The following is a 71,020-nucleotide window of genomic DNA, read 5'->3' as shown; positions in this document are numbered from 1 at the left end:
AGAAAACTAATCTGTGCAGCACTGTTCACGTCTCAGTGTCTAGTGTCTACTCGTTACCTCTGAGCAGCACTTAAAAGGCACTCAGTGTTGCACTTCTTTTATGCATTTGGAATCGAGGAAACATGAAGAAGATTACATGAGGGTGGGAGGGGCAAAGCTAGTATTGGCCAAGGGGCATTTCAAAGGTATATTAGTATAGACACACAGAAACCGTTCACAAAGCTTGCTTAAGATAAAGATAAGTTGTATGTCTGGGGTGTGTCTACCAACCACGGCCTGCTCAATTAGGAATTCATGATCAGATCACTAAGAGGTTACTTTCCATAGCACCCCCTTTTTTATGCCCACACTGTCTATTTCCCTTGGCTAGGTGTCTGTTTAGATCCTCACACATTTTTAGTGGTTTTTTGTTTTGTTTTGTTTTGTTTTAGAATCCTTTGTGTATTTTGAAGTTGTTTTTTTTTTAATCAGATATGAGTCTCACTAACATTTTCTCCCAGTTGGTGGCTTGACTTTTTATTCTTGGAACAACTTCTTTTATAGGTTGTTTTTTAAGTTTGTAAAGTCTATGTTATTAATTTTAGTCTTTATTAAATTTACTGTTTATGACTATATCTGGTTCCTGGCTATTTTCACATAAATAGACCACTGACATCTAAAGTAATAAATGAGGAGCAGGGCCACCCTGAGGCAAACGGCCAGGGTCATGTTAGGGAGCAGGCTGAGGTGAGAAGCTGGGCCAGGACCGGCCCCTTGGACCACACTCAGGTCAGACAAGTAAACAGGTAGACATGAAGTGAGGTGCCCCCAGTAAGTGGTAGGGCATGGCCATGAGGTGTGGGGCCAGGCCAGAGATGAGGTGAGTGATGGGGGCCAAGGGGCATCAGGTGAGCAGTGGGAGGAGGCATGAGGTGAGGCACATGGCGGGGAGGGGGGAGAGTGTGGGAGGAGCAGCTCCAGCAAGCCTGTGAGGAGCAGGAAAGGGTGCCCAGGCTGTTTCTGGGGTGCACGTCTCAGGTCACTTTTTGTGAGTGCTTTGTCTGGACCGACATGGGATTCTGGAATGCTTCTGACTCCAGGCCACTCAGCACTGTGAGGTTTAACGTGGCCTCGTGTGGCCTCAGGAGGCAAAGCCCAGTCTTGAGTCCAGGTCTTTCTGCTCTGAATGTCATAAGCCATGAAAATGAGAAGATTTACAAGTGACAGTAAAAAAGACCCTACGAGGTTTGTTCCTTTGCCGAAAGAACATAGCTTGTAAATGGCAGACCCAGGTTCAGGTCAAGTTTAGAGATGAAAAGTTTAGGAGTTCCCTCTGTCAGAACTGCTGCAATTGCACATGAATAAGGTGCAAATGAGAAAAGCAGACACTGTGGGCGAAGCAGTTAGAAAGAATATTCCTCTCTGACTGACGAGAGACTGGGCTGGGTGGGCAAAGAAAAGACTCCTGTTCTCATCACAGCATCATCTTAAGATGGGGGCAAAACTTGTGAATTTTGGGGCTTTTGTTTTTTGCTAACATATTCACTTAAGGCTGTACATTTTCCTGTTAGTATGAAGTATTTCTATTATCATTCAGTTCAAATTATTTTCTAACTCCAACTGTGATTTGTTTTTTTTAATTAATTTATTTTCTTATCATTGTTCAAATACAGTTTTCTCCTTTTTACTCCCAATCCAGCCCCCCCCACATTTGCACCCCCCCACCCCTCCCCACTTCCCTCCCATTACCACCCTCCCCTTAGTTTATGACCATGTGTCCTTTAAGTTTGTTCCTATGAACCCTTCCCATTGTCCCCTTAAATTCCTTCTACTCCCCCCTGTGGTCACTGTCAGCCTGTCCTCTACTTCAGTGTCTTTGGTTACATTTTGTTTGTTTCTTTGTTTTGTTATTTAGGTTCCTGTTAAAGGTGAGATCATGTGGTATTTGTCTTTCACTGCCTGGCTTGTTTCGATTATTTTGGGGGGTTATTTAGAAGCATATTTCATGACTTCTAGACATAAAGACTTCCTAGTTACCTTTTGTTACTGGTTTCTAGATTAACTGCAATGAAAGCAAGAAACATGCTTTATACAGTTTCAAGCTGTTAAAGTTTATTGAAACATACTTTATAATTAAGTCTGGTAAGGTTTAAAAATGTTCCAGGTGTGCATCTTTGCTGCCCTCTCGTGTACGTCTTCGGAATCACACCTTGGTTCAGGTCAGCAGGAATGTTGTAGCAGAGCATCTATGAATGTTGAGTCCAATTTGCTGTTTATGTTGTTTTTTATATCCTTACTGACTTTTGTGGAGGTATATTTGTTCAGAAAGAAGAATGTTCTACCCTCGAATGAGAAGTGCGTTAAATCTATGATTATACATTTGACTGTTTTTCCTCTAATCTCTGTCCTTTATAATCGGAGTTTACGTTAGTAAGTGCACACAAACTTGGAACTTCTTGATATCAAGTGCTTTTTATATCTAGCAATGTTTTTTGACTTCGAATTGACTGTACGTTATTCTATAGCTTTACTTTGGTTTATGTTTGCATAATGTATCTTTTTCCAATTGTTCACTTTCAATCTGTTTTTTATCCTTGTATTTCCTCATTGTGGGCCCACGCCAGCGCCCTTCTCAGGTCCAGCCTGTCCCCACTCCGCCCACTCGTCGTCCGCCCCACCCCCTCCCCCAGCGGCCACAGGACCCAGACAGGACGGCGGGTGAGCCCGCGTGGGCGGAGGGGCGTCAGTGGGGCTGTGGGGAGGAAGGTCTCGGAAAGGAGGGAGGGTGTGGAGAGTGGGGTGGGGGGGGATGTGCCTCCGGGAACTTTGGGGGAGGAGTGACCAGGCCGCTGCCCCGTGAGAGACGGAGGGGCCATGGAGGTGCCGGCGGGGCAGTGATCCCCATAGGTCGGGATCCGGGCTGGGGGGTGAAGCCTGGGTGAGAAGCGAAGGGCGGTGCGGGTCTGGAAGGAGGGTGGGACCCTGGTGCGCTGTGTTGAGAAGTGGTGGTTTCCAGAGGGGGTGGGCCGCGACACCTGGGGGAGGTTTGAACAGTTACTTTGGGGGTGGGAGGGGGAAGGGCCCTCGTGGAATCTGGGTGGAACCGAGAGAACTGAGGTTTGGGGCCCAGGACCTGCAGGTGGGCGGAGGTGCCGCAGACCTTGGGAGACTGGAAGGTGGGTTTGGGAGGGCGATGGGGTGGAGATGGGACCAGAGGCGGCCCGCTCCTGGGGCAGGAGACAGCATAGGAAGAACTCTGAGACTGCAGTACTGCCACTGGCCTGCATTGAGCACCCTGGTTGCCAGGAAACACCTTTTACCAATTAGGTGGAATAAATAGTAAACCGAGGCAGGGAGGAGAGAAGTCTCGCATGCTGACTCAGCAGTCCTGAGCCTGGTCTGATGATATTGCCAGGTGTTCCAACATCACAAGAAACACTATGTTAGCAAGACAGAAGGGAAGTCCTTGAAGTTCTATGTAACATTTCCACAACCTGGGAAAGAAAGCCTTGACACTGTGCTTTCATCCCAAGGCCTGAATGTGGGAGAGGGTCCCCGGTGCCCACAGAAAGAGCCCATAAAACAACTTTGGTTAATTGCCTACCTCTGGTCACTATCTGTCTTACAAGGGAGTCCCTGATGCTTACAGAAAGAGCCCATAAATAACCGTGGAAAGTGCCCCAATTTTAAGTAACTGCCTGCTGTCACCTATTTGTTTTACAACAGGATGACCAAATGGAGTCTGCAGCAAGATAAGGATTCGGGAAGACAGACCCCCATGCATCCCTAAATGCGGGTAGTCACATTCCCCAGGAAAGCTGGCGCCGCATTTACTCGTTAATCAATTTGTAACTTTTTTTCCTCCCATCCCACCAACTATATAAGTCCTCTGAACAAAGCGATCTCCACCGCCCCCCTCCCCCCGCCCTGCTCCCCGCTCTCTGGGGCTCCGGTTGCTCTTGGCTCTCAGGCCACAGGGCTTCTGGCCACCCGGCCTCAGGCTGCCCAGGGGCTTGCCACCCCGGTCTTCAGCCTCTCTTGCTTTTGTTCCTTTGCTTCGCCCTGAAACTTTGCCTTTCACCCCTACTCTAGCCAGTCCTGGTCTCTTCCATGGAAGCAGACCACTAATAAACTGATTACATGCTACTAGATTTGCTGATATGTAATTCTTCACATGCGTCAGCAAGAAGAACCAGGTCTCTCCCGTCAACACTCACACAGGTTTGGGGGCGTCCCTCTCACCCGTGGGAAGGAAAGGGGAGCGGAGCGGCCTCACCTCGAATGACAGGCACACTGGGCCACCGGCCTCTTGTGGGCGGGCGGGGTGCGGGGGGGGGGGGGGGATCTGGGGGTTCGCAGAGCCGGGCCGGCTGGGGGTTCACGTGGATGTGCCCGAGAAGGCCCCCCGGCTTCCTCTCCCTCCCTTCCCTGGTTATGAAAGGAAGAAACCGTGGGAAAGCCGCGTCCTGGGAGCGCGGTGACGGGGCGACGGACGTCCCCTTTTCCGCGGGGTGAGAGCGGGGCGTCGCGCTGCGCTGAGGGCGGCGCTGTGCGCCCGGCAGGTCGATGATGCCACGCTGGCGGTTAGGGAAGGGAAGACGGAGAAATTGCTCAGGGTCGTCATCTCGTTTCTTCCCAAGAGGTTTCGTTGCCACAGTTTGGTGTAGGAAGAGCTTCAGCACAGTCACCTCAGCTTCAGACAGTAAGGCTCCGAGCAACAGCTCGTTGAGCCTCTGATACATGCTCCTGTGTCTTAGAGTTTTGGGGCTGCCCGACAAAAATCTGCCTGCCAGGTATGCTGCCCTTTTTCTAAATTACCTGCATGTCCACGTTTCACCTTTGAATTCTGAGACTCTGTTCTTCCACTTTCCAAAATACCCTGTACTCCGTATTACCTCATTATGTTTGGTATTCACTGTAATATGAATTCTCCTTGCCCTTGTATTAGATGTTGACTACCTCCCGTTAATCAGATTATGTCAATGTGATTGTTATCCCAGCTGTTAGAACTTAGAAGGTATGGCAAAAATAACTTTTTAACCCCCCACAGTGTTGGTGAGACGGCCATGTGACATTCATGGGCGGGACACCAACTTCGGGAAAGTGCAGCGGCTGAGAGATCACGGACACCTCCTGGCAAGAGTAAGTGTTACTGTTATATTTGCTCTGTCTGCCTCTTTGTGCTGTTCTGCAGGGCTTGATGTAATTTAGCAGTGCCGAGAAAATAACAGCAGAGTTATTTTCTTCCCCTGTACACTTACATTGGCGTGAAAAGCTATTTAGAGGCCAGCTGCTTGTGTTACAGGGTGCAGCCAAGAGGGGGGCCCAAATAGGCATTTGAAATGGGGTCCAGAACTTAAGGTGTCCAGGAGATTTTAAGATGTCTCCATCCCCCACCCCAGGGTGTGGGTTGGGGGAAGGGACAAATGAAGCAGGGCCATTGAGAGCTGTTTTGCATAGCAACAGCCTTGCAGCTAACCTCTGGGTTGGTCATTTAACCATTTAACGTATCTATAGCCTTTGACTGGTTGCATAGATATGTTAAGTAGCTGTGATCAGCTCTAAGCCAGGGGGATGGAAGTAACTTCCCCACCTAGATGTAACTGGGGGGGCGGGTCCCCTGCGTTACAGCGCCTGCGTGGGAGCTCAGAGAGGATTGGCTCCAGGACATGGGGCCACGCCTGCCCAGACTCATGATGGCAGCCCAGTAAAGCTGGAAGGATACGAGTTCTGGCATGTGAAGCCGAGTGTGGGAGGAGTCGGAAATGAGGCTGCAGAGGAAGATTGGCCGCGGGGATTTAAAAACCCAGATTTGGCGGCCATTGAGGGGAGAACCATGCTGCTTTAGGAGGAGAACCATGTGCAGCCCTGAGAGAGGGAGAACCACACGGCAGCCCTGAGGGAGAGAACCACGCGTCTTTAGCAGGGTGGAGACTCCCGCATCCCAGAGAGAGGGAACCACACGACCTGGCAGAGTGGGGACCCCCACAGCTTTAGAAGGGGGAACCACCACCTGGTTTTAGCAGAGATCCCGGTGACTCAGCCGAGGGTGCCGGGAACCCAGGGAGGTCTCCCAGTCGAGAGGGAGTACTAACTGGGAAGAACCAGAGGACTGCCTGAGCCATGGACTTCTTTTTCCTTTCCTGAGATACGGTACTCTGGACTGGGCAAAGGGGGAAGGAAGGAAGGACTGTGTCTGTTTGTGGGTGTTTTAAGGGACTTTGGGATTTTGGTAAAGACATTAGGTCACTACTTTAAGTTTGTATAGCATTAAATAAACGTTTCCTTTCCTTTTCACGAATCTCTGGCATTGAGAGACGTCTTTCCTCTGGCGGCGGACATAACGGACCCGGGGCCTTCTTTCAATAATAGTATGTCATCCCAGGCCCCCTTGTTTGTTCTGTAACACTTGGACTTAGAGAGTCAGGAATGTCCTTTATCAGGCCCTGGCTCTTTTCACACTGTGAGGACTCACTTCTGCTCCTGCATCTGGGAAGTGGGCTGCATTGCCCAGCTCCAGCTCTGGAGTCTGGCTGTGGGGTTCTGGCTGGGTCTGTGGCCTGAAGCTAAATCTGTCTTTGGCTGTGTGTCTGGGATCTGGAGTCTCTTTGGGTGTGGCTATGTATCCTGGGTGGGTGTGTGGGGTCCGTGTGCAGCTCTGGCTCTAGAGTCTGATGTACAGAACCTGGTGTTCAGGGTTCTCTGCCAGTCTGTGGTGTCTGGGGTCTGGCATTCAGGGTCCATGGTCTGGCCTGGGTTGTGGGGACAGTTTTGGGGTGGGTCTGGGGTCTGGAGTTTACTTTTTGGTTCTGGGTCTGCTCTGGGGCCCAGGTTCTGGAGTCCAGGGCCTGTGTCAGGTTCTGAGTCTGTCCGTGGCATCTGGTGTCTGTGAAGTTGTGGTCACTGGCTCCAATTCAATGCCAGCAGGAGTTCCAGAACTGGGGGGTGGGGAAGAAGGAAACTCTTTTTAGTGCGAATACCTCTGTTTTGGTACTAATGGTTGTGAGTGCAGCATGGCTGTGAGTGCAGCATGGCTGTTAGGAAGCTCAGTGTTGTTACAGGTGAGTCATGAAGCAGCACCTCGGTGGGTCAGCCCAATGCTGCTGCTGCTTAGTTGTGAAGGTTCTTGTCTGTGAGGGGGCCCTGGAATGAGGCAGCCCCGGGCCAAGTCCCCCCTCAGGCTGTGCTGCTCAGTGCTGCTGTGCTCATTCTGTTTTGGTCCCGTCATTTCCTCTCTGCTTGACTGAATTTGTGCACAAAGAAGTGCATTTTGGAAAAGGGGCCCCTCTGGGCAAGGAGATCCGGCTGGGTGAGCAGAGAAAAGGCCTCTGGTGTTGTTTCCACAACAGCCCAGGTTTTTATTATTCTTAAATTATGCTGTGTTTTCCTCTCACACTGTTCTATTACCCAAACTGAGAATGCTTTTTTTTTTTTTTTTGGCAGCTTACTTGAATTATAGAGAAAAATAAAAATTAATTCAAAATCCAACCCAAACAGGTAACAGCTGCTACTGTTTTAAGTATATACTCTTCCAGACATCTCTCCTTGTCTATTCCATTCTTCTACTTTCCAGGATTTAATTTATTATTCTGGGTTTGTAATATGGATGCAAAACATGTGAATTTTCAACTGCTTCCCCTTAATGTGAAGATTTATTACTACATTTTTCCATAGGTTGTTAATATATTTTAATATTATTCAGTTGAAATTATTTTTAACTCCAATGGTGATTCATTTTGAGGGTTATTTAGAAGTATATTTATAACTTTTAAATGTAAGAACTTTCTAGTTACATTTTACAACTAATTTCTAGATTATCTACAATGAGAGTAAGAAACATCATGTAGTTGCAATCCTTAGAATTTTTTTGAAACTTGTTTCATTACAATATGGTCAATGTAAAAAATGTTCCAAGTGTGCATCTCTGCTGTGATCTCGTGTTTATTCTGGAAATAACACCTTAGAGCAGGTCAGCAGGAAAAGTTGTGTATAGTCTGTTGGTTATCTGTGAATGTTGAATCCAATTTGCTGCTCATGGTGTTTCTTGCACCCTTACTGAATTTTGTGAGCTGGTCTCTTGTTTCTGAAAGAGGTGTGCTGTATTCCTGATGAGAGAGGTTTGATAATCTATTATGATTATACATTTTTGTTTGTGTCTGTTCTATGTAACCTAAGTTTATGATACTAAGTACATGGTGAACTTGGATCTTCCTGGTAAGTTAAACTCATTGATATGAAGTGCTCTTCATTTCTAGTCATGCTTTCTACCTTGAAGTCCACTGCATGTTATTATGTAATTTTCATGTGGTTTATGTGTGCATAAGACAGGGTGGGGCAAAAGGAGGTATAGAGTTGTGAGGACAAGAAACAAAGTTTATTGTTGTCTTATTGTTTAGTAATTATGACATGATTTTCCATGTGAACAACTGTAAAGCTGCGTTTGCACCATCCTGTGTGTCTTCCCAGTCTTTCACTTTTAATTCTTTGTACTCTGTGTTTTAGGTAATTCATATTTTCTCCCAGTGTGTGTCTTGTCCTTTTATTCACTTAACAAGTTATTTTTCAGAGTATTCTTTAATTGTATAAAGTATATGTTATTAATGTATTTCTTCATTAAACTGCATGCTAGCAAGTATACTCAATTCCTGGCTTGTTTGTTAAAATGGACCACTAAACATCGAACCTACAGATGAGGGGCGAGGTATGTCTATGCTCCGAGGCAGGAGGTGGGGGGGGGCCACAGATGGGGCGGGGCTGGGTGGGAGGCGTATTTAGGCTGGTGGGTGTGGGGGGGCGGGCAGTTCTGGTGGAGAGACGAGCAACCACGCAGACTGGAGGTTAGACACCGCCGGCGCCAGTCTCCATGGTCATGAGGTGACGCTCACAGGCTAACTCGATGCAAGCAACGCAGTCCAGGGATAGGAGTGTGGGGGACTTCTCCCACAGGGCCCCCCCAGCTGCCACTGGTGAGAATAAGTCTACCAAAACATGATTTGCTTGGGGAGGAAAGGTGGCCAGTCTCTCAAGGGGAAGATCCAAGAGCCTTTTCCTCAAGGGGCTTTTATTGGGTTTGTTTGCACAAGAATACAGGTAAAGCTCATTAATCATTGTCAGGCAATGAGGAGTAAACAATAGATAACAAAGAACTCTGAGGGCCTATTTTGAGTCAGGGTCAGATAGCTAAAGAGCAATAAAACTTTTGAGGAACAAACTCACTTCTTCCTTGGACCTTTATCTAATTGAGAGCATTCTAAACAAAGCAGGTTTCACAGGATTTTACATATTCTTTCTTAGGCCTGATTGCCCCAGGAACCAGCCCTGTCCAGCACAGGGCTGCACCACCCTCTCGTTGTTTCAGGCTTAAGTCAGGCAGCTGAAGTAAGGCAGCCAAGAGATTACGAGACTTCTTGCAGACAGAATGAGGACTCAGGCTTTGTCAAAGCCCAGGGGCGAGGGTTCATCATCTCCTTTGCTGTAGCCCCCCAAGTCCTTCCTTGGGGGCCTCCCATGTGATCGTGCCTGTCTTAGATTGTTCCCCCCTTTGGGGAATCTTACCTGTCAGTGACTAACCGACCAAGCACTGGGGGCCAGTTATGGAAGAAGTAAAAGGAGCAGAAGCGGAGCTCCTGCCAGGGAGATAAGGTTTTGTCTCCTTAGTGGCTTATGGTCCCAAGGTCGCTCACCCAGCTTTAGTCATGGGGGGGTTACAGCTTCTGAAACAAGACAGGACGGTTCCCAACACAGGAGGTGAGCTGCGTGGGGGCTATGAGGTGAGGGGGGGTTGGGGGCAGATACAGCCACCCTGTGGGGAGCAGAAAAGGGGTCAAGACTGTTTCTGGGGTACACATCTCAGGTCCAGTTTAGCTGACCATTCCTGTGAGACCACATTTCTATATTCATCTAGATTATATTTCAGTTATAGGTAACTTTGGTAAACAGATGTACGATGGTACCCATTTTTTAACCCTAAAACAAGATGATATTTTTCATTTGTTTAAGTTTCTGTTATTGCATAACAATTTCCAACTTCGTTCATACAGATCCTGTACATTGTTGTTAAGTTTACTCCCAGGTTGTATTTTTTTAACCTGTTTTGTTGTTATTGAGACTTTTTAAAATTATATATTTAATTTACTATTTCTACGTATTTGTTTCTGCATGTTATTTTCCTATCACTCACTAAAATCTGTTTGTGATACTTTTCCATTGATTCTCATGTGTTACAAGGGTAAACATGCTCTCATGCAATAATGATTGTCACATGGTTGTAGCTGTAGGTGACCTAGAAACTGTTAAAGCTTGAAGGAAACAAGAAGTGAGGTAATGTGAGGAGCTAGAAAAGTTGTCTTTGTGAGTCATAAATATGTTAATGACTAAATGAAATAGTAACACCCTTCCTAGCATTTTAAGTGAGTTTAGGGCCTGGGAGCATGGTGTCCTAGAAATCAGAAGTATGTTGTTGTGGGAAATGTGCCCCCAGGTAGGTAATCTGAGGAACATAAAAGGTCCACATTTTGGACATAGCAAAAATGTCCACATTTTCAAAGACAAAAACTTGGGATGGTGAAATCTGGAATCTAACAGAGCAAGACTCTTTGTTCTAAGTGACACTATGAGTAAGTTATTAAAATGATGTGTGAGCAATGGAAAGAAGCAGGGATCCTCAGAGGACTACTGTGTTTAATCACAGTGTGATCTGGTGTCCTAAGTGGACAGATCTTCCTTTGCCTCCTGACCTATTGCCTAGGACACTTCTCCCTGACATATGCAAGGTGGCTGGCATTTTTTATTCTTTAAGTTTTAGCTTCCATGCTTCCTGTTCCAAGAAAGGCAGCCTTTGAGATCTAGGATGCAAAGGGACATGCTGTTTGTGTTCTAATGGAGTCTTCATGATACAGAGTAGGGTTTCTCATTCCCAGCAGTATGGACCTTTTGGGCCAGAGAATTCATTCTCTTGGGGGATTGTCCTCTGCATTGTAGGTGCTCTTTAGCATCCAATACCTCTGTTCACTGCCAGCAGCCTCACTTCCGTCCACCTGAGGACAATCTAACAGGCTCAGTACTTTGCCTAAAGTCCCCTTGGAGTCAAAAATCACCTTAGGTTGAGAAATAATTTGAAGCTTTGATCATTTTTGAAACCAGAAAGATCTTGGTCTGGTATGCAGTATTTTTATTATTTTGTGTGCAAATTATTTTCCACCCTGACTATGATTTATTTTGGGAAGATATTTAGAAGTGTATTAAAACATCTAAATATAAGGACTTTCTAGTTACCTTATGACTGGTTTCCAGGTTAATGGCAAAGAGAGTAATAAGCATAGTTTGTGAGACATTTGTTGAAACTTGCTTTGTAGCTAAATATAGTCATTATTTTAAAAAGTTGCTTAAATAGTGTTTCAAGCACACTATTTCAAGTGTGCTTGAACAGCATTTTTAATTTACCTTGTTACTGCTTACTTAAACAATGAGAAAACATTTATTCAAAATTCTACTCCAAGAGTTAAAAAGAACTGCTATCATTTCATGCAGATACACTTGCAGATTTGTCGACATGCACGTTTCTGTCTACTTTCTCTGGATTTCATTTACTATTTTAGGTTACAAGTGTAGGCACAAAACTTGTATATTTTCAGCTTTTATTTCTGAAACTGTGCATTTAAGGGTAAAGATGTTTTTCATAAGTTTTGGTATGTAGTATGTTGATCCCCATTCAGTCTCTTTTGTAATTCAAATTGTTTTATTTTTGAGGTTATGTAGAAGTGTATTACAAACTACCAAATATAAGGAATTTCCAATCACCCATTTGTAGTGAATTCTGGCTGGAATGCAGTAGGAGCACTTAGGAAACACAGTGTATATGATTTCAATGCTGTGATGCTTGTTGAAACTGGTTTTATATTGGCTTGGCCAAAAGATAAAAACTTTGGGGAAGATGGAATTATGAAGATGCGTGAAAGGTTGCAGAAAGCAGTGGGACAAAATGGTGAATACGTTGCTTAATGAAATTATTGGTGAAGATGAAAAATGTCTCTTTCATTGTGTCTTTACCTTAAAATCAAATGAACGTTTTGGCCAAGCAAATAGTACAGTGTTCCAAGTGTGCATCTCGGCTGCCATCTCGTGGGCATTCTGGGAATAACAGCTTCGTACAGGCCAGCAGGAACGGTTGTGAGCTGTGGGATGATCTATGAATGCTGACTGGAATGGCGCTTAGCCATGGATGTTACTACTTTCATATAAACAGAGTTTGCAGTTCATTTTCCCTTCTCTCCCCCACGTACAACAGCGGTGACTCTATGTCAGGTAACTAGGCACCTCTTGTGGGCTAGACCTGTGCTCATGTTTCAGCCGTGTCCACGTTTTTGTGGCACAATGCCCCGTGTGTGTTGGCGTCCTGGCAGCATCGATGTCCCTCCCGTGTCCATATCCCCACCACGCTAATGTCCCAGCCTCGCCGAAATTGTTATTGTGTCTAGGTGCCCTCAGCCTTGAGGTCCTGGCCGTGCTGCTGTCCTGCCTGTGTCGGTGTCCCTTCCACATCACTGTCCCGTCTGTGTCGATGTAGAGGTCGTGCTGCCCCACCTGCATAGATTTCCTGGCTGCACCACTTCCCTGTCTTTGTCGATGTCTCAGTTCCCTCGGTGCTCCAGCCCCACTTCTGTACCATCTGCGTCGATAATTGACCGAGTGGATGTGTGAGCTGCGCCGCTGTCCTTTCTGTGTAGGTGTCTAGGCCTTGCCGATGTCCTGTCTGTGTCGGTGTCCTGGCTGTTACTTTGTCCTTCACCAGCTTGTTGATGTCCTAACTGCATCGATGTTTCAAACTTGGCCGTATCCCAGCTGCCTGATGTACCGGCAGCGCTGAGGTCCTGACTGCACCATTGTCCCGCCTGTGTGGCTGTGGCTCACCTCCTGGTTGTGGCTTCATGGTCACCCGACTTGCACTCGAGGTTTCTGCTGCACTCCGCCAGCTGCAGGCAGAGGAGGATGGTCCACAGTGAGCTGGACAGGGACACTCAGTCCTTTGACTCCCTGTGGGCGATGCAAGGCCCTCCTGGCAGCTGGTCCCTCTCTCAGGCCGTGTCTGCTGCTGTTGCCACAAGATTTAACAATTTAAGCAAAGTAACCTATTCTCAACTGAATGATTGCATTGATGAAATTCGGAAGAGTCTATTAATTTAGCTTGTGTCCTATAGTTTGTGGGATTGCCTAACAAAAAGTAATATTCCACGAATGCTACACTTTTCATAAATTACCTATCACCCATTTTACTGCTACAAGACCCTGTTTCCCCATACTCCCCAAGGTCCTATACACCTGATATCACCACATTGTCTGGTATTCATTTGTACTCGTGCATGGATTAAATGCTGAATATCTTGTATTGATCTGATTATGTTATTTTAATTATTATCCTACAGATAATGTAGGATATGGCTATTTAGAGCCAACAAGTTATGTGGAAAATAATTACTTTTTAATTCCCCATAGTTTTTTAAATATATTCTGTTGATTATGCTATTACAGTTGTCCCATTTCCCCCCTTCATTCCCCTGCACCCTGCACCCCCTTTCCCACCCACATCCCCCCTTTAGTTCATGTCCGTGGGTCATAAGTTCTTTAGCTTCTACATTTCCCATACTATTCTTGCCCTCCCCTCATCTGTTTTCTACCTACCGTCTATGCTACTTATTCTCTGTACCTTTTCCCCCTCTCTCCTCCTCCCACTCCCCTGTTGCTAACCCTGCATGTGAACTCCATTTCTGTGGTTCTGTCCCTGTTCTATTTGTTTGCTTAGTTAGTTTACTTTTGGTTATAGGTATGGTTGATAATAACTGTGAGTTTGCTGTCTTTTTACTGTTCATATTTTTTATCTTTTTTTCCTTAGATAAGTCCCTTTAACATTTCATATAATAGGGGCTTGGTGATGATGAACTCCTTTAACTTGACCTTCTCTGAGAAGCACTTTATCTGCCCTTCCATTCTAAATGAGAGCTTTGCTAGATAGAGCAATCTTGGATATAGGTCCTTGCCTTTCATGACTTGGAATACTTCTTTCCAGCCCCTTCTTGCCTGTAAGGTCTCTTTTGAGAAATCAGCTGACATTCTGATGGGAACTCCTTTGTAGGTGACTGTCCCCTTATCTCTTGCTGCTTCTAGAATTCTCTCCCTCATTTTAATCTTGGCTAATGTAATTATGATGTGCCTTGGTGTGTTCCTCCCTGGGTTCAACTTCTTTGGGACTCTCTGAGCTTCCTGGACTTCCTGGAAGTCTGTTTCCTTTGCCAGATTGGGGAAGTTCTCCTTTATTATTTGTTCAGATAACTTTTCCACTTGTTGCTCTTCCTCTTCTCCTTTTGGTACCCCTGTAGTTCAGATGTTGGAATGTTTCAAGATGTCCTGGAGGTTCCTAAACCTCTCCTCATTTTTTGAATTCTTGTCTCTTCATTCTTTTCTGTTTGGTTGTTTCTTTCTTCCTTCTGGTCCACTCCATTGATGTGAGTCCCAGCTTTCTTCCCATCACTATTGGTTCCCTGCGCATTTCCCTTCATTTCACTTAGTGTAGCCTTCATTTTTCCATCTAATTTGTGATCAAAATCAACCAATTCTGTGAGCATCCTGATCACCAGTGCTTTGAACTGTGCATCTGATAGGTTGGCTATCTCTTGGTTGCTTATATGTATTGGCTCTAAGGCTTTGATCTGTTCTTCCATTTGAGTCATTTCTTTTTTGGTCTGGTCACACCTGTTAGGTAGTGAGGGGCGGAGCCTTAGGTGTTCACCAGGGCGTGGCAGCCTAGTTGCTGGGTGGTGATGCTGTCTGTGTGGGCAGGATCCAAGAGGTAACAATGGTGCTCACTCTGCTCTCTGCCGGGTTTCAGTCCCTTGTGCCAGTCCCTTGGCATTTCTGGTGCTGGTTCCTGGGGGGGTGGGCTTGTGTACCTTTTAGGACCCTGTGGGTCTCTCCAAAAAACTCTCCTGTGAGGCTGGGAGTCTCTCCTGGCACCTTACCCCCACAGGTGTTTCCAATCGGTGCTTTCAGGCTTTATATCACAGCACTGGGCCCTGGGTTGCGCAGTCTGTCTCGCTCCCCATTTTACCTGGTTTATCTGCACGGGAATGTGTGTCCAAGGTCAACCAGTGGCCTTGCGAGGCTCACTGTGTCAGCCCAGTGCCACCCTGTGCCGGGGTCTGCCAGCCTCTGCCTGCGCGCCTGAGACCACCAACCACTGCTTTTACCTGACACAGCCCCTCTCTGCAGGCTGCTGGCTCCACCCCTCTTACCAGTCTTGACGAATGGTTGTTGGACTTTCGTACAGTTCAATTTTCTGTGAGATCAGATTGTTTTTTGTTTCTAAATTTTTGTTGTCCTTAATTTTGGTTGTGGGAGGAGGCACAGTATGTCCACCTATGCCTCCATCTAGGCCAGAATAATTCCCCACAATTTTGAAAAGCCAGCAGTGTGGAATGAATGGTGAGACAGCGCTAACTCCTGAAGCTGTTGCAGCTGAGAGATCATGGACATCTGCCATGCAAGGTCAGCATCCTTTTTGTTCACTCAGTGTTTTGGCCTATTGTTGCTGGGTTTGGTAGAATTTTGAAGTTTGCATTTGGAGAGACAAAGGTTTTATCATACTGAATCACAGGTTGTTTACAGTGTGAAGATCTGGTTCAGCTGCTACCTCTGGCCTCTGGCAACGCAGGCCTGGCATCTGGCCCCAACTCCAAATTCTGGCCGTGGCATCCTGGTTACAGATCTGCGTCCTGTGTCCAGAGCCTGTGCCTCAGAGTCAAAATGTATTCGGTTGTGTGTCTGCAGTCTTGCACCTCTTAGGATGTGGCATTGTGTCCTGGGTTTGCCTGCAAGGTCCATGTGCAGATGAAGATTCAGGTTGTGGTGTATGGAATCTGGCATTATAAGGGTCCAATGTCAATCCCCAGCATCTGGTGTTTGGCCCTTGGACCACATGGTCTGGGTCAGGTGTGGGCACAGGGCTTTGCTCCTGGAGTCCTGGTTTTGGTTTGGGTCCACTGCAGGGTCCAGGTTTTGGAGTCAAAGGTCTGTGTCCAAGGTCCTGAGTTTGGCTCTGGTGTCTGGTGTCTGCCCACAGATGATCATTGTTGTCAAATTCGATGCCAATATGAGTCCCCAAGTGTATGGAGTTTAGGCAGATTAGTAAAAAAGCGAGGAAAATTTCTTGGCAAATGGAATGGGAAAGGTGAGTTTGAGAGCTAAATAAGGCCAGCGATGTACAGCCTGGTAATAAGTCTGAGGATCTAACTTCTCTAAGCAAGGGCATTGGAGAGCAAATGGTTTACAAGTTTCAGGCCACACAGGGGAAGACCCACCTCAGTCCCAGCCCTTCTCTGGTGACTCTTCTGAAGGAGAAGTTCACCAGAGAAGGACCCTGACCACTCTGTGTGCTTGCTTTGTTGCATCAGCACATCGAAGGGCACCCCTGGAAAGCTGAGTATTCTGTGGAGCTGACTCTTCTGAGACCTCCTCTAAAGTCCTCAACGTTAGAAAACAGGTAAAACCCTAAAACAAAGGACCCAGCATGCACTGTTTGTTGAGCACACATGTGCCTTCCCTTCTCTTCTTTGCTGTGTATCTTTGTTTTGTTTCTCCTTATCTGCAAAGGTCCCTGTGAAACTTGCGCCAGGGAGCAGTGGGCAGTGGCAGCTTGTCCCGGGTCACCCCTGATCATGTCTCTAAGAATCTTCTTTGTGTCTAACTTTTCTCTTTCCCCAGAGGCAGTTCCTCCTATGCTCACTCTTGTTGCTGTGATTGTGCCTCTTCTCTCTGAAGCCCTTTCTTTGTTTCACTGTCTTTACATTTAATATACAAACTCTCAAAATTCCCTAGCTTTGTGTTGCGAAGTTTTTACTGCACGAAGTCAAGAATCCACATGTATGAGACCTTGCCAGGGCAAACCTGCCTTGGGTCCAGTACCTTTTCAGTGACAGAATAACCAAATTTTGTGTATTCATTTACTTATAGATGGACCTTTGAATACTTTCTACCTTTTGGTTGTTGTTAACAGTGCTGTTATTAATAATCATGTATAAGTTTGTTATAACATCTGTCTTCAATTTCTCAGGTATGTGTTTCAAAGTGGAGTTATTGAACACAGTAGGGTAATTTTTTGAAGAAATGTCAAATCACTTTATAAAAGGTTCGAAACAGTTTACATGTACAAAACAAATGGTCAGCCATTCTAATTTTTGTTTGTGATCATAAACATTTCTCAGTTTTGCTTTCTCAGTATAGCCTTTGTAGTGCCTGGGAAGGGGTATTATACTGTGATGTAGTCATTGAACAACTTCTTTGGTATTTTTTTTACCACTTCTATGAATGTGTTCTCATTAGAAGGAACTATTCATGTTTTTTAAAAATATAGATGTCTGCCTGGGTGTTATGATTCAGTGGATTGAGCACCAGCCTATAAACCAAAGGGGTCTCCAGTTCGATTCCCAGTCAGGGCACATGTCTGGGTTGCAGTTCAGGTCCCCAGTGGGGGGGTGCATGAGAGGCAACCACACACTGATGTTTCTCTCCCTCTCTTTCTCCCTTCCTCCCCCTCTCTAAAAATAAAGAAATAAAATGTTTAAAATAATATAGGTGTCTCTTCATTGATGAGTCATAAAGTTCTTTGTTGTGAAAGAAAGAGTCTTACTGAAAGTATAATGTGCAAGCACTTTCTTCAATTCTGTGCGTGGTCTTCTTACTCTGAGAATAGCTTCTCCTGCTACCCAGAATATTTTAATCAAGAGGATATCATGTTTACTGGTTTACTTTCATCAGTTTTGCTTTGAAAGGGTGTGCCTTGATATGCCAGCAGCAGCCTCATGCATTTCAGTCTTATGTGTCATCACATTAAATAATGCAGTGAATGTCATCACTGCATTATTTAATTTGCTTGATTTAATATAACTTGTTTCACAGAAACCTGCTTTATTGTTTTAGACATGAGATGATAACATTTCAAGGGTTTACAGGTTTAAATTAGAGGACACACTATTGTCTGTGGCATGATGTCCAGAGCCAGGCACCTGGAGTCAGGGACAGGCTTCGGATACACAGTCCAGTGTCTGGTATGTGGCATGGTTTGGGGTTAGGATTAGGGGTTGGGTTGTGGTGGATGCCATGACTTGTCTTGAACCTCATTTGAAACCATCATGTTAGACTATATTGTGACAGGTGTCCTATGGGTGTGTGATAAAAAAATCTCACCACAGGTGGTGAGTGTATGGTTGGCCATTTCCACAGTGAGTATGCATGAACATAAGCAACGTTTTTGGTCCCTTTGGCTTAGTCACTTCAAAGAAGGTGCAAGGGCAACTGTGAGGCAAGAAAAGGCCTGTGGTGTGTATGGAGACGATGCTGTGACTGATGAAGTGTGTCAGAAGTGGACTGCGAAGTTTCATGCTGGAGGTTCCTCCTCCCACAGGCAGGCAGACCAGGTGCAGTGGAGAGCCCTCAACAGCAGACGATCACTGAGGACAGAGCACGTCATGGCAGGCGGGAGACAGGCAACACGTTCAAAGTGTCCTAATCAGGCTTTGAAAACCATTTGCACCAGCTTGGTTATGTTAATTGCTTTGCCATTTGGGCTCCACAGGCATTAAGTGGGATGGTGGGGACCCTTCATGAGTGGATTTCCACAAGTGGTTCTCCCCTGAAACGTGAGGAAACATTCCATTTCCATGAAGATTGTGTGTGGCGGGGGTCGGGGGGGATGAGTCTTTGCTGTTTGAGAACAACCTGGAATGGGAGAGATTGTGGGCAAACCAAGGAACCACCACTCGCCCCTCCCAAGGGCAGTCGTCATCCAAAGGAAATGATGTCCTTGTGAATTCTGGAGGGAATCCTGCAGTAGGAGCTCCTTTCAGAAAGCCAGCAGGTTACTGGTGACAGGTACTGCTCCCCGTCAGACCAACTGAAAGCTCTGTCTGAGGGGAAGAGTCCGGGGAATTTGTCAGCAGAAGATACGGAAGGTTAGGATGAGGTGACAGAGCACATTTCTCTTTGGTGACCAGGAAAAACGCTTCCAGCCTGGCTGCGCAGTCCTGATTGCTCCACAGTGCTCAGGAGACCTTGCTCCTCCCCACAGCCATTTAGTTCATTTCTCTGAATGTCTCTTTGTGAAGAGAAATTTCCATTCCCTGGAAGAGTGCAGAAGACACCTGGAAGAGCTGTCTGCTCCAGAAGAGAACACTGTTGTGGGACGATGGAATGGTGAAATGGCATGAAGGGGGCAGAGGGCAGAGGAAGAAAACGGTGATGACATTGTGCAGTTATGTTGTGGGGGGACAGTGAAAAGTGTGCCCGTGATTGCATCTCAGGGTAAAAAGCGAAGGAACCTTTCAGCCAGGCCATTAGTAGGATATGTGTTGCATCTGTTGGTGTCTTCTGCCATCTCGTGGCCATTTTGGGGAATGTCACCTTATTGCAGGTCCACAGGAAAAGTGGGTATAGTGTGCATCATCTAGGAATGTGGAATCCAACATTATTTTGACGTGCATTTCATCACTTTATAAAATAAGGACTTTTTAGTAACTTTTGTTACTGATTTCTAGATTGACTGCAGTTAGTGTCAGCAATATGCTTTACATAATTTCAATTTTTTGAACTTTGTTGAAACTTGCTTTACAATACACTATGATCACTGAAAAAATGTTCCCAGTGCGCCTCTCTTCTGCCATCTGGTGTTCACGTTGGGAAAACACTTTGGTGCAGACCAGAAGGAAACCAGAACGGTGTGATGGATCATCCCTAAATGTTGAATCCAATTTTTCTGCTCATAGTAGTTTATTATTTTTAAGATTTTATTTATTATTGTTAGAGAAGGGGTAGGGGAGGGAGAAAGAAAGGGAGAGAAACATCGATGTGTTGATGTATGTAAGAGATACATCAATCGGTTGTCTCTCACACACTCCAAACTGAGAATCTGGCCCCCAACCCAGCCATGAGCCCTGACTGGGAATCCAACCATGACTGTTCAGTTCTCAAGCTGGGGCTCAGTCTGCTGATCCACACCAGCCAGGGCTCATGTGAAGTTTTTATATCTGGAGCCCTGGCTGGCGTAGCTCAGTGGATTGAGCGCGGGCTGGGAACCAAAGTGTCCCAGGTTCGATTCCCAGCCAGGGTACATTCCTGGGTTGCAGGCCATAACCCCCAGCAACCGCACATTGATGTTTCTCTCTCTCTCTCTCCCTCTCTCTCTCTCTCTCTCTCTCTCTCTCTCCCCCTCTCCCTTTCCCTCCCTCCCTCCCTCCCTCCCTTCCCTCCCTAAAAATAAATAAATAAAATCTTTAAAAAAAAAAAAAAAGAAGTTTTTATATCTGTACAGGGTTTTTTTCGGGGGTAAACAAAGCTACAGGTTTGATCCCTGGTCAAGCCACGTGCAAGACAAGCAATGGCTCTGCCTGGTGTGGCTCAGTGGGCTGGGCATCTGCCTGCAAACCAAAAGGTCACCAGCTTCATTCCCAGTCAGAGCACATGCCTGGATTTGAGGCAGGAGATAGGAGGAAACTCCAGAGGTGCTCCAGGGACAAGATAAAGGGCATTAGTACAGGACAGAGACTGTGTTCTGAGACCAGTTGTTCCTGCTTCTGGGAAAGTGCTGAATCATGGTGACTCATAACTGCATCTGTGCAGAAGACGCTACATGACCCCTGCCTCATTATAATAGCATTACAATAAACCAGCATTGTGGGACCCCCTTTCCTGGTGGTCAGTCAAGGAAGGTCATGGGAGACCACATGTGCAGTAGCTTTAAACTAGTATAACTACTTGTACATGGGCAATAAAAGCCAAGAAATATTGCTCTGTAAGTATGGACTCCCTCTAGCCCCTGAGATCAATCTCTGCTTGGAGTCAGCTCTCACGTTCTGTGGAGTGTACTATCGCTTGATAAATCTGCTCTCTGTCTGTCTGCTATAAACTCTCTGTGTTCTGTTCAATTCTTTGTTTGCTGGTGCCCACCTGTGACGAGTTGTGGGCCAGGTCGCCAGCTGGGAGCATGTGAGAGGCAAACGATAAATGTTCCAAACAAAAAAATAAATTAATAAATTTTAAAAAACTAAATTAAACAAAACACAATTTCTATGTGTATTTATATGTTTTAAGGGACCCTGTATTCTTTTCCATCAATCTGTCTATTCATAGGGCATTAATCCACTGTTATGCTTACGGTAGCTTCCTAATACAACACACCTTTTAATTCTTCCTTACTTTAACAGGTAAACTTAAATTGAGCTTCTTTTACTTTAAAAAAATTTACTGAGCCCTGGCCAATGTGGGTCAGTTGGTTGGAGCTTTGTCCTGTTAGGTAGGATAGATAGCAAACCAAGCCAAGGAGGAGGAGGGAGACATGTCTCACCCAGTGACTCAGCCGTCCTGAGACGGATCTGATAATAGTGCCAGGTATTTGGAACATCACAAGAAACACCATGGTAGAATGGGAAGAGGGTGACCTTGAAATTCTATGTATTTGCCTGGGAAAGAAAGCCTTTGAAACTGTGTGTTAATTCCAAGGTCTGGTTGGTGGGTGGGAGGGGGTCCACAGAGCCCAAAGCAGAGGCCCACAAAACAACTTTGGTTACTTGCCTACCTCTGGTCACCATCTGTTTTATGCTGAGTCCGTAATGTTTACAGAAAGAGCCTGTAAATAAATAACTTTGGGTGACTGTCCCAACTTTAACTGCTTCCTGTCACATTTCTGTTTTACAACAAGAGGAATATACGGGGTCTGGAGTGAGATAAGGATTCAGGCTAACAGACCCCCACACATACCTAAGTTTGGGTAGTCACATCCCCTGTGGAAGCTGGTACCACCTATACCCACCAATCAATATGTAACTTCTTCATCCCCATCCTGCCAACTATATACATCCTCAGGACCAAGGACCTGAGGCTCTTGCCACCCTTGCCCTTGCCTGTTGCTGCCCTTACCTTGCCCTGCCCGGAATCTACACCTTTCACGCCACCTTGGCAAGGCCTGTTCTTTTCCATGAGAACGCGTATCACTAGTAAACCCTGCTTGCTCACTAGTAGACTGGCTGACCTGTAGTTCTTTATTGCATTGTCAAGAAGAACTGAGTTTCTCCCATAAACGGAAAGGTTGTCACCAAACTCTAGTCAAGGCCTATGCCTAGGTTGTGGATTTGGTCCCCAGTGGGAATGCATATGAGAGGCAACCCTTCAATGTTTCTCTCTCACATTGATGTTTCTCTCCCCATCTCTCTTCCTCCCTTCCCTTTTCTCTGAAATCAATAAGCATATCCTCAGGTGAGGATTAAAATTTCTTTTGCTGATACTGTAATGTAGATCATATTACATTTATAGGTAACTGTGGGAAATGGAGATTATTACATATTTTTCTATCTAAGAACATGCTGTTACTTTCCTGTTGTTCAAGTGTCTTTCGAACAAAAGATTTTATTTATTTTTAGAGAAAGAGGATGACAGTATAAGAGACTATTCTGTGTGGCGTGGACCCAGCTCCCACTCAGAGATGCACAGGACCCACGTTCACAGATAGGTTCTCCCGTGGGGAATCAGGCCTGCATTGTACCTAGACTGCTATGAGACTTGGTTTTGCTAAAACTCCCTCACCCTGAATTGAGACAGCAAGTGCTTACTGCAACTTCCTAAAATCCATGCTGAAACTCCCAATATGGAGTGTAACTGGTTCATCCACTTTTCTCTTTGCATTTGCAAATATCCTTCTTCTGTGATATGATTAGTGGCATCATCTCCTTCTGTCTTCTGTAACCACCTAAAGTGAACCTGTGCATAGTAGATGAGGACCATCATGCAATGTGCCCAGAAAAGAAATAAAGGCCTGTCACAGCAAGGGGCCGAGGCTTTTTCTCCTCTTGAGAGAAAAGCCATGCTGTCCCCTTTCCTCCACAGGACTCAGTAGTCTGTGTGAATTTCTTGTGTCTCATCCACAATGTGGCGGACCCCACGAGCCAGGGTCAGTATCATGAAAGGGAGAGAGAGAGAAAGAGAGATCGATTAGTTGTGTCTCACAAGCCTTCAACTAGGGCCTGAATTATCAACCCAGGCATGTGTCCTGACCGGAAATTGAACTGGTGACCTTTAGATCTGCGGCATGGCACCCAAACCACCGAGCTACCCCAGTAGGTGTTGTTCAGGTGTCTTTTATTGGGTAGCTAGTTATGAATCGGTTTATACTGATCTTACACATTCTTGTTAAGTTCATTCCAAGGCATTTTACCAGTTTTGTTGCTATTTGGTGTTTTTAAAAATTATATCTGTAACTTACTCTTTTGTATATAAAGGATATTTAATTATGCATGCAATTTGTCCTACACATTACTTAATTATATTATTTGTAATAATGTAAAAGTTGATTCTAATGATTTTCAAGGTAAGTAAGCTATCATGTGATAATGATTATCACATTATTTTAGTTATATATAACATAAAAATCACTGAAGCTTGATAGAGAATATGAAGAAATAAGATAATGTGAAGGGTTAGAAAAATTATTTTGTTGTAAGTTTATTAGTGAGTAAATAAAGTAGTAACAGCATTCTTAGCATTTTAAATGAGTTAGGGCCTAGATGCATGGTGTTCTAGTACTCAGAAATCAGAAGTATCTTGTAAGTGAAACTGTGCCCCTTGTAGGTAATCTAAGGAACTTATAATATGGCAGATGTCCACATTTTCAAAAGGGACATTTTAGATGGTGAACTATGGGAACTAAAAGACTAAGATTATTGATTCTAGTTACATTATAGAATACCAATTAACAAGCGATTTATGGGCAATGAAAAGAAGCAGTGACCCTCAGATGTCTGCCATGGCGTATCACAGTGTGGTTCTGTCTCCTAAGGTGTCAGACCTTTTTTGCCTCCTGACTTTTTGAGGGTGTCTTCTCAGTCTAGGACACTCGCCAATCTTTGCAAGATGGCGAGCTTTGGTTGTTGTTGTTGTTCTGTAGGTCTCAGTTTGTGTGCTGCCTGTGAAAAGAGAGAGCCATTGTTTCAGATCTAGGGAGCTAAGTGACGGGTGGTTTCCATTCCCCTGGGTGCTTCATTGAGTCCCATGCAGAGCAGGGTGATGTGGACTCTGACCAGTGGGGTCCGTGTGTTGTCTCTGTGACAAACAAATGCACACGGACTGCAGAAGTCCTGTGGAAAAAAGGGTCGGGATGGCCACTCTCTGAGTGACAGAGCTCCTTGACCCTTGCCTGAACAGGCTATTATTGCTATTCTGGGCACATTACATGGAGGATGGTCCTCATTTCGTATGCACAGATTCACCTTAGCTGATTATCTTTTACAGATAACAAAGGAAAGGATTTTGTTGATTACTTCAAAGAAAGGATGTTGTAAATGCAAGGGGGAGAAGGGTGGGACTGGTTACACTCAGTCCTTGGGAGGGTTAGCACAGACTTTAGGAAGTTACTTTAAAGATATGCAGTAAACATTTGCTGCTTCAATTTAGGGTGAGGGAGTTTTAGCAAAAGCAAGCCTTAAAGCAGCTTAGGTACAATGCAGGCCTGGTTCTCCATGGGAAAGCTGATCTGTGGGCATGGCTCCTGTGTGCTGCCTCACGCCTGTCAGTTTTCCAAACCAGGGCTGAGCTACATTCACCACTGCCACATGGATTGATTCCCTAGAGCAGGGCTTTTCATTCTCAGCACTGTTAAACAGGATAGGGACCAAACCAAGGTGGGGTGGGGGAGGGGGACACATCCCACCCAGTAATTCAGCAGTGCTGAGTGGGGTCAGGTAAGATTTTCAGAGGTTCCAAGGTCACAAGAGAGACTAGGACCAGCACACCAGCAGGTGGAGGGGAGCCTTTGAAATTCTATGTATTCTTTTCTCTATCTGGGAAAGGAAGCCTTTGAAGCTGTATGTTAATACCAAGGTCAGGACAAGGGCTGGGAGAAGTGCTGCGGAGGGGAAGCCTGGAGGCTCGCTGCAAACATGAAAGCCCTGAAACCCCAGCAGGTGGGGCACTCAGGCTAGCTGGGGGCAAGCTTGCAGGTTCCTGTCAAGTGCATGTCACAAATAAACCTGCTACCTCACTTTCACTGTGCTTGTTGTCCCTTGCCTGAATCCATTCTTTCCAGCAGGACAAGAACCGAGGAGAGGAATCCCCCTAACTCCCCTCACTTGTTACTCCCTAGTAACAGTACTGATGACCTTTTGGGCCAATAATTCTTTCTCCTGTTTTTTTTTTTTTTTCTCTGCTGCATTGTAGGTGCTTGTTAGCATGCATTACCTCCATTTACTCCTGGTCAATAACACTCTCCCTCACCTCCACCCTCATGACAATCTAAAATGTGTCCCTGCTTTATGTAATGTTCCCCTGGGGGCAAAATCACTTGTGCTTGAGAACCACTGACGACCGTTTGTGGAACCTTAGTGATCTGGCTTTGGTATGCAGTATTTTTATTATCACCCAGTTTAAGTTAGTTCTAACTCCAATTGTGATTTGTTTTGGGGGTTATTTAGAAGTGTATTTTATAACATACAAATAAAAGGATTTTCTAGTACCCTCTGTTTCTGATTTCTACATTATTAGCAATGAGAGCAAGTAACATACCCTATATAATTTCACTGAATTGAAATTTGTTGGAACTTGCTTGTAGGTTCCAACAAAGAGCACAATATGGTTAATTTTTTCAATTTGTATAATTCATTTTTGCTCTTTGTAGTCCAGAATTATAACCATGGACATTCAGAGTTGTTACAGGTAGGCACAGGTAAGCAGGTTGTTGGTGATCGTGCACAAGGAATTGAACTGAACACACAGAGTTTATAGCAGACAGAGAGAGCAGATTTAGTAAGTGATAATACACTCCACAGAACATGGGAGCGGGCTAACTCTGAGCAGAGATTGACCTCAGAGGCTGGAGTGATTCTGTTCTTATAGGGCAGAGATTTCCTGGCTAGTTTTGGTGGGATTTTATTGCGCATGTGGTCTCCCATGATTTTCCTTGATTGGACACTGGAGAAGGGGGTTACACAATATTAACATATTATAATGCTATTATGACGAAGCAGGGGTCGTGTAGCATCTTCTGTGCAGGAGCATTCATGAGTCACCATGATTCAGTGCTTTTCCAGAAAGCATGAACAACCCGTCTTAGAACAGGGTCTCTGTCCTGTATGGATGTCCTTTATCTCAGCCCTGGGGCACCTCCAGAGTTTCCTCCTTCCTGACTATCTCCTGCCTCAGAGTTATACAAATGATACAAAGAAAAAAAATACCAATACACCCAAGTGAGATGCTTGGCAGAGAGAACCCACAGTCAGGGCATTGGCAGGGGTAGGGCTGGGAGCCAGGGCTCAGGGGCTGGGTGGCTCCTCACAGGCTCCTGGCTGACAGTCAGCTTCATCCCATCCCAAGACCCAGAGTCCAGTCAGACAAGGAGCACTGATCCTGCCAGCAGGGGCCAAACACCTCACAGCCCTGATCCCAGGTGCTCCACTGGCAGGAGGAGGAGGCCGCAGTGTCTATAAGAGGCTGTGCCAAGACTGCATACCCTCAGGCCATGAGTCTGGCTGTCAGCCCTGCAGGGCTGGGAGTGGAGCCAGAAGTCAGGCCTGGAGTGTCCTCTGCTGCCAGTCCCCCTACCACCACCACCTCCTTGTCACAGTCCCTCTGTACTGTGTTTCTGAGGGGAGCAAATTTCTCCATCCTGAGCCAGGCCTGTGCAGTCTTAAGGAGAGTCCAGCTGGAATGCCCAACAGCCCCAGGTGAGACCCCAACATCTGTCATGTCACCTTGGGGGCAGAGCTGGGTTTACTGCTCGGGACCATTTAGACGAGAGAGTTGTGTCCAGATGTGCTTTCACATCTCTGTCACTGGAACAAGGGCACAACCTCATGCCATTCTCTGTCTGTGTCCTGGCATCTCTGTCTTGGGATCAAAGGATATAAACTACAGCTTCATCCAGAGTGGGGAGGGCTTCCCAACTGTAACAAGCCCAGCAGTAGCGGCCTCCCAGTTCAAAAGAAACTGACTTCCGCTCTCCCACCTTCCAGTCTCTGGGATGAGATGAGTGTGATGCTGGAAGTGCAGGAGCCCCTTGCTACCAGGAGGACAAAACTCAGGCCCAGGAAGACAGAGCAGAAAGACAGCTGAAGCTGTGTGCCTGGTGCTGCTGCTGGGCTGCCTGGCAGCTGGGCCTCTGGGCCTGGACTGTGTGCCAGAGCCATAGTGCAGTTGTGCTCTTGAACCATCTCGCTAACATTTCCGGGCAAGTGGCTGAAGGTGCTTCTGCCTCATAGACTTGAGACCATTCAGGTAAAACATGCTGCACACAGCTGCTCAGTAACCTACTAACTGATGTTTCTTCTTGGTCAGCCAAGACCCTGAGCAGAGATCTGAGATCTGGTCTGGCTGCTGTCTGGAGAAGCACCGACCACAGGGAGGCTCACTGCGTCACAGTGGCTGGACTGTCACAGGAAGGATGCCTGTGCCTATCCTTGACACCACTGTGATGGGAATTTGTGGTTTGAGTCAGAGTCTCTCTCCTGACCCCAGAGCAGCCACATCCGGATTGTGTCATGGACTCTGCCTGCTTCACTTGTCTCCCCATTTGAGTCACTGCCCAGGCCAGAGATGGCTGCCCCTACCCTGGGACAGAGAGTCGGTGGGTGTGTCCCAGTGAGGTCCAGAGGGTTCTCATGAGCCACCTGGCTGAGGACCACAGGCCCAGGCAACACTGTAGCCCAACATAGTGACACACAAGCTGCCAGTGAACACAGTTCACGGCATGTGTACTGGCCTCTGCTGGATATGGTCAGGCTGGAGGCAGGAGGGTGGCTGTTGCTGTCAGTGAGTGTGAGTCCAACTGTCACTGCAGAACTTAACTCGTCACCTTGAACCATCGGGCTGTACATGGGCATGCTCTACAGACAGACATGCAGTACTCTGCTCTGGGGATCAGAGGCAGGTTTGGCTCATCCACCCAGTGCCACCCAGAGAGCAGATGAGGAGCCTCTGAGGCACCCACCTAGAAGGACCATCCTCTCCATTAAACAACCAGCTTCTGGGCAAGGGCAAGAGACTCAGGCATCCAGCAGATGTCAGGCTGCAGTCACTTCTTGGAGCCTCCACTTCAAAACAAGGATGGTGATTGCCAGCCACTGCCAGGTGGGCAAGGGGTATGTGTATGTAAACACCCAGCTCCCTGCACAAGGTGGTCTAAGATTCTGTGAACTATGCAAGCAAGGCTCAAATAAAAGTCTCTCTTTCTCACTTAGCTTTGAGAGCCACACAGCGTTTTCATAACACAGATCAGCTTGATTGTGTGAAGGAGGTAGTATATAAGGGCATGTGCATTTGGTGGGTACCTTGGAGGCTGACAGCTATACTAGGAATGTGGCTTTGCTGCTGAAGGGGAGGGAGAGAGAACAGACCTCTCTACTCATCTTGAATCACTAAGCCTTCTGGGAGAACTCCAGGGTCTGTCCTGGTGGGGTGTCATGGTGAGCATCACGTGGCAGTCTGTGGGTTCCCCTTCCCACTGTATTCAATGCCAGCCCCTCTGCCACCATTACACCAGGACTCTGACCCTCTCCCATGGCCCATGCTGAAAGCCACAGAATATTGAGTTTATGGTGTTCTCTCTGGGCTGTGGTGGTGGGGGAGAAACAGGGAAGGGAAACAAAACCCAAGAAATACACCTTCCTTTAAAAAAGCATAAAAGAACATAATAGTGGGTATTTATTATTGAAATCCACATAGTTTATGTAGACACTCTTCTTCACAAGCCTGGCACTGGGAGGACAGAAAGGTCATTGTTCCTGGTCATGGGGGTGGGCGTCCCCCTTTGGTGAACCCACCCCAGCAGGAACAGGGTGGGTCATGCTTAGGTCTGTCCCTCATGCAGGAGAGGGTATGATGGGGTCCTCACTAATTGCCATCTCTGTGTATTGAACTTCAGCTCTGGTTCTAAGAAAAGTGTGACCTCTGGGAGCTGCTAGCACCCTTCCTTATGCTTATGCAGATGCAGATGTTTACCCCGTTCTCACCTTCAGTCTTGCTGGACTCCCACCATTGGGCCCACTGGAATTTTGTCCTCCTGGGCCATTGTGGACATTATCTGGGAAGGGGTGGCCAGGAATGACCAACATTGTGCATGTCCATGATCCCATCAGTCTTGACCTCACAAACAAAAGTTTAAAGACACAGTAGGTACTAATTTCAAGATGGTATCAGTGGTGTATTAAGCCCTGTGGGACCCAGGAACAAGGAGAGTGCATTACGGAAGCTCCTGTGTTGCAGGCTTCATGAATGCCATATGCAGACTGGGTGCACCTGTCACAGGAGAAACTTGGTTCTTCTTGCCAATGCAGTAAAGGATTACAGATCAGCAAGTGTATTAGTGTGCAAACAGGGTTTGTTAGTGATACGTTCTCATGGAAGAGGACAGGTCTTGCTGAGATGGGAGTGAAAGGCAAGAAGTTGGGTGACAAGAGCACCAGATCCTTTGTCCTGAGAACTTATATAGTTGGTGCGATGGGGGCAAAGAACTTACATATTGATTGACAGGTAAAAGTGGTGCCAGCTTCTATGGGGGATGAGACTACTCAAACGTAGGTATGTGTGGGCGTCAGTAGCCCAAATCCTTATCTGGCTTCAGACCCCATTTGGTCATCTTGTCAAATACATATGAGACAGGAGACAGTTAAAGTTAAAACAGTTACCCAAAGTTATCTATGGGCTCTTTCTGGGCCCTAAACACTAGGGACCCTTCATAAAACAGATAGTGGACAGGGGCAGTTAGCCAATTTTGTTTTATGGGTCCTTCCTTGAGTGCTGTGGACCCCCTCCCATCTTCTAGGCCTTGAGATGAATAGTTTGAAAGCCTTTCTTTCCCAGATGGTGGAAATGATACCTAGAACTTCCATGTGTTAGCATGGAGTTTCTTGTGATGCTGCACCATCTAGGCAATAGAATTGGACCAGGCTCAGGACTGCTGAGTTAGTGGGTGAGACCTGTCTTCCTTGTCCTCCCTGCCTTGGCTTACCATCTATCCTCACACACCAGTGCATGCTGTGCACCAGGAAATGCTGACTCTGAAGGGGCAGCAAGGAGAGTGAGAAAGACCAGGTGCTCAGATTGAGACAGGCTCACTCCCGTGTACTAGCATACGTCCCCCCCTGCTGTTCACCTCTGAGGCTTCGGAGGTTGTAGGAAACTAGAAGATCCAAAAGAAGCCAAGGGAGGAGGGTAGGGAGCCTATTAAGAGTAAAAGGCCCCACTTCCCAGGAGTCCAGGGGAATTCCCTTCTCTGGTGAGTCTGTCTCAAATCCCTGTCTCTGGGCAGTTACCAAAGTAGACTGGCTTCAGACTCACCCATTTGTAGGGGTTGAATTTCTGTGGCTGAGAGAGGGATGTGGGCTTCATTTTTGTATGGAGACAAAACTCCAGAAAAGGCCATCAAAAAACCATGAAAGACATTGGTGCTGATATCCCCATATTAATCATGGAACTATTTGTCCATCTCATCTCTTGTCATGAAACTGGAGGGTTTGTTTAACCAGTTACTTCTGTACTTACAATCTTGGGGAAAGTAAGGTTCCATAGACATCTGAGGGCTATTGACATGTGATTTAATGGTAATGATTCATTCACTTCACCTGCAAACAGGGCTTCTCCCCAGAGTGTCCCCGCTGGTGTGTGATGAGGTATGACTTCTGTGTAAAGCCTCACCCACACTCCCTGCAAACATAGGGCTTCTCCCCTAGTGTGTACTCTGATGTCTGATGAGAACTGACTTGTCTGTAAAGCCTTGCCCACACTCCCTGCAAACATAGGGCTTCTCCCCTGAGTGTGCCCTCTGGTGTCTGATGAGACTTGACTTCCATGTAAAGGCTCGCCCACACTCCCTGCAAACATAGGGCTTCTCCCCTGAGTGTGTCCTCTGGTGTTTGACGAGATCTGACTTGTCTGTAAAGCCTCGCCTACACTCTCTGCAGACATACGGCTTCTCCCCTGAGTGTGTCCTCTGGTGTTTGATGAAATGTGACTTCCATGTAAAGCCTCGCTGACACTCCCTGCAAACATAGGGCTTCTCCCCAGAGTGTGTCCTCTGGTGTGTGAGAACTGACTTACAGATAAAGCCTTGCCCACACTCATGCAAACATAGGGCTTCTCCCGAGTGTGTCCTCTGTGTGATGAGATGTGACTTCTGTGTAAAGCCTCGCCTGCACTCCCTGCAAATAGTGCTTCTCCCCTGAGTGTGTCCTATGGTGTATGATGAGATGTGACTTCTGTGTAAAGCCTCGCCCGCACTCCCTGCAAACAAGGGCTTCTCCCCGGAGTGTGTCCTCTGGTGTGTGATGAGAATTGACTTCTGTGTAAAACCTCGCCCGCACTCCTTGCAAACATAGGGCTTCTCTCCAGAGTGTGTCCTCTGGTGTCTGATGAGACCTGTCTGGTCTGTAAAGCCACGCCGGCACTCCATGCAAACATATGGCTTCTCCCCAGAGTGTGTCTCTGGTGTCTGATGAGATGTGACTTCTGTGTAAAGCTTCGCCCACACTCCTGCAAACATAGGGTTTCTCCCCAGAGTGTGTCCTCTGGTGTGTGATGAGACATGACTTGATTGTAAAGCCTCGCCCACAGTCCCTGCAAACATAGGGCTTCTCCCCAGTGTGTGTCCTCTGGTGTTTGATGAGGTATGTCTTCCATGGAAAGCCTCGCCCACACTCCCTGCAAACATAGGGCTTCTCCCCTGAGTGTGTCCTCTGGTGTGTGATGAGATCTGACTTCCGTGTAAAGCCTCGCCTGCACTCCGTGCAAACATAGGGTTTCTCCCCTGAGTGTGTCCTCTGGTGTGCGATGAGATCTGACTTCCGTGTAAAGCCTCGCCTGCACTCCCTGCAAACATAGGGCTTCTCCCCGGAGTGTGTCCTCTGGTGTTTGATGAGATATGTCTTCCATGGAAAGCCTCGCCCGCACTCGCTGCAAACAAAGGGCTTCTCCCCAGTGTGTGTCCTCTGGTGTCTGTTGAGATCTGACTTGTATGTAAAGCCTCGCCCGCACTCCCTGCAAACATAGGGCTTCTCCCCAGAGTGTGTCCTCTGGTGTGTGATGAGAACCGTCTTAAAGGTAAAACCTCGCCCGCACTCCCTACAAACATAGGGCTTCTCCCCTGAGTGTGTCCTCTGGTGTGTGATGAGAACTGACTTCCAGGTAAAGCCTCGCCCACACTCCCTGCAAACATAGGGCTTCTCCCCAGAGTGTGTCCTCTGGTGTGTGATGAGAACTGACTTCCAGATAAAGCCTCGCCCACACTCCCTGCAAACATACGGCTTCTCCCCTGAGTGTGTCCTCTGGTGTGTGGTGAGAACTGACTTACAGATAAAGCCTTGCCCACACTCCCTGCAAACATAGGGTTTCTCCCCTGAGTGTGTCCTCTGGTGTGTGATGAGAACTGACTTCCAGGTAAAACCTCGCCCACACTCCCTGCAAACAAAGGGCTTCTCCCCAGAGTGTGTCCTCTGGTGTGTGATGAGAAGTGACAGCTGTGTAAAGCCTCTCCCGCACTCCCTGCAAACATAGGGCTTCTCCCCAGAGTGTGTCCTCTGGTGTGTGATGAGATGTGACTTCTGTGTAAAGCCTCGCCCACACTCCCTGCAAACATAGGGCTTCTCCCCAGAGTGTGTCCTCTGGTGTCTGATGAGATGTGACTTCCGTGTAAAGCCTCGCCCACACTCCCTGCAAACAAAGGGCTTCTCCCCTGAGTGTGTCTTCTGGTGTGTGATGAGATGTGACCCATCACTGAAGCCTTGCCAACACCCTCCGTGCTGGATTGTTACAATTTTTGACATTCCAGCTTTCACAAATAACTTGCCTGTGTCCTCAGGACTCTCTTTCTGGCCTCTGCATGGCTCTTCCTCCATCATTCTCTTATGCTCGCTGGAGTTCATTTGTTCTTTGGAAGTTTGGAAAAAGGGTGTTGAGAATCTGCTCAGACTGATCCTTTTAAGCAAAGGTTTGGACCTTTCTTTGACTTCCTGACCTTCAGCTTTATCATTCCAGCTGTGTGTACTACTATGTTGCTGCTGCTGATTCTGATCCTCTGGACAGGGCTCCTCTGCTTGGGGGTGTTTTCTTGCAGATGTTCCTGGGAGAATCTGAGGGGGATGACTGAGTTTCACATGTTGGCTGAGGAATTTCTGACTGGAGAAGGCCAGAGAGCAGGAGGGACATGGGTGGATCTCTGTGTTTGGTTCTGCTGAAAGAGAAACGTTTGGTCAGGGCAGATGTTGATGAGAATGCCTGGGCTCTATGATTAGTCTCCTGGTAAGACCTGCCTCATGATTCATTCTTACTGTGGTGACAATGCAAGCTCTGTCTCCCACAAACTGCCACTTGCTGTCTATTTTCCTTTTTATGCAGTGTATCTTCTTCAGAAATCCAGAAAGCCCACATCAAGGGTCTCTTCTAATATTGCCCAGACTAGGGATTCTCAAGAAGCATCAAAGGCCATTTTACTCCCTGTATAGATGGAAACTGTGTTGACCTTTCCCTTTCATAGGTATTGTCTAAGTCATGTAAAAGAGGAAAGCCACAGGCTCCAACTAGGAACTGCTTCTCTACTTTCCAAAACAGTAAAATAAAATGTTCTTTCTGCTCTTGCTTGTGTGGCTCAGTGGATTGAGTACCAGCCTGCTAAGCAAGAAGTCTCAAGTTCAGTTCCCAGTCAGGGCATGTCCCTGGGTGTGGGCCAGGTCACTAATAGGGGGCATGTGAGAGGCAACCACACATGGATGTTTCCTTCTCTTTCTCCCTCTTCCCCTCTAAAAATAAATAAAACCTTAGAAATATCCTTCCTCAAACCTAATACCAAATATTTATGTTTCATTTCATTCAGTGTTAGCCCATTTCAAAAACAATGAGAAGTCCTTTTTCAAAATATTTCTCCAACCACACTTCTTATACACGTGACTCTTGCTCCTCTCTGGCCAATCCACCATGCTTTCTCATTTACAGATGAAGTAATTTCTGAGGGGATTCCCCACTGGAGTTTATTTTGTAAAAATTAACAAAGCATAATCAGAACAGAGAACACACTTTCACTCATGAAAGTCCCCAGTGTCTCAACTCAGGTCATCAGCACTGCATTTCCAGGCTGCTGAGCATCTATCTGATTTCCATTCTTATGTTCAATGCTGAGATGAGACCTGAGTGACCCTCAGCCAGTTCAATGCCCCACTTCTTCTCTTCTCTGCACTAGCTGCTCCCTCTGCCTGGGATCCTCTGCCCCCAGGTATTTCCGTAAATGTTATCTCCTGAGGAGCCCTTCCTGGACCACCTGCCACACTGTACCTCCCCTCACACTGATCCCTAGGCACTTGTCCTGAATTAGTTTTCTCCAAAGCACTAACCTCTGTGTGGTGTTAGGCACATGCAAGCACGTGCGCCTGCGTTTCCCTCCTTTACCCGTCAGCTCCTCAAGAGCAGTGATTCTCATCCTCATGTTAATCTGTACTGCCATGTCCCAGCACCCTGTGTGCCACAGAGTAGGATCTCACCTGACAATTCACTGAAATGGTGAACGAATGTGCCCTGCCTGAATGGTGTGGCTCCGTAGGTTGGGTATTGTCTAAAAACTGAAAGGTTACAAATTCAATTCCCTGTCAGGGCACATGACAGAGTTGTGGGCCAGTTGGGGGTGTGCCAGAGACAACTGATTAATGTGTCCTTTGTACATTGATTCTTTTTTCTCCCTGCTTTCTACTCTCTATAAAATAAATAAAATCTTTTAAAAAAAGATTTATTTTGAGAAAAGGGGGAAGGGAGGGAGGATGAGGGAGAGAAACATCCATCTGTGGTTGCCTGTCACCTTCCCCTTACTGGAGACCTGGTCCGAAACCCAGACATGTGCCGCAAGTGGGAATCAAACTGGCTACCCTTTGGTTCATAGGCCGGCACTCAATCCACTGAGCCACACCAGGCAGGGCAAAATCTTTAAAAAATAATGAATGCCTATAAGGAATGTTTTATTTAGAAGTATGGAGGAAAGTTAAGAAACAGCTATTAAAGTGTCAGAGAAACTGCCTTGGTGAGAGCTGATTAGTGCTAGAAAACTGGTTTTTGCTTTTTTTTGCCTCTTAGCCTTTCAACACTATATGTAGTTGTATATTTTATGTATGAAATATTTTTAAAATAAAAAAATATAAAAATTTTGCCTAAGAGCCAAAGGCATATGAATGAATTGTGAATTTCTGAAGCATCTGACTCGAAACTTTACTGACTTTAGAGTGGATTTTACTCTAGTTAAGAGTTGGATCATGAATATCCGTATGGAGAATTCTCTTTTCTTTCTGTTTTGAAGAACAGTGGTACCCACCTCTTCCAGACGTGAGCTGTCTCTTCCATTTGCTGCCCCACTTGCTGCCCAGCTCCTGGCCATACTCATCCCCAAACCAGACCAGCAGCTCACAGCCCGGTGTGATGACCCGGCGGGTTCGGTAGAAAATCTGCCCATGGTATTGAAAGGCCACCAGGTTCTGCTCTTCATCATCCCGGGCACAGTTCACAAACCTGGGATTAAGGCAGAGGAAGGGAAAGAAAACCACAGTGATGAGTTCCCACTACCTGTTACATCCATGTCTACCTCCTCACTGATTTTAAGGTCCTCAGGCTCTGATGTTGCCCACTGCCTGTAATGCTCCAAGGGAGCCTTTTATTCAGTGTCTGAGTGTCTGTCAGCATGTCATGTGAATTCCTACCTCCAAGTTCTGCTTACAGTGTGAATGCTGCCTAATAGCACTTTCTAAGACCCAGTTCTAGACTTAACCTTCACCCTGATTGGTCATAATATCCATTGATCCCTGGCTTCTCCAAACTCTAAATCAAGTTGTCTCACACCACAGAAGGTGGTGCCTGATCTAGAGCTCTTATTCTAACTTAGCTCACTAATTATTCAGCACTCATCCCACATGTGTTCTCTGAGAGGCCTTTGTCCAACCCCCCTCAATAAATGTAGGGCACAGAAGTGCACAGTGTCAAGATAGCACAATGTAGGGGGGTTGGACAACCCCCTTTATTGAGGGTACCATTCACTTGGCTGCCCAAGGTGACCATAGAAAATTGGAGGTCTTTTTGTCCTAGTTAAAATAAAACAGAACAATAGTAGTTGATTCTTATTCTGTTATCCCTGATAAAAAGAGCCCCTCTCAGGAAAGGGGCCCATGACCATTCCTCTGCAGGACTCAGAGCCCAGGTATAGTTTGAAGTGAGGCTGGGATGATTTGCTGCCTGTACAGGTTTAAGCCATCCTTGGTTTGTGCTACCTTGACACTGTGCACTTCTTGGAAATGATAGTCAAATGCTTGTAAAAGCAATTGTTTTATGTCTGTCTGTGAGAAGTCCTCCATAAGGACATGGGTTATGTGATCTATTTAAGTAATGTATTCCTTCATCTAAACTGGAATATAGTAAGTGCTTAATTAATGCTGATTTGATAAATTAAAGTGTAATCCACTGTCCCTGGTAAATCTAGGCTCCTCAAGGTCTTTTCTGGTGCCCAAGTTGTGTCTAGTAGAGGGCTTTATATTTTGAGGACATATGCAATACTTTTTCCCTAAATGTTCCCTGAAATGAAAGAACACTTTATGGAAAAAAGAGGGAAAAAGGATTAAGGGAGACCACTGAGGGAGGCATGATGAGAGGGAAAGATATATGGGCTTGTGGGGATGAGAGTCCCCTCTGGCACCAACCCAGAGACCTACTGACCTCACCTCATCCAGTTGGCCCAGGATCTGTCCTTTCCATCCACATACTCATAGCAGTTTCTCCCTTTGGTGATCTGAGTTTCAGAAAAGAAGTTAAAGAATTAACTTCTATTTTTTTTTTGGTGGGGAGGTAATAGTTTCGTGGTGAGTTATTGTTTGTGTGGGGAGGTAATAGTCAGAATTCTTTTACTCTACTGTCATCAAAGCTCTTCCAGCCTGCATGGGGATTCAACTGCCACCTGTGACCACATGATATTTTTCTACTTATCATCTACACACCCAAGTCTACCTGTCCAATCAGAGCAGGAGCCCCACAAGGGAGGAGCCAGTCCTTTGTGTCTGCACCACTTTGCTCCCGCTTACCATCTGATCCTTAAACAGGAGCTCTGTGTTCATGCAGAGTCCAGTCAGTACACAGAGCTAAACATATTGTCCCCTCCATGTCTAGCATGTAGGAGGTGAGGTCCCTCCAAGCCTCAGAAGGAATGTGGGAAGCCAGAGGACAGTGGAAGAGGTAAATAGTTCTCACCAGCCAGGAGTATCTGCTCTTGGCTGCTGCTTCATCTTCTGTGATGTGTCCTTCATAAGGGCCAAAGTGCAGACCCGCAGGCAAGTCAGCTGCCTCATTCCACACTCCAAGCCCAGCCTCAGGGATGCCCGATGGCCCAATTCTCAACCCAGGGGGCAGAGTGAGGGCTGAGCGGTGGGGATGCCCCTTGTCCACTGCAGTGTCCTTTACAAATGTAGGGGGTCCATGCACAGCACAGCTGTTGATGAAGAAGTTCTGACACTTCTCACAATCTGGAGGTAAGAGCAACAGAGATTAGGGAAGGTATAGTGCTTGTACCTGGACACAAAGAGCTTCAGAGGGGGTCTGGCACTAACATCATTGAGACTCAATCCTGTACTCCAGGTCACTAGAGGAAGGGCATGATTTGGGGACCCAAGGACTAGATGAACTTATTGTTTCATAACATACTTCTTAGTGAGGGTCACTTACAAAGGTAGTCATCATCCTGGGGCTCGCTGACCTCTTGGTGCACATGGCCCTTTCTTTCTCGTAGGCTGCACATCTTCACGTCCATCTCCTTTCTCCTGAGTTCTGAGTTGGAGAAGGACAGGTGAGCAAGGTTGGTGGTGTGTGGCAGTGTTAGTTCCATTTTGTCAGATAACACGATCTCCCATCAAATTATTACCTGTTCTTTTGCATACTCTGGTATTTTACTCCATTAACTATTGTCCAGAAGACTAAGACTCCACACTAAGCAGAGATGACTGATTCAATGTTAGTTTCTAGATCTTCCCATTACCAGGTTTAACTTGCCAATATTTAATCATTCATAACATATTTATTGAGTGCACTTTATGTGTTAGGCATTGAGTAAAGGCCTGGGCACTCAACACCAATAAAATGTGGTTGCTTTTATCACAGATCAATTTATTGGAAAACTTGCATGTGTCGATTGTTTTAAATTTCATTTAATGGTTTCAAACAATATGTGAGTGATGTTTCCTTATCTTCTCCTTACACATCAGCATTCAGGAGGTCAGAGAATTTATAGGATTTGCCCAAAGCTCCAGTGCTAACTTCAGTCTCAGTTTAGCCCAGCTTAAATCCAGGCCTATTCAAAGTCTGCCCCACATACCTAGGTCATACTTATCAGCCCTTCTATAGGACTCAGAGGAACTTACGTCTCCAAATTATTTTTCTTACCCGATTTTTGACTAGTGTGCTTTCCAAAGGCACATGCTTTTCCAGGAGAGGACACTGGTTTCTGGGCATGCTCTGAGTCACCTGAAGTCATCAAATTTGCTGTTTCTGACAATTCTTTCAAACTACATTCATTGCTTAATGGCATCCTGGATGTTGCCTTCAATATAAGAGTCACACATTAAAAGATAATGTGTATTTAATTTTTTAAGGCTTATGATACATTTTTACATGCATGTCTTTAAAACTTCAACCTTGGAAATACCTAGGGAGTATGAATAGTAGAGGGGATAGGGCCATTGTGCATAATGAATCCAAGATTAGAACTCATGCCTTATGGCTTTTTCAACTGTGTCTATAATATTGAGAGTGAAGATATTGGGAAGAGACTAAAGACATAGATGGCAGAAACATACCTGAACAATAAATAAAATGGTGATAAAATTTGCAATACCTTAGAAAGAATATTTTTATTTAGTTGGTTCCCAAAAATTCTGTTTCAATAAGGCTGTATCAGTAGCTGGCTGTCTTCAGTTTCACAATCTATTACATGCTAATTTTCAATGTTAGAGTGAACATACCATTAATAATGCTGACCAGTGTTCTGTGAATTGTGTAACAGTATGAATGTGAGATTACAGTCCTGATATCAATTTACCCCTCAACTCTCTCCATATTTCAAATCTCACAGAAATTACCCTCAGCGTTCATTGATCATCTTCTAGCTTAATTCGTAATTGTGAAATCATTCATTCAGCAAATATTTGTGGCCCCTCAGGGGCCCTGATCTGGGCCTGTGACCTCTGAGAACACTCAGGCATGGACCAGTCTCTCAAGAGCTCATAATGCAGAGGTGGGGGGGGTGAACAAATGATTCTAAACAGGATGAGAGTGGCCTCATTGGGACTCAAGAGAAAGGTGTTACTTCACCTTATAGGAAATGGCATTTGAAATCAGTTCCAGATGGATGAGTTTCTTTAGAAGAGTGTATAACCTATAGGAAGCCCTTAAGTCATTTTATTATTTATTGTTTCTCAATCATCAAACCTGAAGCTCTTCAGGGGTGGGAGATGCTCTTTGATTAGAGTGGGAGGCTGTGATCCTGGACATTTTACATTCTTCTTCATCTGGGACCATCCACTGTACGAACTGCCTGCACATTGTATGCCTTCCTTAGTCAGAGGGTCTTAATGCATCTCTCATGTCCAATAGCAGAGAAGAACTTTGGTTGAAACATCAGTCAGATGAATGATGTAATGACATATGGATAAGACAATGTAAACTTTAGAAAACTATGAAAGTTTATTTTTCTAATTTTTAAAAAAGATTTTGTTCCCTGGCTGGTGCAGCTCAGTGGATTGAGCACGGGCTGCGAACCAAAGCATCACAGGTTCGATTCCCAGCCAGGGCACATTCCTGGGTTGCAGGCCATGGACCCCAGCAACCGCACATTGATGTTTCTCTCTCTCTCTCTCTCTCCCTCCCTTCCCTCTCTAAAAATAAATAAAATCTTAAAAAAAGTTTTTTAAGATAAAAAATGTTTAAAAAAAGATTTTGTTTATTTTCTTGAGAGATGGGAAGAGAGGGAAAAAGGGAGAGAAACATTGATGTGAGAAACATTAGTCACTTGCCTCTCACACGCACCCCAAACGGGAACCTGGCCCACACCCAGGCATGCGCCCTGACCAGGAATCAAACCCGAGATCTTTTGCTTTGCAGGATGACACCCAGCTGAGTCATGGTAGCGAGAGTAAACTATGAAAGTTTTAATGAGTTTGTAAGTGGTTTAGAGAAGCAACTATGGGAATGGATTGCACTACCACTGATACTGTGATGTAAGACATATAGTCAAACATTTCTACATCTCTGAAAGCTCACTTCCCTCATCATAAATGGTGACAGTTATAGTACATACCTCATCAGATTGTTGCAATGTTTAAGTCAGTTTATTCACATAGAATTCTTAGAGTCTGAAACATTGTGAGAATGAAACAACTGGTAGTTACTACTGTTGCTGTAGTTGGTAACTATTAAGAAGATGATGAGCCCTGGCTGGTGTGGCTCAGTGGACTGCATGCTGGCCCGAAGACTGAAAGGTCACCAGTTCCATACCCAGTCAGGGCACATGCCTGGGGTGTGGACCAGGTCCCCCACTTGGGGGAGTGTGAGAGGCAAGGTATTCATGTTTCTCTCGCACATATTTCTCTCCTTCACTTTCTCACCCTTTTCCCCTCTCTCTAAACAAATCGATAAATAAAATCTTTAGAAAAGGATGATAATGTCGGACAGTGTGTTGAAGAGACCAGGAAAGGAAGACGGTAGTTCCTAGGATACTTTCTGCATTTTCCTACTCTTACCTGCATTCTATCCACGAGGAAAATTTTGTTGTCAACAGGATTTGGGAAATACTCACCTTGTGGTGTTTACTCTGTTCCTTCTGAAGGCCACCCAAGAAGGTTTCACTGAAAGGTGATGAGAAATCAGTGTTTTGATTGGTTAATGTTTCCAAAAGCTGGAGATTCTTATTGGGGACACAGAATTCTGAATGAGAGTAGTCCAAGAACAATCCCAGGATGGCTGGAAAAATGTTTCCGAGGTTCATTAAGGCCTAGGCTTCTATTGGGGCCACCCACTAATTTCATTAGAATGATTAAAAAACACGACAAAGTGTCATCTACATTTTACCCTATGTTCATAAGGCATCTATTACATTTATTAAAAATACATTGTCCCCTGGCTAGCATAGCTAAGTGGATTGAGCCGCGGGCTGGGAACCAAAGTGTCCCTGGTTCGATTCCCAGCAGGGTACATTCTGGGTTGCAGGCCATAATCCCCAGCAACTGCACATTGATGTTTCTCTCTCTATCTCTCTCCCCCCCTTCCCTCCCTAAAAATAAATAAATAAATCTTAAAAAATAAATAAATAAATTGTCTTCTCCTGACAATCTAATGTAATAAAAGTAACTGCACAGAAACTCCATGTCTTCAACATAACCCTTTCTATGTGCCATTTTCTTCATTCAACGGTCTCTTGTCCAGGCTGAGGACACCAGGACCACCTCACCTCCTTTCTCTGGTACTCCCACTCCCCCACACTCCCCCCCCCCCCCCCCCCCCCCCCCCCCCCCCCCCCCCCCCCAACCCCCCCCCCCCAGCACATACTGGCCACCCACGCCCTTCCTTAATCATTATACTCTGGTCAGCACCCACAGTCTGTCGACCTCAGAAAGGTAATCCCAGTCAAGTTGAAGATCACATCTTGACTTCAGCTGTGTGTCAACCCCAGACCCATGTGAAAGTGCACCGACCCCACGCTCCGAACACTCACGATACTGGACAAAATGGCACCACGACCGACATCAGGAAACCCCACGGTGACCAACCCCTCCACCCTGGCCCTCCCCAGCTCCCCTCATCACCAGGGTTAACACTGCTCCCTGCCCGTCTCCATGCGGGCCACACCCGCCTCCCTCTCTTGCGATGACGACTCTTCTGAATTAGTTACTTCTCGCTCACTTTATGTTCTTACACATTTACTGCTTACTAACGTTGTCTATAACATACATGATTATGTTGCACACGTGCAAGTTGACGGGAACAGCCCCTCACTGTGCGACACACTGTTGTGCATCTTGCTTGTTTTCTGCACCAGCAAACCTGTTCCCTGGTTACGTCCTGAGATGCCGCCCGACCCAAACCAGGTCCGAGTCGGGAGGGCAGCGCTGGCTCCTCCCGCCGCTCACCTTGCTGCCTCGGAGCCCGTTCTTCATCCGAGTCCTCACGGTCCTGCTCCCGGAGCTCGGTGGCCCGCCTGCGGCGGTGACACAGGAAAGTCGGTGGCGGGGCCCTGAGACCTGGAAAGAGACAAAACCTGTGTCCCAAGAGAGCAGAGAGCGCGGAGGAGGGACGAGCCCAGGAAGCCCGTGGGGCTGGCTCCGATGGGACGGGAGACCCGCAGCCGTGAGCCCCGCACCGTCAGCGCCAGCCCCGCTCTGACACGAAGGAACAAACTCCCCCCACCGTGTCCACGCGGGAGGGAGCTGCAGGCGCATGGGGCCGCCAGGGTCGGAGCCAGCCCAGCGCCTGCCGGGTCTCCAGGTTCCTCGGGCCCGGCCCGGCCGCCTGCGCTACCCGGGCTGGTGAGCGCGTCCGAGTTCCTCTTCACGTCCCGGTACCGCGCCTTTCTCCGGGTTCGCCTGGCGCCCAGAGAGCGGGATACGGGGTCTTGCGGGAGGAGGGGCTGGATGGGGCCGGGCAGACCCGCCGGAGGGGGCGTCCTCCCCCCCACCCCCCGCCAGACCCAGCGCGGCCTCCGCAGGCTGCGACCCGGGGCTTGGGCGTCTGAGGAGCCCGTGGGGGGTGGGGAGCGGTTGGCTGTGGCGGCGACAGGAAACGCGCTTCTCCCGGGGAAGGGCCCGCAGGCTCCCCGGGGTCCGGAGAAGCCCGCGCGAGGCGCAGGCGCAGTGTCCGGCAGGCAGACCGCCGTCTCCTCGGGCTGAGAGGCCCGGGGTCCCTCAGGACTCGATCTGCGTCTTCCGGGCGGAGGACACTCCGCGTCCCGGGGGGGGGGTCAGGCCGCCGCGGCTGAGGGGGGTTGGGGCGTCTCACGAGGGGCTTCCGGGTCCCCTCCAGCTGAGTCGGTTTCCAGGACGACGGCATTCGGGGTCTCTGCGTTTGGGGAGGTTTGGTCTTTCCGGGCGGGCGGGCTGCAGGAAGGGCGCCCCGAGCCGAGGGGAACTGGGGTTCCAGGCTGTTTGGGGGTCTGAGCGTTGGGGGTCAGGAGACTGGGGGGTCCTCCGGGTTAGCGGACGCGCCCCTCGGTGCTGAAGGGGTTCGGGCCCCTCGGGATGGAGGGCATCTGGGGTCTCCTCGGGCTGGACTCGGAAGGTCTCGGGCTGAGGGTTCCCCAGGGCAGGGCTCCCCGCTTACCGGTCCGCCTCCCGGGGCCCCTGCCGCGCCGCCCACCTCAGCGGAGCGTCCTCTCGGAGTTCCCGGGCTTCCCGCCTTGGGGAGGAGGCTCCACCCTGGATAGTCACGTGGGTACAATCCGCCAATCAGAGCTGCGATCCCAGGACCTGCCCGCCAATGGGCGGTCAGAAGAAGCCGAAAGGGCGGGTCAGAGGGGCAGAGCCCCCTGGGTTCAGGACCCGGCAGCAGAAGACCTCCCCCACCCCCGCGGGGATTGGCTTCCCTGGGTCTCCTGAGCCCCAGTCACGCAGCCTGCAGCTTGGTGGCTCGTTTTCCCGCAGCTGGTGAGGGTCCACCCCGCAGGAACTGGGAGTCCCGAGCCGGGGCCGGACCTTCAGGGTGGACGTGGTCCCTCCTGCCGCCTGACAAAGTGTCTTTGTTCCTCCAGGACTGTGGTCGGGATCCCCAACTCACATCAAGGCCCGTCCGGGCCCCCCCCTCAACCCCCCCTTTCAAACCACTTTCAGCCAGAGCTGCCCAAGCAGTGAGGACGCGGTCAAGACTGCATTGCATTCCGTGGAAACTTAAGTCAGTGAATTTTGAGCACGCAATTCACACACACACAAAATAAGTCCCAGGCGGCTCAAGTATTTAAACACAACAAATAGAATAATAAGTATATGGAAAACACACTGGGAGAATGTCATGTCTCAAGGAAGTGGTGTTACTGATTAATAGGTGTGTTTAAGTAACTCAGGTGTAAACACATTTCAGTAATAGGAAGATGAGATAAAACCAAACAAAACTAATAGATTTAGAAATGCTGGAAAAACCTACAAATATTTTGCATAAAAATAAGATATGAAGTTTGAGGACAGGGATTCACAGAGCAGAGTCAGTTTAGCTGCTACTGCTTTCACGGGATAAAAGTGGGGGAGTGTTTCTGGTCCTTACCTCGTTTTCAGCATGTAAATATAACCTTGATTTCAATGGACCTGAAATGAGCCAAATAACTGTATTACTGTGAAACTGCATAAAGGGAAACCTCACTGAAGTGGAGCTGGGGGTCAGTACGGGTGCTGTCACATAGCATCACCTGGGGTCAATTAGCAGGAAAGATTGTCTGTCACAGGCCCCAACATGAAGATGCACCCTGTGCTCCAGGAGAAACCGACTCCCTAGCAACTCAGCCAGAGAGAAACCATTGTCACCCTGAACTGATGCTTTCCTCTAGTGCACTTTTGTTTGAAATGACCCCTCCCAGCTTCCTCCAGAGAGGGGAGGGCTTCCCAACTGTAACAAGCCCAGCAGTAGTGGCCTCCTATTCAAAAGAAATTGACTCCTACCCCCTTCCCTCCCTGTCTCTGGGACTGGACGAGAGTGACGCTGGAAGTGCAGGGGCCCCTCGCTACCAGGAGGACAAAACGCAGGCCCAGGAAGACAGAGCAGAAAGACAGCTGAAGCTGTGTGCCTGGTGCTGCTGCTGGGCTGCCTGGCAGCTGGGCCTCTGGGCCTGGACTATGTGCCAGAGCCATAGTGCAGTGTGCTCTTGAAGCATCTCACTAACATTTCTGGGCACGTGGCTGAAGGTGTTTCTGCCTCATAGACTTCAGACCACACAGGTAAAACATGCTGCACACACTGCTCAGTAACCTACAACCAATGTTTCTTCTTGGTCAGCCAAGACCCTGAGCAGAGATCTGAGAACTTGGCAGGTGTGGCTGATGTCTGCACAAGCACCAACCACAGGGAGGCTCTCACGCGTCACGGTGGCTGGACTGTCCACAGGGAAGGATGCATGTGCCTATCCCTGATGCCACTGTGATGGGAATTTGTGGTTGGAGCCAGAGCCCCTCTCCTGACCCCAGCCACATCTGGATTGTGTCATGGACTCTGCCTGCTGCCCTTGTCTCCCCATTTGAGTCACTGCCCAGGCCAGAGATGGCTGCCCCTACCCTGGGACAGAGAGTCGGTGGGTGTGTCCCAGTGAGGCCCAGGGGGTTCTCATGAGCCACCTGGCTGAGGACCACAGGCCCAGGCAACACTGGCTCAGCATAGTGACACACAAGCCACCAGTGAACACAGTTCACGGGATGTGTGCTGGCCCTGCTGGATATGGTCAGGCTGGAGATGGGAGGGTGGCTGTTGCTGTCAGTGAGTGTGAGTCCAGCTGTCACTGCAGAACTTAACTCGTCACCTTGGAGGTCATTACCTTGGACCATCAGTCTGCACATGGGCATGTTCTGCAGACACACACACACAGTGCTCCGCCCTGGGGATCAGAGGCAGGTTGGGCCCATCCATCCAGGGCCACCCAGAGAGCAGATGAGGAGTCCCTGAGGCACCCACCTAGAAGAATCAGCCTCTGCATTAAACAACCAGCTTCTGGGTAAGGAAAGAGGCTTGGAATCCATCAGATGTCAGGCTGCAGTCACTTCTTGGAGCCTCCACTTCAAAACAAGGATGGTGGTTGCCAGCCACTGCCAGGTGGACAAGGGGGGTGTATGTGTGGAAACACCCAGCTCCCTCAACAAGGTGGTCTAAGATTCTGTGAACTATGCAAGCAAGGCTGAAACAAAAGTCTCTTTCTGACTTAGCTTTGAGAGCTGCACACCATTTTCATAACACAGATCAGCTCGGTTATGTGGAGGGACTGTACAAGGGCATGTGCATTTGGGGGGTAATTGGAGGCTGGCAGCTACACTAGGAATGTGGTTTGCTGCTGAAGGGGAGGGAGAGGGAAGACCTCTCTACTCATCTTGAATCACTAAGGCTTCTGGGAGAACTCCAGGGTCTTTCCTGGTGTTGAGGATGGTGAGCATCACGTGGCAGTCTGTGGGTTCCCTTCCCACTGTATTCAATGCCCTGCCCCTCTGCCACCATTACACCAGGACTCTGCCCCTCTCCCATGGCCCATGCTGAAAGCCACGGAATATTGAGTTTATGGTGTTCTCTCTGGGCTGTGGTGGGGGGGGGGGGGGGGGGAGAAACAGGGAAGGGAAAAAAAAAAAAACAAAAAATACACCTTCCTTTAAAAAAGCATGAAAGAAATAATAGTGGATATTTATTATTGAAATCCACATAGTTTATGTAGACACTCTTCTTCATAAGCCTGGCACTGGGAGGAAAGAAAGGTCATCATTCCAGGTCATGGGGGTGGGAGTCCCTGTTTGGTGACCCACTCCAGCAGGAACAGGGTGGGTCATGCTTAGGTCTCCCCCATGCAGGAGCAGGTAGGATGGGGTTCTCACTAACTGTTCACCATCTCTGTGTATTGAATTCAGCTGGGGTTCTAAGAAAAGTGTGACCTCTGGGAGCTGTTAGCAACCTTCCCTGTGCTTATGCAGATGCACATGTTTACCCTGTTCTCACCCTGAGTCTCGATGGACTCCCACCCAGTGGGTCCATGGGAATTTTGTGCTCCTGGGCCATTGTGGACATGATCTGGGAGGGGGTGGCCAGGAATGACCAACATTGTGCTTGTCCATTATCCCATCAGGCTTGACCTCACAAAAAAAGTTTAAAGATACAGTAAATACTAGTTTCAAGATGGTGTCAGTGGTGTATTAAGCCCTGTGGGGCCCAGGTACAAGGAGAGTGCATCACAGAAGCTCCTGTGTTGGGGGCTTCATGAATGCCATATGCAGACTGGGTGCACCTGTCACAGGAGAAACTGTTCTTCTTGCCAATGCAGTAAAGGGTTACAGATCAGCAAGTGTATTAGTGTGCAAGCAGCGTTTGTTAGTGATACGTCCTCATGAAAGAGGACAGGTCTTGCTGGGATGGGAGTGAAAGGGAAGAGCTTGGGTGGCAAGAGCACCAGGTCCCTTTGTCCTGAGGACTTATATAGTTTTTGGGATGGGGGCAAAGAATTTACATATTGATTGACAGGTAAAAGTGGTGCCAGCTTCCGTGGGGGATGAGAGTATTCAAATGTAGGTATGTGTGCTGGGTCATTAGACCAAATCCTTATCTGACTTCAGACACCATTTGGTTATCTTGTAAAACAGATACAGGGCAGGAGACAAAGTTAAGGCAGTCATACAAAGATATCTATGAGCTCTTTCTGTAAGCACTAGGGACTCTCTCATAAAACAGATAGTGGCCAGAGGCAAACAATTAGCTAAATTTCTTTTATGGGTCCTTATCCTTGAGTGCTGTGGATCCCCTCACATTTTCTAGGCATTGGGATGAAGTTTGAAAGCCTTTCTTTCCCAGATAGTGGAAATGATACCTAGAATTTCAATGTGTTAGCATTGATGTGTCTTGTGATGCTGGACCATCTGGCAATAGAAGTGGACCAGGCTCAGGACTGCTGAATTAGTGGATGAGACATGTCTTCCTTGTCCTCCCTGCCTTGGCATACCATCTATCCTACCTAACACACCAGTGCAGGAAGGTGCTGTTCTCAGTGTCAGTTCTCAGCAAGGGGTGGGCTCTGAGGATGCCCAGGCTCAGTGAGAGGGTGGTGACCTGGAGGGTCGTTAATCTCCCACCTCAGGCCTCCTTCTCAGGGCAGCTGAGTCTATGTGGGAAAAACAGTGGGGTCTGCTGAAATTCTGAATTTGGCTACAGACCCCTACTCTGTCCTTATCTTCCTTTGTCCAGCACTAAAGACCTGGAAGACAAGGGCACTGAAGGCTGTTCAGCAGGACTTGTGATCTCAGTGATCCTCTTGCCAGATTCTGTCTGTGCACACTCAACATTGAATGTCAAATGGAAAGGCTGGAGTTCCCATTTCCATTGTACAGACAAGGAAGCAGGCAGAGAGAAGTTGAGAATCTTGTCCTAGGTCACACAGCTGGAGGAGACAGAGCTGAGAGTCACACCCACTATGGACTGATGTGGGATCTGTATGCTGTGCACCAGGAAATGCTGACCCTGAAGGGGCAACAAGTGAGGAAGACCAGGTGCTCAGACTAAGTCAAGCTCACATCCATGCACCAGCACACATTCCTCCCTACCATTCACCTGAGGCTCCAGAGGTTGTAGGAAACTAGAAGAGCCAAGAGAATCCAAGAGAGGTGGGTAGGGGGCCTATTAGTAGAAAAGGCCCCAGTTCCCAGGAGTCCGGGGAATTCCCTTCCCTGGTGAGTCTGTCTCAAATACCCTCTCTCTGGGCAGTAACCAAAGTGGACTGACTAAAGACTTATGCATTTGCAGGAGTTGAATTTCTGTGGTTGAGACTATGAGTTCTGGGAATCGAACTGGCAACCTTTTGGTTTGCAGGCCAGCAATCAATCCACTGGGCCACCCCAGCCACTGAGACTATGAGTTCTTTGTGGGTCTTCTGGAACTCTCTGCTTTCAGTGATGGGGGAATGAGGAATGTGGGCTTCATATTTGTATGGAGACAAAACTTGTCAAAAAACCATGAAGGAGATTGGTGCTGACATCTTCATATCACTATGGAACTCTTTGTCCATCTCATCTCTTGTCATGAAACTGGAGGGTTTGTTTAACCAGTTATTTCTGTACTAATTGCAGTCTTGGGGAGAGTAAAGAGCTGCAGACTTCCTATGGCTATTGATATGTGACTTAATGCTAATGACTCACTCAATCCACCTGCAAACATAGGACTTCTCCCCAGAGTGTGTCCTCTGATGTGTGATGAGATTTGACTGCTGTGCAAACCCCCTTCCACATTCCCTGCAAACATAGGGCTTCTCCCCTGAGTGTGTCCTCTGGTGTGTGATGAGACATGACTTCTGTGTAAAGCCCCTCCCACACTCCCTGCAAACATAGGGCTTCTCTCCTGAGTGTGTCCTCTGGTGTGTGATGAGGTTTGACCACTGTGCAAACCCCCTTCCGCATTCCCTGCAAGCATAGGGCTTCTCCCCAGTGTGTGTCCTCTGGTGTATGATGAGACATGACTTCTGTGTAAAGCCCCTCCCACATTCCCTGCAAACATAAGGCTTCTCTCCTGAGTGTGTCCTCTGGTGTGTGATGAGACATGATTTCTGTGCAAAGCCTCTCCCACATCCCCTGCAAACATAGGGCTTCTCCCCTGAGTGTGTCCTCTTGTGTCTGATGAGACATGACTTGCTTGTAAACCCTCGCCCGCACTCCCTGCAAACATAGGGCTTCTCCCCAGAGTGTATCCTCTGGTGTGTGATGAGATCTGACTTGGTTGTAAAGCCTCGCCCACACTCTCTGCAAACATAGGGCTTCTCCCCTGAGTGTGTCCTCTGGTGTCTGATGAGATATGACTTCCGTGCAAAGCCTCTCCCGCACTCCCTGCAAGCATAGGGCTTCTCTCCTGAGTGTGTCCTGTGGTGTGTGATGAGAGTTGACTTGCTTGTAAAGCCTCGTGCACACTCCCTGCAAACATAGGGCTTCTCCCCTGAGTGTGTCCTCTGGTGTTTGATGAGACATGACTTGCTTGTAAAGCCTCGCCCACACTCCCTGCAAACATAGGGCTTCTCACCTGAGTGTGTCCTCTGATGTGTGATGAGAGTTGACTTGTGTGTAAATCCTTGTCCACACTCCCTGCAAACATAGGGCCTCTCTCCAGAGTGTGTCCTGTGGTGTATGATGAGTTGTGACTTCCATGTAAAGCCTCGCCCACACTCCCTGCAAACATAGGGCTTCTCACCTGAGTGTGTCCTCTGATGTGTGATGAGAGTTGACTTGTGTGTAAATCCTCGCCCACACTCCCTGCAAACATAGGGTTTCTTCCTGGAGTGTGTCCTCTGGTGTGTGGTAAGGTGTGACCGCTGTGTAAAGCCTCTCCCGCACTTCCTGCAAACATAGGGTTTCTCCCCTGAGTGTGTCCTCTGGTGTGTGATGAGATATGACTTTCGTGCAAAGCGTCTCCCACACTCCCTGCAAGCATAGGGCTTCTCCCCTGAGTGTGTCCTCTGGTGTGTGATGAGAGTTGACTTCTGTGCAAAGCCTCGCCCACACTCCCTACAAATATAGGGCTTCTCCCCTGAGTGTGTCCTCTGGTGTGTGATGAGAACTGACTTCCAGGTAAAGCCTCGCCCACACTCCCTACAAACATAGGGCTTCTCCCCTGAGTGTGTCTGGTGTCTGAAGAGATGTGACACATCATTGAAGCCTTGCCAACACCCTCCGTGCTGGATTGTTACAATTTTTGACATTCCAGCTTTCAAAAATACCTTGTCGGTGTCCTCTGGACTCTCTTTCTGGCCTCTGCGGGGCTCCTCCTCCATCATTCTCTCATGCTCACTAGAGGTCCTCATTTGTTCTTTGGAAGTTTGGAAAGAGGGTCTTGAGATTCTCCTCTGACTGATCTTTTTAAGCAAAGGTTTGGACCTTTCTTTGACTTCCTGACCTTCAGCTTTATCATTCCAGCTGCATGTACTAGTATGTTGCTGCTGCTGATTCTGATCCTCTGGACAGGGCTCCTCTGCTTGGAGGTGTTTTCTTGCAGATGTTCCCGGGAGAATCTGAGAGGGATGATTGAATTTCACATGCTGGCTGAGGAATTTCTGACTGGAGAAGGCCAGAGAGCAGGAGGGACATGGGTGCACCTCTGGCTTTGGTTCTGCTGAAAGAGAAACGTTTGGTCAGGGCAGATGTTCATGAGAATGCCTGGGCCCCATGATTAGTCTCCTGGTAAGACCTGCCCCATGAATCCTTCTTACTGTGGTGATGACACAAGCTCTGTCTCCCATAAAGTGTCCACTCCCAGTCTATCTTCCTTTTTACTTTTTGCAGTGCATTTTCTTCAGAAATCCGGAAAGCCCATATCAAGGGTCTTTTCTAATAATGCCCAGACTAGGGACTTTCAAGTAGCATGAAAGGCCATTTCACTCCCTGAACTGCAGTGACTTTTCCCCTCTACAGGTATCCTCTAAGTCATGTTAAAAAGTAAACTAGGAATTGCTTCTCTTTTAGTTTTTCAAAACAATAAAATAAAGTGTCTTTCCTGCCCTTGTTCATGTGGCTCAGTGGATTGAGTGCCTGCCTGTGAAGCAAGGACTCACAAGTTCGATTCCCAGTCAGCATGCCTGCCTGGGTTGTGGGCCAGGTCTCTAGTAGAGGGTGCATGAGAGGTAACCACGCATTGATGTTTCCCTCTCTTTCTTCCTCTTCTCCTCTAAAAATAAATAGATAAAATCTTAAAAAAAGTCACTCCTCAAGCCTCACACCAAACATTTATGCTTCATTTCATTGTGTTAATCCATTTCAAATACACTAAGTCCTGTTTCAAAATATTTCTCCAACCACACATCTCACACGCCTGACTCCTGCTCCTCTCTGGCCAATGTGCCATGCTCTCTCACTTGGAGATGAAGTAATCTCTGAAAGGTTTCCCTACTGGAGTTTAGTTTCTAAAAATTAACAAAGCATGATCAGAACAGAGAACACACCACTCTACAGATGACAAATGCACACTTTCACTTTTAGGAAAGTCCCCAGTGTCTCAACTCAGATCATCAACACTGTACTTCTGGGCTGCTAAGCACCTATCTGAACTCAGTTCTTACTCTCCATGCTGAGAGGAGACCTGAGTGACCCTCAGCCAATCCAATGCCCAACCTCTTTTCTTCCCTACACTAGCTACTCCCTCTGCCTGGGATCCTCTGTCTGCAGGTATTTTTGTAAGTGTTATCTCTGGAGAGAGCCCTTCCAAGACAACCTGCCAGAGTGCACCTCCCCTCACACTGATCCCTAGGCACTTGTCCTGGATTAGTTTTCTCCAAAGCACTAACTGCTGTGTGGTGTTATGCACATGCAAGCACGTGCGCCTGGTTTTCCGTCCATCACCCGTCAGCTCCTCAAGAGCAGTGATTCTCATCCCCATGGTAATCTGTATTTCCAGGTCCCAGCACCCTGTGTGCCACAGAGTAGGATCTCACCTGACAGTTCACTGAAATAATGAATGAATGTGCCCTGCCTGAATGGTGTGGCTTGGTGGGTTGCGTGTTGTCTGCAAACTAAAAGGTTACAAGTTCAATTCACAGACAGGGCACATGCCAGGGTTGTGGGCCAGTTGGGAGTATGCCAGAGACAACCAATTAATGTTTCCCTTGCATTGATTTTTCTTTGTCCCTCCTTTCCACTCTCTGCAAAAATAAATAAAATCTTGTTTAAAAATATTTGATGTATGTATTTATTTTCAGAAAAGGGGGAAGGGAGGGAGAGGGAGAGAAACATCACTGTGTGGTCGCCTCTCACATGCCCCCTACTGTGGACCTGGCCCAAAATCTAGGCATGTGCCCTGATTGGGAATCAAACTGGCAACCCTTTGATTCACAGGCTGGCACTCAGTCCTCTGAGCCACACCAGCCAGGGCAAAATCTTTAAAAAATAATGAATGCCTATAAACAAAAATGTTTTATTTAGAAGTATGGGGGAAAAGAAACAGCTGTAAAAGTGTCAGAAAAACTGCCTTTTTTTTGAGAGAATTGGTTATTGCTTGAAAACTTCTTTTTTACTCTGTCTTTCAGTACTATATGCAGTTGTGTATTTTGCGCACAAAATATTTTAAAAATAAAAAATATAGAAATTTTGCCTAAGAGTTAAAGGCATATGCATGCACTGTGAATTTCTGAAGCATCTGATTTGAAACTATAATGACTTTAGAGTGGAGTTTACTCTACTTAAGAGTTGGATAATGCATATTTCTATAGGGAATTCTCTCTTTTCTTTCTGTTTTGAAGAACAGTGGTGCCCACCTTTCCGAGCTGCGAGCTGTCTCTTCCACTTGCTGCCCCACTTGCTGCCCAGCTCCTGGCCATACTCATCCCCACACCAGACCAGCAGCTCACAGCCTGGCCTGATGACCCGGCAGGTTCGGTAGAAAATCTGCCCATGATATTGAAAGGCCACCAGGTTCTGTTCTTCATCATCCCGGGCACAGTTCACATACCTGGGATTAAGGCAGAGGAAAGGAAAGAAAGAAAACCACAGTGATGAGATTCTACTACCTATTACATCCATGTCCTTCTCCTCACTGATTCTTAAGGCCCTCAGGCTCTGATGTTGCCCACTGCCCCTAATGCTCCTGGGGAACCTTTGTTCACTGTCTGAGCATCCATCAGCATGTCATGTGAACTCCTATCTCCAAGTCCTGTCTGCAGTGCCAATGCTCCTAAGACCATTTTGTAAAACCCAGTTCTAGACTTAACCTCCACCTTGATGGGCCATATCCCGTGAAATCTGGCTGCTCCAAACTCTAAATGAAGTTGTCTCACACCACAGAACCTGGTGCTTGATCTAGGGCTCTGCTTCTAAATTAGTTCACTAATTATTCAGTACTCAGCCCACATCTACTTTCTGTTGGGAGGCCTTTCTCCAACCCCCCCTACACTTTATTTAGGGTACCATTCACTTGCTTGCCCAAGGTGACCATAGAAAATTGGAGGTCTTTTTGTCCTAGTTAAATAAAACAGAACAATTGTAGTTGATTCATATTCTGTTATCCCTGATAAAAGAGAGCCCCTCTCAGGAAAGGGGCCCATGACTGTTCCTCTGCAGGACTCAGAGCCTAGCTCGAGTTAGAAGTGAAGCTGGAATGGTGTTCTGCCCTCACAAGTTTAGGCCATCCTTGGTTGTGGTGTCTTGACACTGTGCACTTCTTGGAAATTACAATTAAATGCTTCTAAAAGCAATTTTTTTATGTCTGGCTACAAGAAGTCCACCATAAGGACACAGGTTGTGTGATCTGTTTAAGTAAAGCATTCCTTAATCTAAACTGGAATAAAATAAATACTTAATTAATGTTCATTTGATAAATAAAAAGTATAATCCAGTGACCCTGGGTGAATCTAGGCACCTCAAGGTCCTTTCTGATGCCCAACTTGTGTCTAGCAGAGAGGTTTATCTTTTAAGGACATATGCTATTTTTTTTCCTAAATGTCCCCTGAAATGAAAGTGCACGGTAGGGAGAAAAAGAGGAAAAAAGGATTAAGGGATAGCACTGAGGGAGGCATGATGAGAAGGAAAGATATATGAGTGACCCTCTGGCATCCAGAAAGCTGTTGACCTCACCTCATCCAGTTGGCCCAGGATCTGTCCTTTCCATCCACATACTCATAGCAGTTTCTCCCTTTGGCGATCTGTGTTTCAGAAAAGAAGTTAAAGACCTTTTATTTTTTTTTGGTGGGGAGGTAATAGTGAGAAGAATTATTTTACTCCACTGTCATCAAAGCTCTTCCAGCTTGCATGGGGATTCAACTGTCAGCTGTGACCACATGATATTTTTCTTATCATCTACACATCCGAGTCTACCTGTCCAATCAGAGCAGGAGCCCCACAATGGAGAAGCCACTCCTTTGTGTCTGTACCACTTTGCTCCCACTCACCTTCTGATCCTTAAACAGGAGCTCTGTGTTCATGTGAAGTCCAGTCAGTACACAGAGCTAATCATATTGTCCCCTCCATGTCTAGCATGTAGGAGGTGAGGTCCCTCCAGGCCACAGGGAGGGTGTGGGAAGCCAGAGGACAGGGGAAGAGGTAAAGACTTCTCACCAGCCAGGAGTATCTGCTCTTGGCTGCCTCTTCATCTTCTGTGATGTGTCCTTCATAGGGGCCAAAGTGCAGACCCACAGGCAAGTCTGCTGCCTCATTCCACACTCCAAGCCCAGCCTCAGGGATGCCTGATGGCCCAATTCTCAACCCAGGGGGCAGGGTGAGGGCTGAGCGGTGGGGATGCCCCTTGTCCACTGCACTGTCCTGTACAAATGTAGGGGGTCCATGCACAGCACAGCTGTCGATGAAGAAGTTCTGACACTTCTCACAATCTGGAGGTGAGAGCAACAGGGGTTAGGGAAGGTATAATGCATGTTCCTGGACACAGAGAGCTTCAGAGGGAGTCCAGCACTGACATCATTGAGACTCAATCCTGTACTCCAGGTCACTAGAGGAAGGGGATGATTTGGGGACCAAAGGACTAGATGAAATTGTATCATAACATGCTTCTTAGTGAGAGTCACTTACAAAGGTAGTCATCATCCTGGGGCTCGCTGACCTCTTGGTGCACATGGCCCTTTCTTTCTCGTAGGCTGCACATCTTCACGTCCATCTCCTTTCTCCTGAGTTCTGAGTCGGAGAAGGACAGGTGAGCAAGGTTGGTGGTGTGTGCAGTGTTAGTTCCCATTTTGTCAGATAACACGATCTCCCATCAAATTATTACCTGTTCTTTTGCATACTCTGGTATTTTACTCCATTAACTATTGTCCAGAAGACTAGGACTCCACACTAACTACAGATGACTGATTCAATGTTAGTTTCTAGATCTTCCCATTACCAGGTTTAACTTGCCACCCTTTAATCATTCATAAAATATTTATGGATGCCCATTATGTGTTAGGCATTGAGTAAAGGCCTGGGCACACAACACCAATAAAGTGTGGTTGCTATAATCACAGATGGATTTATTGGACAACTTGCATGTGTCACTTCTTTTAAAATGTAATTTAATGTTTTCAAACAATATATGAGTGATGTTTCCTTATCTTCACTTTACACATTAGCATTCAGGAGTTCAGAGAATTTATGGGATTTGCTGAAAGGTCCAGTGCTAACGTCAGCCTCAGCTTAGCCCAGCTTAAACCCAGGGCTGTCCAAAGTCCATCCCACAGACCTAGGCCATACTTATCAGCCCTTCTATAGGACTTAGAGAAACTAAGGTTTCCAAAGTATTTTCTCTTACCCGATTTTTGTCTAGTGGGCTTTCCAAAGGCACATGCTTCTCCAGGAGGGGGCACTGGTTTCTGGGCATGCTCTGAGTCACTTGCAGTCATCAAATGTGCTGTTCCTGACAATTCCTTAAAACTATATTCATTGCTTAATGGCACCCTGGGTGTTACCTTCAATATAAGAGTCACATATTAAAACATAACATGTATTTAACTATTTTAGGCTTGTATACAATTTACATGCATGTCTTTAAAACTTCCACCCTTGGAAATACCTAGGGAGTATGAATATTAGAGGCGATAGGGCCAATATGGGTAAGGAATCCAAGATTACAACCCATGCCTTATGGCTCTTTCAACTGTCTGTATAATATTGAAAGTGAAGGATATTGGGAAGATAATAAAGATAGTTGGCAGAAACATATGTAGACAATAAATACAATGAAGATAAAATTTGCAATACCTTGGAGAGAATATTTGTACTCAGAGTAGCTGGTTCCCACCAATTGTTTGAATAAGGCTGTACCAGTAGCTAGTTGTCTTCACTTTCCTGATCTGTAACATGCTAATTTGTAATGTTAAAGTGAATGTGAAATTAAATAACATTCAGCCAAGTGTTCTGTGAATTGTGTAATACAGCATGAATGTGAGATTACAGTCCTGTGATCAATTTACCACTCAGCTCTCTCCATATTTCAATTTCACAGAAATTACCTTTAGACTTTATTGATCATCTTCTAGTTTAATTTGTAATTGTGAAATCATTCATTCAGCACACATTTGGGGGCCCTCAGGAGCCCTGATTTGTGCCTGTGACCTCTGAGAACACTCAGGTATGGACCAGCCTCTCAAAGAGCTCAGAACACAGAGGTAGGCAGGCTGAACAAATGATTCTAAACCGGATGAGAGTGGCTTCATTAGAACTCAGAGAAAGAAGCTGTTATTTCACCCTATAAGAAATGGCATTTGAAAGCAGTTCCAGACAGATGAGTTTCTGTTGAATAGTTCAACCTATATGAAGTCCTTAAGTCATTTTATTGTTTGTTGTTTCTCAGTCATCAAACCTGAAGCTCCTCAGGGATGGGAGATGCTCTTTGATTAGAGTGGGAGGCTGTGATCCTGGACATTTTACATTCTTCTTCACCTGGGACCATCTACGATATGAACTGCCTATACATTGGACACTTTCCTTATTCAGAGGGTCTTAGTGTATCTCTCACTTTAGCACAGCAGAAAAGAACTTCGGTTGAAATCATCAGTCAGATGAATGATACAATGACATATGGATAAGGCAATGTAAAGTTTAGGAAGCTATGAAAGTTTTATTATTTAATTTTAAAAAAAGATTTTGATTTTTTTTGAGGGGAAGGGAAGGAGAAAGAGAGGAACAGAAACATCAATGTGAGAGAGAAACATTGATCACTTGCCTCTCACACATACCCTAACTGGGAACCTGGCTCACAACCCAGGCATTTGCCCTGAGCAGGAATCCAACTGGCAATCTTTCGCTTTGCAGGATGACATGCAACAGAGTCACGGTAGTTAGAGTAAAACTATGAGTGTTTTGATGAGTCTGTAAGTGGTTCAGAGAAGAAACTGTGGGTTAGATTGCATTGCCACTGAGATCTTTGACATATGGTCAAACATTTCTATATCTCTGAAGGCTCAATTTCCTCATCATAAATGGTGACAGTTACATTTCCCATCTCATCAGGTGGTTGTAATGTGTGAGTTTATTCACATAGAATCCTTAAAGTCTGAAACATTGTGAAAATAAAACAACTGGTAGTGACTACTGTTGCTGTAGTTGCTAACGATTAAGATGATGATGAGCCCTGGCTAGTGTGTCTCAGTGGACTGAGCCTGCAGACTGAAAGGTCACCAGTTCCATTCCTGGTCAGGGCTCATGCCTAGGTTGTGGACCAGGTGCTATAGTTGGGGTGTGCGAGAGACAAGCTATTCATGTTTCTCTCCCTCTCTCTCTCCTTTCCCCTCTCTCTAAAAAATTGAATTATAATCTTTAAAAAAGGAGGATAGCATCTGACAATGTATGGAAGAGACCAGGAAAGGAAGGTGGCAATTCCTAGGATACTTTCTGCATTTTCCTACCCTTACTTGCATTTCTATCCATGAGAAAAATTTTCTTGTCAACAGGATTTGGAAATACTTACCTTCTGGTGTTTACTGTGTTCCCTTCTGAAGGCCACCCAGGGTTTCACTGAAAGATGATAAGAAATCAGTGTTTTGGTGGGTAAATGTTTCCAAAATCTGGAGATTCTTATTAGGGACACAGAATTCTGAATGAGAGTAGCCCAAGAACAATCCCAGGATGATTGGAAAATGTTTTCTGAGATATCATTAAGGCCTATGGTTCCATTGGGGCCATCCACTAATTGCATTAGAATGTTAAAAAAAATAGACAAAGTGTCATCCATGCTTCACCCTGTGTTCATAAAGCATCTATTGCATTTATTAAAGAATAAATTGGCCTCTCCTGACAAAAATGTAATAAAAGTAACTGCACAGAAACTCCATGTCTTCCACATAACCCTTTCTCCATCCTGTTTTCTTCATTCACACTGGCCTTGTCCTGGCTAAGGGCACCTCAACCACCTGGCCTCCTTTCTCTGGTATCCTCCCCACTGTGCACTTACTGGTCACCCATTCCCTTCCTTAGTCATTAGACTCTCGTTAGTATCAATACTCTGTTGACCACAGAAAAGATCACATCTTGACTTCAGCTGTGTTTTGACCCCAGACCCATGAAAGTGCACCGACCCCACCCTCCGAACACTCACGATACTGGACAGAACATGGGGCCGACATCAGGAAATGATACAGTGATCAACCCCTCCTGACCCTGGCCGTCCCCCAGCTCCTGAAATCACCAGGGTTAACACTGCTCCCCGTCTATCTCCATGCAGGCCATCAGGCAGCCAGGTGTGGGGACCCTCCTCAGCGGCCAGACCCGCCTCCCTCTCTTGCGATGACGACTCTTCTGAATTAGTTATTTTTTGCTCACTTCATGCTCTTACACATTTACTGCTTACTAACGTGTCTATAAATACATATGATTACGTTGCACACGTGAAAGTCGATGGGAACAGCCCCTCACTGTACGACACACTGTTGTGCATCTTGCTTGTTCGCTGCACCCGCAAACCCTGTTCCCTGGTTACGTCCTGAGATGCTGCCCGACCCAAACCAGGTCCGAGTCGGGAGGGCAGCGCTGGCTCCTCCCGCCGCTCACCTTGCTGCCTCGGAGCCCGTTCTTCATCCGAGTCCTCACGGTCCCCCTCCTGGAGCTCGGTGGCCTGTCTGTGGCAGTGACACAGGAAAGCCGGTGGCGGGGCCCTGAGACCTGGGAAGAGACGACACCTCTGTGCTGGAGCAGAGAGCGTGGGAGAGGGACAAGCCCAGGAAGCCCGTGGGGCTGGCTCCGATGGGACGCGACAGTCTGCAGCGAGTTGCCGTGAGCCCCGCACCGTCAGTGCCGGCCCCGCTCTGACTGAAGGAGCAAACTGCCCCTTGATCTGTGTCCACTCGGGAGGGAGCTGCAGGCGGATGGAGCCCCCTGGGCCGGGGCCACCCGGTGCCTGCCGGGTCTCCAGGCCCCTGGGCCCAGCACGTGCGCACGCGCTACCTGGGCTGGCGAGCGCGTCCGAGTTCCTCCTCACGTCCCGGTACCCGCCTTTCTCCCCGTCTCCCACCTCTGCCCACTGCTCCCTGGAGAAGTGGAGCGAAGCGTCTTCCAAAGCTTCTTCGGCCTGGAGAGGAGAGTGGGCACACCCGTAAGTAAGTCTGTGAAGCGAGTGAGAACCCGTGGCTGGGTGGGGGGGGGGCGCCTTCCCTGCCCCCGGGGGCAGGGAGCAGGCGGGGCCTCGACGGTCCTTGTGCCGCAGGCGCGGAGCCCCGGTCTCAGTGGAGCTCCGGTCCGGTCCGGAGCGGCTGCTCCTCGGGGTGTGTCCCGGGGCCCTGCTCGCACTCGGGGCCTCTCCCGCTTCCCTGACCGGCCCTGCCCCGCGGAGGCCCGCCTCTCCCACCAGCGCTCCGCACGCGCACAGCGAGGGTCACCCCGAGGGCCCGGGCGTCTGCGGAGCTCTGTCCCCGCGCTCCCGCCGGCCCCTCAGCTCACCTGAGGCGTCCGCCCCGCTCGCCCCGCTCCTCCCTCAGGGCGCTCCTGCGGATCCCCGTCGGGGTTCATGGTGTCCGAGCCCCGCGTCCGAAGCGCCTGCGGAAGGGGAAGGCGCTGAGAGGGCCGAACGCCCTTCTCCGGGTTTGCAGGGCGCCCGGAGAGGGGGCCGCGGGGGGGGGCGGGGGCGCCCTGTTCCCGCCCTTTCCTCCGAGGGGCCCCGTCGGCCTGGCCTGTGGCGGCGCAGGAACCCCGCTTCTCCCGGGGACGGGCCCGCAGGCGCCCCCGGGGTCCGGAGAAGCCCGCGCGAGGCGCAGGCGCAGTGCCCGGCAGGCAGACCGCCGTCTCTCGGGCTGAGAGGCCCGGGGTCCCTCAGGACTCGATCTGCGTCTTCCGGGCGGAGGACACTCCGCGTCCCGGGGGGAGGGTCAGGCCGCCGCGGCCGAGGGGGGTTGGGGCGTCTCACGAGGGGCGTCCGGGTCCCCTCCACTGAGTCGGTTTCCAGGACGACGGCATTCGGGGTCTCTGCGTTTGGGGAGGTTTGGTCTTTCCGGGCGGGCGCGCTGCAGGAAGGGCGCCCCGAGCCGAGGGGAACTGGGGTTCCGGGCTGTTTGGGGGTCTGAGCGTTGGGGGTCAGGAGACGTGGGGTCCTCCGGGTTAGCGGACGCGGCCCCTCGGTGCTGAAGGGGTTCGGGCCCCTCGGGAGGAGGGCATCTGGGGTCTCTCTGGCTGGACTCGGAAGGTCTCGGGCTGAGGGTTCCCCAGGGCCGGACTCCCCGCTTACCGGTCCGTCTCCCGGGGCCTCTGTCGCGCTGCCCGCCGCGGCCGAGCGTCCTCTCCTGGGCTTCCCGCCCTCGGGAGCAGGGCGGGTGCCCGAGGCGAGGTGAGAGCAACCCGCCAATCAGCGCTGTGATCCCAGGGCCCTGCCCGCCAATGGGCGGTCGGAAAAAGGTAAAAGGGCGGGGCAAGGGGCGGAGCCCCTGGGTGCGGGTTGGCCAGCTGATGACCCACCCCGCCCCCGCGGGGATTGGCTGCTCGGGTCTCCAAGCGCCTGTCAGCAGCCCGCAGTGAGCACCACGTTTCTGTGGCGAGTTTTCCGACGGCTGGTGAGCGAGTCGCCCCGCAGGAGCTGGGAGCTGCGAGCCCGGGTCGCTCTCTAGGGTGGACGTGGCCCTCCTGCTGCCTGACAAAGTGTCTTTGTTCCACCAGACTGTGGCCGGGATCCCCAACTTTCATCTAGAGCCCTCTGTACCCTCCCTTGTTAAACCCACTTTCAACCAGAGTTGCATAAGTGGCGACGGTGCGGTCAAGACTGCACTGCATTCCTGGAAACTGTCGTCAGTAAATTCTGACCACACAATTTGCAGACACAAAAGAAGTCCCAGAGGGTTCCAACATTTAAACACAACAAATAGAATAATAAGTGCACTGGAAAACACACTGGGAGAATTTCACATCTTAAAGAAGCAGCGTTAGGAATAATAAGTATGTTGAAGAAAGTCAGGTCTAAAAAGATTTCAGAAATAGGAAGACAAGATAAAATCAAACCAAACTAAATAAATGTTTTAAATGCTTAGAAAAACTACAAGTATTTTGCATAAAAATAAGATATCAAGTTTGAGGACAGGGGTCCACAGAGCAGGGTCATTGTAGCTGCTACTGGCTTTCTTAAGTGTGCAGCATGCCTCTGGTCCTTACCTCGTTTTGAGCATGCAAATGTAACTTGATTTCCACGGACTGGAAATGAGCCAAGTAACTAATCATTACTGTGAAACTGCGTAAAGGGAAACCTCACTGAAGTGGAGTTGGGGGTCAGTACGGGTGCTGTTGTATAGCATCACCCGGGGTCAATTACAGGAAAGACTGTCTGTCACAGGCCCCAACGTGAAGATGTACCGTGTGCTCCCAGGAGAAACCGACTCCCCAGCACCTCAGCCAGAGAGAAACCATCCTCACCCTGAACTGAGGATTTTCTGCAATGCACTTTCATTTGAAATGACCACTCCCAAGTTCCTCCTTTCTCCCTGTGAAATAACGTTCCTCTCCTTTACTTGTGGAGCTTGCCTATGATTTTTGCTACACCTTGCTTGTCCTAAATTGTAATCTTTTAATGTTTCCGAATAAACCCCTTATCTGCTGGTAAAATAACTGACTGCTATATTTTTAAAGTCAACATAATTTGGTGGCCTGTATGGGGATCCAGAGGACTCCTGACATGTCTGAGGCTGATGAGTAATCAGGTGCAGTGTCCTTGCTCTGAAAGATTCCGGGAAGGGTCCTTTGGTGCAGACTCCCCAGTGATCATTTTGAGAATACCCATCCAGAAATAACACCCTCATACCCTGTGATCCAGAAATTCTACTTTTCAAAATTTTCTCCTAGTAGCCCTGGCCTGGTAGTTCAGTTGGTTAGAGTGTTCTGCCTATATGCCAAGGTGGTCAGTTCATTCTCCAGTCAGGGCACATACAAGAAGCAACCAATGAATGAATACATAAGAGGAACAACTAACTCTCTCTCTCTTTCAAATTAATAAATGAAAAGAAAAGCATGAAGAATTCCCCCCAGTTATGCTTCCCTGTGTATGAAATGAAGTATGTTTAATATATGTTATCCAACACATAATAACATAATTTTTAGGATTTCAGTAGAAGAGAATTTGTTAAATTATGGTTTGCTGACACTGTAAAATATTATAGAACATTAAAAATGGGTGAGAATGTATATTTCACTGAAGAAATAAAACCTAGTGAGGTGGTTCTAATGGATTTTAACGGGGAATGATTTGTACATAATGTTATTATGAGAGAAAAGTATCCTGCAAAACAAATTATGTAAAAAAAAAAAAAAAAAAAACCCAGGCAGAAAATGTGCTGAGAGGAGACATAGGGACTAGTCACCGGGACCAGGGCCTGGGCAACGTGGAGGGGAAAACTTGCTTTTCCTTCATGTCATTCGGAATGTTGTGTCATTTGTTTTCTCCTTTCCTTAACATAAATGTATCTAGCCCTGGCTGGCGTAGCTCAGTGGATTGAGCGCAGGCTGGGAACCAAAGTGTCCCAGGTTTGATTCCCAGCCAGGGTACATTCCTGGGTTGCAGGCCATAACCCCCAGCAACCGCACATTGATGTCTCTCTCTCTCTCTCTCTCTCTCTCTCTCTCTCTCTTTCCCTCCCTTCCCTCCCTAAAAATAAATAAATAAAATCTTAAAAACAATAAATGTATCTATAAACATTTTTGTAGATAAAAGAATGGATGAGAAATAGTTGGTTATTTATGTATGCATTTAAACATGACTCAACAAAATTTCTGCACACCCTCATTAAATCCAGTGGCCTGTGCTGCCTTTCTTATCTGAATAGCATCGTGACCACCCAAAGTGTCCAATTTGCATCCAAAACTGGATTCCAGCAGGAACATTTCCATAGTGCAAAATATATGGTGTCATACACTTACTGTTTGTGAGATGAAAACCATTTATTATAAAAACAATAAATTTTATATTTAAGTATTGGATCCAAGGTCACTTATAGAATGTATTAAGAATATTATAAGCCGTGACTAGTGTGGTTCAGCTTCCCTGTGTGGCATCTGGCAACTAGGGTTCATTGTCCAGCTCCAACTCTGGAGCCTGGTTGTGGGGTCTTGGTTACAGATCTGGGTCCTGTCTCTGAGGTCTGTGGCCTGGGTTTGAATCCATTTGGCTATGGGTCTCAGATCTGGGGTCTCTTTGGGTGTGGCTTTGGGGTCTCTGGGTTTGTGTGTGGGGTCCATGTGGCTGTCTATAAATGTATAGTTGTTGGCTCCAAGTCAATGCCAAGAGGAGGCTGGGGTGTGGTGAAGAAGGAAACTTTAGTGCAAATACCTGAATTTTAATATAGAATGGCTGTGAGTACAGAAGGGTTGTTAAGAAGCTCAGTATTGTTACAGGTGAATTATGAAGCGCCACGCTGTGTATCAGCTCAGTAGTGTTGCTTCTTAGTTACTTGGCATCAGGGCTGTGAGGAGGCCCTGGGGCAAGTCCCTCCCCTGCTGTTCTGCTTAGGGCTTCTCTGCTCATCTACGGGACTTCTCATCTAGACCTTCATTTCCTCTTTGCTCGGCTGCATTTGTACATGAAGAAGTGAAAATTGGACGAGGAGCCCTTCTGAATGAGGAGATCAGGCTGGGTGAGCAAAGAAAAGGCCTCTGGTGTTGTCCCCACAACAGACTAGATTTTTATTATTATTAAATTATGCCGTGTTTTCCTGTAGTACTTTTTAAGCCCAAACTGAGACAGCCTTTTTTGTTGTTGTTGTTGCTGTTGCCACTTAAATTATATAAAAATAAAATAATTGAAAATCCTACCCAAACAGGTAATAACTGCTATTATATTAAGTATATGCACTTCTAAACAAGGTGGGGGTATGTGGGGTGGGATGGGCAGAGGAAGGCAAAGGGGAAAAATTGGGAAACTGTAATAGAATAACAATAAAAATCATTTAATAAAAAAATAGCATATACGCTTCCAGACATCACTCCTTGCACATTCTTCCACTTTCTCTGAATTTAATTTATTATTTGGGATTTGTAATATAATGCAAAATTTGTACATTTTGAGGCTTTCTCCCTAATGTGTGGATTTATCAATACATTTTCCCAGACTATTTTTATGTGGTATTTTTATTATCATTCACTTCAAATTATTTTTTAACTGCAATTGTAATTTAATTTGTGGGTTATTTTGAAGTGTATTTTATAGTTTTTAAATATTAGCACTTTCTAGTTATCTTTTATTACTGATTGCTAGATTACCTGCAATGAAAACAAGAAACATACTTTATTTAATTTCAACCCTTTAATATAGTTTTTTTGAAACTTGCTCCATAGTACAATATGACAATATGGTCAATTACAAAAAAAAAAGCTCCAAGCATGATTCTGTGATGCCATTTCTTGTTCATTTTGGGAATAACACCTTAGTGCTGGTCAACAAGAAAAATGGTGGATCCTGGTGGAATCTCAATGGCTGTTGATGGCAATGTTACTTAGAATCATATTTTAAAATGTCTCAAGGTATGGACTGTCATTGTGATTACCTTGTGACTAGTTTCCAGATTAAGGCAAAGGAAGCAGTAATCATGTTCTATGTGTCATTTGTTGGAACTTGCTTTACAGTGTAATAGAGTCAGATTTTTAGAAGTTCCCAGTGTGCTTGACAATCATTTGTAATTTGCTTTGTTTGTTGCTTCTTCCTTAAACAATGAAGAAAGTAAAATCTATTTAAAATAAATTTTAACTCAATAGGTTAAAAAGATAAAACCGCTGTCATTTTAAAAGTGAAAATCAAATGAACTATTTGGCCAAGCCACTAATACGTGTCCCAAGCACAATCACCTCATCTTCAGACAGTAAAACTCCTAGCAAGAGCTTGTTGAAGGAGCTCTTACTGAACTCCTTGTGTCTTAAGGTTGTGGGAGTTGCCCAACAAAAATCAACCTGCCGGGTATGCTGCCTTTTTTTCCTAAATTACCTGCATGTCTCCTATTTCACCTTTGAAGTCTCTATTCTTCCATTTACCAAAATACCCTATACCCCATATTACTTCATTATGTTTGGTATTCACTGTAATATGAATTCTCTTTGCCCTTGTATTAGACATTGAATACCTCCCATTAATCAGATTATGTCAATTTGATTGTTATCCCAGCTGTTAGAATTTACGAGGCATGACAAAAATAACTTTCTATTCCCACACAGGTTTTGTGAGCTGACCATGTGACATTCATGGCTGGGACACTAACTTCTGGAAAGTACAGCCTCTGAGAGATCATGGACATCTCCTGGCAAAATTAAGCAGTATTGTTATTTTTTGCTCTGTCTGCCTCTTTGGTCTATTTCTGCAGGGCTTGGTATACTTTAGTAGTGCCGGGAGTGATTTTCTTCCCTTGTACACTTACATTGGTATGAAAAACTATTTCTGAGGCCAGCTGCTTGAACTCAGAGAGTCAGGAATGTTCTTAATCAGCTCCTGGCTCTGTTTACATTGTGCAGACTTGGTTCCACTCCTGCATCTGGCAACTGGGCTCCATTGTCCAGCTCCAGCTCTGGAGTCTGGACAGATCTGGGCCATTTTCAGATCTGGGTTCTGTCTCCTGGGTCTGTGACCTGGGGTTGAACCTGCGTCTGTGTGTGTGGGGTCTAGAGTCTCTTTGGGTGTGGCTTTGTGTCTTGGGTGGGTGTGTGGGGTCCACGTGCAGCTCTGGTGCTAGGGTCTGACGTACAGAACCCGGTGTCCATGGTTCTCTGTCAGTCTCTGGTGTCTGGGTTCTGGCATTCAGGGTTGAAGGTCTGACCTGGGTTGTGGGGACAGTTTTGGGATTCGGGCTGGGATATGGGGTTAAGCTTTTGGTTCTGGGTCTGCTCTGGGGTTCAGGTTCTGGACTCCAGACCCTGTGTCTGTTTTGGCATATGTTGTCTGTGAACTGATGGTCATTGGCTCCCATTCAATGCTAGCAGGAGTTCCAGAGTTAGGGTGTGGGGACGAGTGAAACTTTATGTAATAGAAATGGCTCCACAGAATGACAAGTAATGGTTTTGACACAGAATGGCTGTGAGTGCGGCACGTCTGTGTTAGGAAGCTCAGTATTGTTACAGGTGAATCATGAAGCAGCACCGCTGTGGGTCAGCTCGGTAGCTTTGCTGCTTAGTTGTAAAGCTTCAGGGCTGCCAGGAGGCCCTGAAGTAAGGCAGCCCTGGGGCCTACTTCACCTCAGGCTGGGCTGCTCTGCCCCTTCTGGTCTGGTCCTGTCACTTCCTCTCCATTCTGCTGCATTTGCACACAAAGAAGCGCCCTTTGGAAAAGGGGCCCCTCTGAGGAGATCGGGCTGGGTGAGCAGAGAAAAGGCCTCTGGTGTTGTCACCACAGCAGCCTGGGTTATGATTATTTAAAATTATGCCAAATTTTCTTCTTGTACCTTTTTTTAACCCAAACTGTAATTGACCCTTCCTTAATTATATAGAAAAATAAAAAATAAACCTACCCAAACAGGTACTAACTGCTGTTGTTTTAAGTATATACCCTTCCAGACATCTCTCCTTGCTCATTTCCATTCTTCTATTTTCCTGGATTTAATTTATTATTCTGGGCTTGTGATATGGATGCAAAAGTTGTAAATTTTCCGCTGTCTCCTCCTAATGTACAGATGTATCACTATCTTTTCCCACAGGTTTTTAATGTATTATTTTCATTATTAATCAGTTCAAATTATTTGTAACTCCAACTGTGATTCATTCTGAAGGATATTTAGACGTGCATTTTCATAACTTTTAAGTGTAAGGACTTTCTAGTTACATTTTACAACTGGTTTATCAATTAGCTACAATGAGAGCAAGAAACATACTTCATGTAATTTCAATCCTTTGAATGTTTTTTGAAACTTGTTTCATTCCAATACACTCAATGTAAAAAATGTTCCAAGCATGCATCTCTGCTGCCATCTCGTGTTGATTTTGGGAATAACACCTTAGAGCAGGTCAGCAGGAAAAGTTGTGTATAGTCGTTTCGTTCTTTGTGAATGTTGAATCCAATTTGCTGCTCATGGTGTTTCTTACACCCTTACTGAATTTTGTGAGGTGGTCTCTTGTTTCTGAAAGAGGTGTGCTCTATCTCGGATGAGAGAGGTTTGTTAAATCTGTTATGATCATAAAGTTTTCTTTGTGTGTCTGTTCTATACAATCTCAGTTTATGACATTAAGTACATGGTGAATTTGGATCTTCCGGGTAAATTAAGCTTTTTGAAGTGAATTACTCATCATCTCTAGTCATGCTTTTTACCTCGAAGTCTACTGCACATTATTCTGTAATTTTCATGTGATTTATGTTTCTGATTAAAGCTACTTTTGCACCATCCTATGTACCTTTTCCCGTTCTTTCTCTTTTGATCTTCTGTCAAAACATTTGATCCCCAATGTTTAAGGTAATTCATATTTTCTCCCAGTTTGCGTATTTTATTTGTATTGTCCAAACAAGTTCTTTTTCAGAGTTGTCTTTCATTTTATGAAGTATATGTTATTAATGTATTCTTTCTTCATTCAACTGCATGTCCACAAGTATACTTGATTCCTGGCTACTTTTGTTTAAATGGACCACTAAACATCAAACCTGTGGATGAAAGGTGGGGTCTGTGTAAGGTCAAAGCTGGAACTGGGAGGGAGGTGAGAGGGGGCCACAGATGGGGCGGGGCTAGGTGGGAGGTGTATTTAGGCTGGCGGGCGCGAGGGGCGGGGAGTTCTGGTGGAGAGACAGACAACTACACGGACTGGAGGTTAGGCGCTGCCGGCGCCAGTCTCCATGGTAACGAGGTGACACTCACAGCCTAACGTGATGCAAGCAACGCGGTCCAGGGGCAGGAGGTGAGCTGCGTGGGGGCTATGAGGTGAGGGGGTGGGGGGCAGAAAAAGGGCCCAGACTGGGGTACACATCTCAGGTCCCAGTTTAACTGACCACTTCCTGTGGGACCACTTTTCTATATTAATCTAGGTTATATTAATTTACAGACAACTTTGGTAAATGGGTATCATTGTGTGTTTTTCCTGAAGTCCAAGAACATGATTATACTTTTTATTTGTTAAAGTTCCTGCTATTGGGTAGCAATGACCAATTTTCTTTACACAGATCCTATATATTATTTCCAGGGTCTTTTTTTAAACCTGTTTTGTTGCTAGCAAGTCTTGTTAAAAATTATATGTTTAAGCCCTGGCTGGTGTAGCTCAGTGGATTGAGCATGGGCTGGGAACCAAAGTGTCCCAGGTTCGATTCCCAGCCAGGGTACATTCCTGGGTTGCAGGCCATAACCCCCAGCAACCGCACATTAATGTCTCTCTCTGTCTCTCTCTTTCTCCCCCCCCCCCCCCCTCTCTCTCTCTCTCTCCTTCCCTTCCCTCCCTAAAAGTAAATAAATAAAATCTTAAACAAAAAATTATATGTTTAACTTAGTATCCCTACATATTTATTTCTGCATGTTATTTCCCCATCATTGTACTAAATTCTGTTTGTGACACTTTTCCGTTGATTTGCATGAGTTACGGAGGTAAACTTGCTCTCATGCAATAATGATCATTACATGGTTGTAGCTGTAGGTGACCTAGAAATAGCTAAAGCTTGAAGGAAACAAGAAGTGAGGTAATGTGAGGAGCTAGAAAAGTTCTCTTTATTATTCATGAATATGTTAATGACTAAAGAAAAGAGTAACATCCCTCTTAGCATTTTAAATGAGTTTAGGGCCTGGGAGCAAGGTGTTCTAGAAATCAGAAGTATGGTGTTACAGGAAATGTTCCCCCCGGTAGGTAATCTGAGGAATACAGAATGTAGCAAATGTCCACATTTTCAAAGAAAAAAAACTTGAGATGGTAAAATCTGGAATCTAACAGAGTAAGACTCTGTTCTAAGTGACACTATGAATAAGTTATTAAAGTAATGTATGAGCAATGGAAAGAAGCAGGGATCCTCAGAGGACTACTGTGTTTAATCACAGTGTGATCTGGTCTCCTAAGTGGACAGATCTTCCTTTGCCTCCTGACCTATAGCCTAGGACACTTCTCCCCAATATTTGCAGGATGGCTGGCATTTTTTGTTCTTTACATTTCAGCTTCAGACTTCCTGTTCCTAGAAAGGCAGCCTTTCAGATCTAGGATGCAAAGGGACATGCTGTTTGTGTTCTAATGGAGTCTTCATGATACAGAGTAGGGTTTCTCATTCTCAGCACTATGGACTTTTGGGTCAGAGAATGCATTCTCCTGGGGCATTGTCCTCTGCATTGTAGGTGCTCATTAGCATCCAGTACCTCTATTCACTGTCAACACCTTCACTTCTCTACCCCTCAGGACAATCTAACAGGCTCAGTACTTTGCCTAAGTCCCCTTGGGGCAAAAATCACCTTTGGTGGAGAAACAGTTTGAAGCTTTGATCATTTTTGAAACCCAGAAGATCTGGCTCTGGTATGCAGTATTTTTATTATTTTTCTATGTAAATTATTTTCCACTCTGAATGTGATTTATTTTGGGAAGGTATTTGGAAGTACATTTTTAAAACATGTAAGTATAGGGACTTTCTAGTTACCTTGTGACTGGTTTCCAGATTAATGGCAAAGAGAGGAATAAACATAGTTTGTAAGACATTTGTTGAAACCTGCTTTATAGCTAAATTAGTCATTTTTGAAAATATAGTCATTTTAAAAAAGTTCCAAGTGTGCTTGAAAGCATTTTTAATTTACTTTGTTGCTGATTACTTAAACAATGAGAAAACATTTATTCAAAATTCTATCCCAGAAGTTAAAAAGAACTGCTGTCATTTCATGTGTACACAATTGCAGATTTGTCAACATGCACGTTTCTGTCTACCTTCTCTGGATTTCATTTACTATTTTAGCTTATAAGTGTAGGCACAAAACTTGTATATTTCCAGCTTTTATTTTTGATAATGTTTCTTTGAAGGGTGGAGATGCTTTTCATAACTTTTAGTACGTAGTATGTGTATCCCATTCAGTTTATTTTGTAATTCAAATTGTTTTATTTTTGAGGTTATTTATAAGTATATTACATAACTACCAAGTATAAGGACTTTGCAGGCACTCACTTGTAGTGAGTTCTGGCTGAAGTGCAGTAGGAGCACTTAGGAAACTTATTGTATATAATTTCAATGCTGTGATGCTTGTTGAAACTGGCTTTATATTGGCTTGGCTAAAAGATAAAAACTTTTGGGAAGATGGAATAATGAAGATGCCCCAAAGTTGGCAGAATAGTGGGACAAGATGGTGAATATGTCGTTCAATGAAATTATTGGTGAAAATGAAAAACGTCTCATTGTGTCTTTACCTAAAAACCGAATGAACCTTTTGGCCAAGCAAATAGTACAGTGTGCATCTCTGCTGCCATCGCGTGGGCCTTTTGGGAAT

The 71,020-nt window shown here is 46.7% G+C and overlaps 1 protein-coding gene, 1 long non-coding RNA gene and 1 pseudogene across 2 annotated transcripts in view; 1 reads left to right on the top strand and 2 right to left on the bottom strand.

Moving 5' to 3' along the window:
- LOC118501534 overlaps positions 1-13,372 on the top strand; it is a 16,141-nt gene extending 2,769 nt beyond the window's left edge. Inside the window, exons 2-3 of the long non-coding RNA XR_004904155.1 lie at positions 3,241-3,246; positions 12,982-13,372. This is a non-coding gene — a long non-coding RNA (uncharacterized LOC118501534). The remainder of the gene's footprint in view (positions 1-3,240; positions 3,247-12,981) is intronic.
- Positions 13,373-29,906: 16,534 nt separating this feature from the next.
- On the bottom strand, positions 29,907-60,269 carry LOC114501796 (histone-lysine N-methyltransferase PRDM9-like). The gene is made up of 12 exons (XM_036030239.1): positions 60,093-60,269; positions 59,601-59,724; positions 59,208-59,318; positions 58,129-58,175; positions 55,972-56,128; positions 55,257-55,358; positions 54,789-55,060; positions 54,309-54,376; positions 52,994-53,187; positions 50,473-50,859; positions 47,726-48,099; positions 29,907-30,015 (listed from the first exon to the last, which is right to left on the bottom strand). The coding sequence occupies exons 1-11, from the start codon at positions 60,159-60,161 to the stop codon at positions 48,047-48,049; spliced, it is 1,584 nt and encodes a 527-aa protein (XP_035886132.1). The 5' UTR covers positions 60,162-60,269; the 3' UTR covers positions 29,907-30,015; positions 47,726-48,046.
- Positions 35,127-48,895, bottom strand: LOC114501797 (annotated as a pseudogene).
- Positions 60,270-71,020: the final 10,751 nt, after the last annotated feature.

This window comes from Phyllostomus discolor, chromosome 7, assembly GCF_004126475.2.
Source record: "Phyllostomus discolor isolate MPI-MPIP mPhyDis1 chromosome 7, mPhyDis1.pri.v3, whole genome shotgun sequence".
NCBI classification, from domain to species: domain Eukaryota; kingdom Metazoa; phylum Chordata; class Mammalia; order Chiroptera; family Phyllostomidae; genus Phyllostomus; species Phyllostomus discolor.
Note: the sequence above shows the minus strand (reverse complement) of the source record. Positions and strands in the feature narration are given on the sequence as shown.

Excerpts from the sequence above, each read along its gene's own strand:
- LOC114501796 (XM_036030239.1), bottom strand. The coding sequence starts at position 60,161 with ATGAACCCCGACGGGGATCCGCAGGAGCGCCCTGAGGGAGGAGCGGGG. Across the intron at positions 59,725-60,092 it reads GAGCGGGGCGGACGCCTCAG|GCCGAAGAAGCTTTGGAAGA; the intron begins GTGAGCTGAGGG and ends TCTCCTCTCCAG. Across the intron at positions 48,100-50,472 it reads AGAGAGTCCAGAGGACACCG|TCTGTACAATGGAAATGGGA; the intron begins ACAAGGTATTTT and ends CCTGCTTCCTTG.